This window comes from Ixodes scapularis, unplaced genomic scaffold (genome assembly GCF_016920785.2).
Source record: "Ixodes scapularis isolate PalLabHiFi unplaced genomic scaffold, ASM1692078v2 PGA_scaffold0__279_contigs__length_252992795, whole genome shotgun sequence".
NCBI lineage: Eukaryota > Metazoa > Arthropoda > Arachnida > Ixodida > Ixodidae > Ixodes > Ixodes scapularis.
The window spans coordinates 181,582,618-181,654,706 of NW_024609835.1; the positions used below are offsets into that span (position 1 = coordinate 181,582,618).

General features: G+C 47.9%; 2 protein-coding genes and 1 non-coding gene across 3 annotated transcripts; 2 read left to right on the forward strand and 1 right to left on the reverse strand.

The window, feature by feature from the left end:
• The first annotated feature begins 22,035 nt into the window (after positions 1-22,035).
• Positions 22,036-42,294, forward strand: LOC121837805 (alpha-tocopherol transfer protein-like). The gene is made up of 5 exons (XM_042293625.1): positions 22,036-22,147; positions 29,980-30,219; positions 34,901-35,094; positions 37,750-37,860; positions 42,082-42,294. The coding sequence occupies exons 1-5, from the start codon at positions 22,036-22,038 to the stop codon at positions 42,292-42,294; spliced, it is 870 nt and encodes a 289-aa protein (XP_042149559.1).
• A 6,523-nt stretch (positions 42,295-48,817) lies between these two features.
• Trnak-cuu lies at positions 48,818-48,890 on the forward strand. The gene has a single exon. It is a non-coding gene; the product is annotated as a tRNA-Lys (tRNA).
• Positions 48,891-57,061: 8,171 nt separating this feature from the next.
• On the reverse strand, positions 57,062-58,078 carry LOC115323405. The gene has a single exon (XM_040214507.1). It carries the CDS (start codon positions 58,076-58,078, stop codon positions 57,062-57,064), a length of 1,017 nt encoding a protein of 338 aa, XP_040070441.1.
• Positions 58,079-72,089: the final 14,011 nt, after the last annotated feature.

Sequence of the window (72,089 nt, forward strand, 5' to 3'; positions counted from 1 at the left end):
ACCTTTATTCTTTTGGCCGTTGAAAGCAGCGTATAGATGTTTTCGAAGATCACTCCTTCTGACATTTCTTCGTAAACTAACTAATAACTTTACTACAATATTTATTCCAATACTTAGCGTTAATATAAGGGTATCAAGCTTTTTTTTTATTTATGTGCAACCACGAATACACGAGGGGCAGAATGTTTTGACAATTCTGCGCGTCAGTTTCTTATTGACATTTATTTCTTTTCTATTGCACGAAAATCGGCACTCCATATTTATTTATCCGAGACAGCTCTAAAATCGTGTTAGCAAGCTATTAAACTAGGTAACGAGTGAGCATCTAATACGTGATGATCCATCTTACGCAAGGCGTGAGAGCGAGATCGTTTCTGGGCAATATGCGAAGTAGATTACTGGGCAATAAATTTTACTAAGCGAAAATCCAAGGGACTTGGCGCTGACAGCTGTTGCTTTCTTTGGGAAAGCTTAATAATGACCAACTGCACATCAACGTTGACACCTGCCCAAAATAAAGTGACATGAAAATCAGACATGTACACTGCACGTGTTACTATAGTCCCTGACAATTAAAGAAACGCAGGGTGTTTCTTATTATGCTTAAAATTCTTGCGTTGCGAATGGTTTTTCGACGTTCATATCGTCGAATGCCTAATTGTCATTTGCAGCGTGTATATATATGTTATGTTAACCGTTTTGTTCTTAGCCCAAGACTGAGGCAGGAAAGCAGGGAAGTTTCAAAGTAGAAGAAAATGAACAGTCGAGGACACGTGACCTCGACTGTTCGTTTTTCTTCTACTTTGAAACTTTCCTATTTTCCTGCCTCAGTCGTGGGCTAAGAACAAAATGGTGAACATCCACCTGTTCGCCTGCGCAATCAATACATTACCAAATATGTGACATATTACCGGTACCCGTTGCCTGTATCAAATTTTAAGCATGGGTTAGTTTGTTACCCAATGTCAAGTCACAAAAAGTTGCCGGGTAAATTTATCCTACATGTAACCAAGCATTCGATTACGTCGCCCACAACCACTTACTCTCCTCAGTTCGAGAAACAGGCTGCGGACACAAACTATACAGATACATCCTCAACTTCCTCATAAATTGCACAGTAAGCTTTAGTGTAGCTGATGAGACGTCCCCATCAATCACGCTCAGAGCAACACCCCACAAGGTGCTTTCACCTTCGCAATTTAATCTCGCCATGGTCCAGCTGGCCCGTCGCCTCGAACAAATCCTTCATCTGTCACACATCTTCCATGTGGATGATCCCACTCTCTGGTGGACCCACGCAACACCTGGGAAGGTGGAGTCAACTGTGTAACAGGGAATGGACATCATAAGTGAATACCTCGCACGAGTAGGCCTTCAACCTGTCCCAGACACATCACAAGTGCCCTTTTTGCCACACACCGAATATCAGCAATCTGTAAATTATCAGACATCTCTAAACATCGTCGTAAACCCTATCCTGAGAGCCTCCTCGTGTAAAATTCTAGGCATACATTTACAAGAGAGGACAAACAATGCTAATGTCAATTCAGGAATAAGCACATGCGACTCGGTTACTTACCTGGTACGCAGAGTGGTCAAGAAGCATGCAGGTCTTTATGAAAAGCAAGCGAGCCAACTAGTTCATGCATTAGCTTTCGATACGATTATCTATTCTACAACACATTTTACAGTTAAACAACAACTCTCCAAACTCTCACCAGCGTTGAACACACCACAAAAGGCTTTCCTGACACTTTCTATCTCCACCTTCAACCAGAAACTCTACGACACTGGACTATTTCTCTCCCTCAAAACAGTTCTGCACCTACATCGGGATCGACAAATAGCCCTGCCTCTGAGGAAAACCGCAGGGAAGATGGATCCTGGAGCAAGCCGGACTTTCTCCCATTGACGCCCCCATACATATACCTACCCAACCCCTACACTCAAACCTGCGCTTTGCCCCTGTACCTCGCCACATGTCCCCGGACATAGGCGACGCACGCAGGAGGGCGCAAGTTAGCCGTCACAACCCATCCTTCCACACACAAATCATAGCTTATTCTGATGCGTCCGTCTCCGAGACAGGAGCCACGGGAACTGCGGCATACGGAATTTACACACCACAATGCCAAACCCCCCCGGGTTCACACTAGGGGTCTATATAGTAGCCCCCAATGACGTCACACGCAGAATTAGTTCCCGTCCTACATGCTATACAAGATTTTGTGCAACTGCCTCGCACATCAGATTACAAAACCTATGCGGCGGCAAGTTCGTCTGCTTCTTGCGCAGGGGGTAGCGGTGACGTCAGAACGCCGAGCCCGGATTGGCTGATCGCGACCCCCTATCTGAGCGTCGTCTGTTCCTTTGCAACGTCGTCTGCTCACAACGTCGTCTGCGTCTGTCTTATTTTTCCTGCGACTTTCGGAAGTGCAGAGGCCAGATTCACAAAACGATCTTACGTCAAAAATGTGCGTAAGACAAAACTTAAGAACAAATTCGTATTCACGAAACGAAATTTTCGTAAGTTTCGTGCAGGTTATGACGAAATCCTACGACAGCTCCGAAGCTGTCTTACGCACTTCTTACGATCAAATCAGCATGGCCGACAGCGTCGCGGTCGCGACGACCCACGGACGTTTATTTTTTTACGTGCGCTTCTCACGCGTTCCGACTTCAAGCAGCAAGAAAAAAGTAAACAGTACTTGAAACAGACCACGACGAACAAGAACGCTGGATCCACAAACACCCGGAAAAAGCTCCAACGGCCACGATACCACCGAAACCGAAGAAGCGAGCTCAGCAGTTAGGCCTACCAGGCACTCCGCGACTCGGCGACCGTCTGCCCACGACCGGCTGGCGTGCTGAATGGAATATGCCCGCGCGACCCTTGTGAACCCTTCCCGTATTATATTTTGAACGCTGACCTCAATTTTAGATTAAGAGCTAGGTCAATTTCTTCCTCTTGTTAGCTCCTCGTTTCCCGAGGCAACGGTGACTCTCGCCGCTGAAAAACGGTGAATCTCCACCAGACGCAGGAAAGGTAATGCAGCCATCGCTTTGACTAGCAGACGTAAAGCAGACGACGTTAACTGCGCCAACCCGCCGACGCCGTTAAAGAATGAGGGGTCTCGCCGCACACGAAAGGAGGAAAAAAGTATTTGGGAGGGAACTTGCGGGCACCAACACGCTCACTCTCGGTTCTTAGCAAACAAACCTCGGCGTTTCGGGACACCTCGCCGGTGAGTACTTTGACTTCGATCCCTTCTTGATGCGCGTCTGCTAGTTGTTAGACAAAAACAACGTACCGCTCGAGCTATTTCGTCTGCCCTCTCTGAAAGGCGAAGTCGAGCTCGCTCGTAACGACCTGCACTTCCGAAAGTCGCAGGAAAGGTAAGACAGACGCAGACGATGTTGCGAGCAGACGACGTTGCAAAGGAGCAGACGACGCTCAGATAGGGGGACGCGATCAGCCAATCAGGGCTCGGCGTTCTGACGTCACCGCTACTTCCTTTCTTATGCGCAGAAGACGAAAATGAGCCCACTTGCGAGGCGTATATACGGACTCCAAGGCTGCCATTCGCGCCTTGCAGCAGCGCAAAATCCCCCCAGATCTCCGAGCAGACCACGAAGCGGCTCTACCCACACTTCACTCATCATCGGTCACCATTCGGTGGGTCCCAGGACATGCGAGGATTGCAGGTGTTGAACTCATTCATCAAGTCGGCCGTTAAATGCACATCCGGGCACCTTTAATCCCATGGCCTAACCCCCCGACAAGCGATGAGGCTTTAATCTACAAACGCTCAATCAATCGCACTTTAACGCTGATTAAGTGTGCTTCAGTACGACCGGCTGCGTTCCACTGCGACGCCTTACCCGGTTCGCAGTTTCCATCGCAACTATTTAGTCGTAAGCCGTCATGACGGTATAGGAAGGCAGTCGGTTGGACACCAACGCATATGCCTGAACCGTCCTGTCGGGTTGCGGTCTTGTGGCTGAAAGTTTACGTTGTGCTTCAATGTTTGGTTCTTTCAGACGTGACCGATATACTCCGCTCTTCTTGATAACCATTGGATATTCCGTCCCTAAAATTGCTTCATATATGTCTTCCTTTTTAACACAAAGGGATAAACGAAAACATTTACATGAAATCTTTTTTTGCTTGACCCTTCCTTTTCAACGAGGCCACGTCAATCACAAGTGAATTTTCATTGCATCTCAGTTACACGCTGGACGATTCCACAGAGCATTTTTTGCCGCAGAGAATTAATCGCGGTGACTGTTGCTTCTCGTGTCATACGAGCAGCTTTTGTACAGCTGTAGCTGTTAACGGCGCTTTTGGGCAAACTCTGGCGGGATCCGTATATGCAGAAACTACGTCATCACGCGTAGAGGGTGATACCATCGGCAGGCTCTCATACTTCCCCTTGCGGTCGCCAACACCGCCTAGAAGAAAAGGCCGTAGTGCTGACATTTCTGACTAACCAGCGAAGGCCGACGCTGGTCACATTGGAAAGGAGTGCTGCGTTACACTTTCATGTAGGTTCTGAATCGTTTTTGGAAGCAGATCCTCCGCCCGCTGCCGTCCGCGTTGGCTCGAAAAGGCCCGCTTCAACTCCGTCATGCAGATCTCCCACGAAGTAAGTGAAGCCTCGTGGTTCTCGAACCAGTGCATCGCAGTACCCTACAGAAAAAAGCAGAGGTTTCGCAGGCACTTCTGAGCAGTCCATCCGTCGTGGCGTGCCACGCGCTCGAAGTGTTGGATCCAGTCCTCGACGTCCTCGTGAATTTTTCCGTGGAAGGGCGTCGGCATACGAGGAGAGACGGGCAGGTAGACGATGAAAGTGGCGGCCGATTTCTGCTGGGACATCTTACTCGTTTGGGTCTTCGGCTTTTCGGATGGAAGGCGAAATTCACCGGCCTGTCCTTGTGTGCGGCGGCTGGTTGGAGTTTCGGGTTCGTCGACGGGGTTAGCTTTCCGTTTCCTAAATAAGATACGAGCCTGACAGATCTTCTGAGTTATACGTTTCACAGGCATAAAATGTGGTACCCCGAACTTCCATTAAAAATGCCACGAATGACAATTAATGAGACAAAGAATGACTGAAAGAAACTAAACGTTTAATGGGGCGAATTTGTGGGCAGAACAATGTAGTAGAGGAAGGCTAGCATCGCAGGCGTCGATAGAGGTGTGACACCAGTATTGAGCCTTTCCTGGGAGCTTAGATTATTCTGCCTCGATCTATCTAAAACTATGCATTCGGAACATACGCTAGTTGTTAATTTCTCCAACCTTCTCGAATCTTATAATTACATAAAGAAAGAAAAACCGACAAGCAGTGGCTGGATTCGTAGCCCGGCCATCTGCATGGGAGCCAAGCGGGCTGCCTACTTGGCTAGCTTCCTTAATTTATTTTAAGGGCAAAGCTCCTTAATGGGTATTCACAAGAAGGAGAAATATCAGGGATTTCTCCCCGGCACGCGCATTCTGCGACGAAAACGTCAGGCTTTGCGACGTGCAAAAGCATCGCGTTTTTATCTCGCGATGCGGGCGTGCCGGGGAGAAATCCCCGGGATTTTTCCCTCCTGTGAATACCCCTTTAGGGGCTAGCCATGTCTGTGTGTCCGTCCGCCGTCGGGTGCACGTGCTCCTGCTCGTGAGCTCACGCGCTCACGTGCTCACGAGCATGTGAGCACGTGCTCCCGTGCTCGTGTAGGGCAAAAAAACAACAAAAAAAAGCCGCATCTCCACGTGGTGTATGATGTTGATTGGGGCGTCGCTCTGGTGGTGCTTGTCTGCGTAGACGGTGAGCCGCAGCATGCCGAGCCTTTCGTTCGTTTTCATCCTTGTCAGAAAGAGAATGTGTGGTATGGAACGTGGTTATATACGCATTTGAGCATTTGACCACAGCGTGACACGGATGAAAACGAGCGAAAGGCTCGGCATGCTGCGGCTTAGCGTCTACGCAGACACGCACCACCACACCTTCGCCCCAATCGACATCATTCACCACGAGGAGATGCGGTTTTTTTTTTTATTGCTGACTAGATTCGTTTTATCAGAATGCCGAAGACCCAATATCAACGCGAGAAGCGTGAGTACAATAAGCGAGGCACTGGACTGGGAGGGGGAGGGGGGGGGGGGGGGCGTTTTTGCATTAGAACGCTCGTTTTGACGAAAACCCGGTCGTGTCGTTCGTTTGCAAGTCGCCACGTGCGACGCTCTCGGGGGTCCGAAGCACTGACGTGGGCACGCGTCACCTGTCCCTCTATCCCCGGCGCTGACAGACTGCCAGAAACCGCCAGGGTTTCGTCAAAACGAGCACTTTCGTTTTCGGCAAAATCACGGGCACAGATGGCGTGGACTCAAGAGGAGGAGGCGCCGCGCAACGTCTCCTAGAAACAAAGCCGTGGTGCTAAAAGAGACGGCATATTCAAAGAAGGCCAACGCTGGACAGAGATTGGAAACGAGGGCTGCGTCAGCACTCGGGTTCGAGTCAACTTTGAGACGAACGTTGACACAATCGTTGTGTTGAATCTGTGTCCAGCGTAGGCCTTCGCTGATGACGGCATCTCTATCAGCGCTACAGCTTTGTTACATAGACGCTTTCAGGCAGCTGTGCATGGGCGCCGCCATACCCGACCATCAATTGTTGTTTCCTCTTATTCCTTTCGCTGCACTTCACCATTGCCACAGCAGGACAGGTTATTGCCACTTTAAGTGCTAGTGTGTCCTTCTCCCCAGCAGAGGGCTTTGTGGAGGCTCGTCAACGCCCGCTTCAGTGACTCGGCATCTCGGTAAGACAAGATCGGCATGGCGGCTCAATCTAGCGCGTGTGTAAAGCGTCCATAGGAGGTGTTGCCTTCGCCCCATTCGCTGCCTTCGTTCGTTTGTCGGCGTTGTAAATATTTGGAGGACGACGACTTGCCATCTCGCACAACCACGTCGTCTGCAGCTTGGCGCGCTATTGGGCTATTGCTCCCTCTCTCTCTCTCTCGGCGTCCCAGCCGCACGGACAATCACAGCTCCTAGAAAAGAAAGTCGTAGTGTTGATAGAGATTTCTTCATCAGCGAAGGCCAACGCTGGGCACAGATTGTACGCGACGATTGCGCCAACCATTCGGTTCAAACTTCACTCGGAGCCGAGCCGCAACACTTTTATGAAATCACTGTCCAGCGTTGACCTTCGCTGGTCAAGCAAAAATGTCGGCACTAGGGCATTGTCTTCTAGAGGGTGTTGGGTTAGTCCACCAATAGTCGTGGCTGTCGTGACGCGCCTCTGTTGTTTTTGTTGAATTACCCAGGGATCGTAAACTCGTCACACACAAAGTTGGAGCCGAAAGTTCATGGAGCGCGCCGATCCGACGCCGGCGACAAAAGCGCGAAGCCATCGTCGTGATAGGCCAATCGGTGCGCTCAGTCAACTTCGGCTCCATTATCTTGTTTGACGATTTTAGCGATCCAGGACTGTAACTTCTTGGGGTCCGGGTTGATCGTTGGCGTCACGTTCTGCTAGCCGGTGGGACACACTTCGCCGTGCTTCCCCGCGACCTGAAACGCTTTGACGAGCCCCGGGATTTCGTCCACCGGTCTTCCGAAGGGCAAGTCTTTGGCGGTGATCTGTCGCACGGCGCCTTTGGGGTCGATGATGAATAGCCCGTGGAGCACCAAACGGCATCTTACAACAGCACACCAGTCGCCTAGCTAGAGGGCCCGAGTTGCGCCCCTTCAGGTAGATCTTAATTTGTTAACGTGAAATGTTCTTTGGCTAAGTGCCCCTGATTTTGAGAAGTCGCATTCTGTAAAGCCGTAGCTTGTGACGTGGTATGACCAGTTTCCCCGCTAGATTTAGCTGAAAAATTTAACTCACGTGACCTCAACACCAATTTTGTTTTCCGCTATATTCAACGGCATAAATGACGTCGCATGACTTCGTGTCACGTTGCCTATACGCAAATTCAGTTTCCACGCATGGTTTAGAGGAAAAAGTGGACGCCGCACGGTCCTCAACACCGAATCAGTTTCCCCGTTAAATTTAGTGGGGAAAATGATGTCACATGACTTCATGTCCCGTAACCTATACGCAAATTCAGTCCCCCGGCTAGATTTCGAGGAAACATTGACGTCAAGTGACATGCTATCACGTGACCTAGACTCTAATTCAGTTTCCCGCTAGATTTAGTGGGAAAAGTGACGTCACGTGACCTACACATTCATTCAGTTAACCGTTAAACTTAGCGTGGAAATCGCCACTTGACCGGCCGCAGCCCCTCATTTCCCATGTACCCTGGGGACCCAGGCCGACGCAACAGGAAGGTCAATCGGGTGGAGAGGAGTGGGTGCAGTCCTCTGATCTCTATTGTAGTAGGTTAGATCGCAGATCGGGAGCCCGTCGGTGTCGCTACCGGCGGCCCTCGCTTGACACAAGGCAATACACGTAAGTCTATGGGAGAAACGAACAAAAGTAAGACTACTGAAGCACGCACGCTGTGCTCGGAGGCGAGTATTTTATAGCGTGCTGCGATCGTTATGTCGGGTGTTTAGGGATTGAATCGGTATTTGTCAAATGTTCGAACGCTGATTGAAAAATTCAAACGTACTGGAGCACCTACGACTGAGCTGGCAAGCTTGCTCTCGCAGTGGAGTAAACGAAGGAACTTGCCGGTCAATGAGACCATCCTTGGGGAAGCACAGAAGTTGATGAATGACAATGAAGTTCCATCTCGACAACAGATTTCCGGGAGTTAGCGAATTCCGTGTTGCAAAGCCTTCGAGTTTGTCGTCTGCTAAACCCAACTCAACGAAACCGCCACCGACTTCGTGGTAACTCTAAGTAACTCTCGCCTCCTTAGATGCTCTACATTTTTCGTTCAGCGCAGTCACTCCCGACCACAAAATATTTATTTATAAGAACTCCGAGGGCTGTCAGTTCTAATGTTTGTACGCAAGCTGTTTGACGGGCTTGTCGAAAAGCAGCCAAAAAGTTTCAGTGACGACAACAGCTTAGAAACGGGGGGTACATAACTTTTTCTCGTTTTTCCCATAGAGTCCCATGCATTGGCTGGTGTCAATCAATGGCCGCCGGTGGCGACATTCGGCCCCAGCCACCGAGGCCGAGGTCCACGATTCAGCCTATTACAATAAAGATCAGTGGTGCAGTCAATCGGGTGTGGAGGAGCGGAGACACCTGGAGGCACAGCTTGAAAAGAACTGCCTGGAGGTTACTAGTGCTAAAGCAAGAATATATCACGTAGCAACACAACTGCAGGGCGATTTGCCATTCATTTTTGTTACGTCAATTTCCCATTGGAATCTACCCCTAAAATTCAATACATCAGAACACGTTAGACTTTGTGACAAGTCTTCATAGCGTATGGTTTTCCTCAGAGGGCGGTGCCAACTGTTTTTTTACCGAAACTCTCGCCGGTAACTGCAGCCGCCGGTGTACTGGCGTACACCAGCGCCTGATTCGTGAAAAGATCGTGCGCCACTTATTATGGCCACTGAAGTGTTTGTTTTAGCATATCTTTAATGCAGTTATGAATTTCAACAGGTAATAGACAAAAAAAAAACCGAGACTGCGGGCAAAAATGACAAATATATTAGAAGGTCTTATGTGACACTTCGAGCGCGTAGACCTATTGCTAAATTACCCAAGCATCAAAGAGGATGTCGGGAGGATAGATAAACGCGTTGCACGTGCTAGCGTTTTCTATAGAAAAGATACGAAGTAAATACCCAAAACAAAGCGTCCGCGGAATGCGCGTGCGAAGTGCCATTTCTTGTAAATTTTTTTATTTCGAAAAGTTAGAGCGGAAGACGCCAACACGCGCAGCGCCTGCCCCTACCAGTACCTACGTTACCGGCGTTCTTTTTGATGCTTGGGTAATTTGGCCAAAGGTCCATTGAGAAACTTTATAGTGTACGTGTCTTTTTACCCGGAGTATCGGGGTTTTTGTCATGCTTATTTTTCACCAGCTCGTTTGCGCCCTCACATTCAGGTAATATACCTTTTTTTCAATTACTTAACCACGAAGGTGAGTGCTGCAAGTTCAGTTACACGCGCAGCATCGTGCTGCGCGTGCAGATGCGCAGCGCGCAGATGCAGATGCGTGTTGCAGATGCGTGCGGGCATCTGCAGATGTTAACAGTTTCAAAGGAAATATTCAAAACAAATGACACTTGCACGTGCGTTCGTCAACGTCCTTCATTTGTTTCTTCACTTCGCATTCTTTAAAGAGATAAGGCGGGCGCACTCAGCTCGTGAACCTAGCTTCTCCCTTTCTCCTTGCTGGCTGGTTAATGCGCAGAGAAAGGAGGGAAAGAGTGAGTAGACGTATTTCTCTCCACTGCACTCGTCGAACGGGTGCAAATGCGAGAGTCAAACACCGGATACTGGCGCTCGGCGTGATAATGCGTTCGACGACTGCAGTGAAGAAAAAATCAGCTAGGGTTACGTCAACCTCCAATCGCTCGAATCAGAGCTCGGCGTTCTAACGGCCCCGCTCTCTCTCGTCGCCTCCTTTCTTTCAGTTTTTCGGTGAATAGACCGATTGCTAAATTACACAAGCATCAAGGAGAATGCCGAGAATGTGAGTCTACGCCAGAGTGTCGAACCGGAACCGAACCGATCCGAAAACGGAACTGAAAGTTCCAGTTTCGGTTAGGTTCGGTTTGGCATCATAAACAATGAGCCAATCAACTTTGAAAGATATACGTCATAAGTAAATGCAACCCCAAATTATAATAAATATGCCCTGCAAATCTTTTCTGGCGTTTTTATGCTCTATCGGCATGTCTATTAAGTGATTTGGGAGAGCCTGAACAAATTTCAGAGTTTCAAGCTGCTTTGAACAACTGTGTGTTCCTGAAACATATTAATGCGAAAGCATTAACTGGCTGATGGAGCGAAGCCGGCTGTAGCCGTTCTCCGTAGCAGCGAAAAACGGCAGATAAATTCCCATGGCCAATATAACACAAAAACGCAGAGCAACGTAGATGCTTCGTCAAAGAAACCGGCGGGTGCTCTCAAGGTCAAAGCGGACACTCCTCAGAAATAAAACACAAAGCAAAGAGCAGCAACGTCATCCTTCGTCACAGAAGCCGTCGTGAAGCCGACGAGGTTCGCCGCGTCTGCGCAGTAAGGGAGCTTGATGTCACAGCTGGGGCGCAGTGTGCGAAAGGAAGACGTGGCGCGCTGCTTGTAGGAATGCGTTACGTGTAGGAATGCCAAAGCATTCCTACATCTAAGCAGCCTTAAGTGTCTCTGTCGATTTTTTTTTTTTACTTCTCAAACACACAGAAGTGTGTGATTGCTTCTTGACAGAAAGTGTCCAATGAAGTAGCTGCATTGTCGAGTAGAGTATGAAATGCTACTTTTAGAGCGCAGCTCTTAGGGGCCCGTTCCCGGCTTGAGCGGCGTCGGCGTCGGCGTCGGCGTCGCCGTCGGCGTCGGCGTAACCGCAACCCTCGTAACCCTCGTGAGGGTTACGAGGGTTACGAGGGTTAATCTCATGAGGGTTACCCTCAGGAGGATCACGAGGGCCACGAGGGTTACTTACCCTCGTAACCCTCACGAGGGTTACGAGGGTTAGTAACCCTCATGAGGGTAACCTTCACGAGAGTTACCCTCACGAGGGTCACGAGGGTTATGAGAGTTACCCTCACGAGGGTCACGAGAGTTACCCTCACGAGGGTCACGCGAGTTACCCTCACGAGGGTCACGAGAGTTGCTCTCACAAGGGTTACTAGGGTTACCCTCAGGAGGGTCACGATAGTTACCCAGGTCACGTGACCGCCCCTGGGGTCACGTGACCTGGGGATACCCCCGAGGTCACGTGACCCCCCGTTGACGTCATAGCCACTGATGACGTCATCAGTGACGTCACTGATTACGTCACCGGCATCCGCATCGTCATCATCACTGATGACGTCATCAGTGACGTCACTGATGACGTCACCGGCATCCGCATCGTCATCATCATCATCACTGATGGCGTCATCAGTGACGTCACTGATGACGTCACCGGCATCGTCACGTGGCCCCAGGTCACGTGACCCCCCGACGTCACGTGACGTCCCAAGGTCACGTGACTCCCACAAGGTCACGTGACCCCCAAGGTCACGTGACCCCCCGCCACCCGAGGTCACTTGACCCACCCCCTCAGTACCCTTCCCTCCTCCTCCTCAAGAGCTGCGCTCTAATTCGGCGTTACAAGAAGTTGTAAACGGCTTTCATTTTTTTTCTATTTAACAAACTATCCCAAATTGGCAAGAATGATGCTTATTACCTAACCGAATTGAATGGAATTTTGTCAAGAACAAAACTCAAACGCCAAGCTATGCCGAAAATGTTCTCTCGGGTTCGCGCCATTCTAAGCCAGATTCGATCCGATTACAAAGGTGCGCATAGATCAAAATGAACATTTTGATCACACTTTTATTTGTGATTATTCGCTGGAATCACGGTGCTGAGTGTAAACAATGTTGGCCATGAAGACCAGTCTTGTGATTGCAACTCAGTGTTTACATGAACGATAGAGTGCAAGGGCTTGCCGTAAAATTTTCGCGACATTTTGAGAATATCATTGCGTTTAGCTCAGTTGGGACGTCATCACATATAATGTGAAACATATTTTGTAAACTAGATTGACAATATATATAGTGAGGAGGCGTCCATTTCATTAATTTATTCGCTGTAGTTAGTTTCTAAGTTCCAGAGCACAACTCGGATTCAACTTTTCATACTCCGACGCAAAGCTGTACCAATCACGGATATTTTAGGTGACCTACCAAACTGATAATCGTTCGACTGAGGCAAACAAATAGATGTTGAGTCGTATAAACACAACATTTTGTATGTTAATCTAGTTTTTTTTTTCTGTTTTGTTGGAATTAAATACGGCAATTTATTGTTTTTTGTACCCGAAAATAAAAGTGGATTGTACGAATGATAAAAAACTATGAAGTTTCTCGTTTCACTGTTCAAATAGTGCCTATTGCTAAAATTAACGCGGAAAATATAGTCCTAATTTAGCGTGTAAAACCGCTTCAAACCGGTATTTTCGTAACCCGGAACTGAACCCAAGCTGACCTAAAAGCCGTGAAACAGAAGCCGAGCCGAACCGATAAAAAATTCGGTTCAACACTCTGGGTCGCTAAACTCGTCAAACACAAAGTTGGGGCCAAAGTTTTGCAGAGCGTGCTGATTGGACTCTCGTGACGAGGGCGTCACGCGGGACGAGATGCCAATCATCCAAGCTCTCTTGGCGCTCAAATTCCAGCGAAAATGTGAAACACAAAGTCGTAGCGAGCTCCATCGGAGCACGTCCGATCAACGCCGTGGGGCCAACCGATTGAACGGCTGCAATGATGACGTCCCGCTTGAGTGTCCCTACATCCCTACGCCTCGTTAGAGTCAATGATTCGTAGATTGTACCTAGGCGGGCGGTAAATACTCAGAACTTTCTTGTCGCAAGATCGTCGTTTCTGGAAGTTATTGGTGACAAGAAAGTGACGTTTCACAACTTTTGGAAGGAGTTATTTCAGGCCAAAATCTTCGCTTCGGAATCGACACGAAGCTTGAACTTCGTGATGTTGTGGAGCCGTGCGCGGTGTACGCGGCTTTAGGGCTCATCTTCCGCCACTGTCAACAACGCCAACGGGGTCACCCGCAGGCGGTGCGTATACACCAACTCATGTTTACAAACAAACCGGAGCGCCCGGAGCGCCCCTAGCGGACGCCACGGGCGCCGCGCATGCGCGATGGTGGTGTGGGCAAGAAGCTCGCCGCCGCCCATAAACAAACCATTGAAATGCGATGTTGTCGGCGTCGGTACGTGAGTCCCCGCGCTCTTTTTGGCGTTGAAATTGTTCATTCTACGTCCTCCTAACGATGTATGACTACTTGAGAGGCGTCAGCAAAATTACCGAGGCTCGTTACACCGCAAAACTTCGCGTGAATCATCTGACATGCGGCGATTCATTCCGCGTGGACGCCGCAGAATGTACGCTAAAGCCTGATTCACATGATGAGATTTCGCTCGCAATTTTCAGTAGTGACGTTGCTCGGACTGCAAAAGCGTGAACCGTAGCTGAGATGTCGACGTCGATACTGAAAATCGCAAGCAGAATCTAAACAAGTGGATCAGGCATAACAAGTCGGTGATGGCCACTGGTAACAATGATCAACATCTCCTTGTATCTGCCGTTTACGTCCAGCCTGCTTACCAACCTTCAAACTTAAGTCTTTTGAGGCCTGCACTTACTTCTTATAGCAAGTAGCAGGCCCACGTTTGGTCTACGGGCCGGTGTCCTCTAAAAGAGCAGACGACAAGCAGAAACGTTTGAAAGAGCAGACGACAGTTCGAACGATCAGGCGGCCGTTTGAACTTAAAGACGCACTGAACGTAGTCCGCGGGTGGTCCGTACAAATTGACGATTTTCCGGCGCTCATTTTGGAACAAAACAAATAAATTTGATGACCAGAAGCATTCGTGAATTCAACCCAAAATGCTTCCCGCCCAAGCAACCGTGGTCCGACGGCGTCTGGTTTGCCCTTTTCACGGCGCATATCCGCGTTCTCGGACAAACCGAGCGCATGAAAACTGACCTTCAAATCTTTCTCGACACTTTTGGTACAGTCCCAGTCGCGGCATTTTGACGAGAAGGCAGATTTTTGTCTGGTTCCTTTCAAAACAACGCAGAAATACACGTCTCACATGGGCATTTCCGCCCACAGCCCCGGACCGGAAGTGCGTCCGACGCGCCACCACCGCGGCGTGACGTAACAGAGATGAGTTCGTGTACAGGGACGTCGGTAATGTCTGAGAGATTAGGCGGCGACGGGGGATAACAAAAAAAAGCCAAAGAAAGGGAAATAAAAGAAATTGAAAGTCGTTTACAAATCTTTGTAATACGAAATTAGATCTCAACTCTTGAGAAATAATAGGTGAGGGTACGGAGAGGACGGTATGCCCCTCCTCTCTCTCTCTCTCCTCCTTTCCCCTCCTCCTCCCATTCAGTTTCCCAACTAAATTTAGCGGGGAAAATGACATCACATGACAATCTAGCGGGGAAGTTAATTGGTGGTGAAGTCACGTAGCGGGCAATTGAATTGGTGTTGAGGTCCATGTGATGTCAATTTCCCCGCTAAATCTAGCGGGCCGGTTACGCAGACGGCGACGCCACGAACCCCGGAAACGGGCAGCGAAGAGCTGCGCTCTAAAGAAAGGTATGACACACACACGCACACGCGCACACATGCACACACACACACATACGGACACAAACACACGCAAATAAGAGTCTCAGGAAGGGCCGTAGAAATTGTTCGGAAGTGAAGGGAGAGGGGGCGTAAAGGTGGTGGAGAAGGGGGATATTACTTTCCCCGAATATTTTATTAAAACTCTCTGAAATTCTATGGTTGTTCGGAGCTGGGGCGATACCCCCCCCCCCCCCCCCCCCTTACACCTTTATGCCCCATGCCCCTTCTTTCGACGCCACTGGGGGGAGGGGGGGGGGGTAAATCGCCACCCTCCCCACCCTCCTGTTTCGACGACCCTGCTTAGAGGCGTTCCAATGAGACATGACGAGGAACAGCACAGCTTGCAATTTTCGAAATAACAGTTCAAGAGATTCTGGAATTAACACGGTTCGCGTTCCATGAACTCAAGAGCGGCCATGACTGACTTTCAAACGGAAGACTTGTGCCAGGACTCGTAGTGTGCGGGCGCGTTCAGTGACGTCTTTTCATAGTTCATACCTTTGACGTCAGAGTCAGGATCCACAATTTGCAAAAAAAGCTGCTGCGCAAGCGCGAGCAGAGTGTGTGGTTGGAAAACAAATGGCCGTGCCGGCTATTCCTAGGCTGCGACAGAGGCAACAGAAGCGCTGAAGCGAGGCCGGGCGAGAGCTCGCCGGTTGCTTTGTTTGTCGCCATGCCGGCCCTCTGTGTTGCGCTTGGTTGCACGAATTACTTCTACGACAAAGAGGACGCCAAGCGTTTTTTTTTTTTTAGATGTCCGTCGGTCAGGCTGTATCCTGCGAAGAGGGAAGCTTGGATAGCTGCCGCGAGGGCAAGAAACACTGACGGCTCACGCTCACCATGGCAGCCGAACGAGCACTCCCTTAGCGAAAACTAATACGTTTTAAATATACCACATTCTAATTTGAGTGTATTTGAAATACAGTTCATAATTGTAAGTACAAGAAAAATAGACTTAAAATATAAACTTCTTTTTTTTTTACTTAGTACTAAAATATACTTCTGAAAATCATTTTAAAATACTTTTACTGAAACTACATTTGAAGTTCCCTTCATGCGTTTTGAAATATGTAAATACTAAATTAATAGGCACAAAATACCTTTCACATATATTTCATGAAATATTTATTTAATTCATGCAAAATATACTCCAACCCTAAAAAAATGGAGCAATCAAAAATACGTGCAGAATACTCTTAAAATACCTGAAAATCGTAAATACTGTTGTGTTGTACTCTAACTACCTTTTGACTGCAATACTTTGGTAGTTCGACTTAAACTACCAAAATATTGAAAAGCTACCCTTCTAGAAGTTCACTTCAAGCAGATATGGAGTACACTGAAGCGCCTAAATACAACATTTAATTAGTTTGTCAATTGAATTGCGCAGCATCGCACTGATAAATCAGCCCAGTTTATGTTATTGTTTCCTTTTTTCTATCAAGAACACACCTGATAAGTTCCTTGCACACCAATCACAAACGGGGTTCGGGAACTACAACCACAACATTTGCTGATGCTGGAAAGCTTTAGCAGGTGCTGTGAACAGATACGTTTGGCGTGATTTTGTTAGCACAATGTTAGTTCACTGAACGTGTATACTCACCATTGTACGTGATGTGAGTAGTGACTTTAATATAGTGACATTAACTACCATATTAAATAGTCAACTACTAAAAAGGAAAGGCAAAATAACTACTGTCAAATATTTATTTTTCGCGGGCTCAATATTTCGCGATTTAGGTCAAAGTTGGAGTTCTGGAATAATTCGCAAATTCTAATTTTCGCGACGCGCTGGGATCGCAATATAGATTTTAATGTTTTTACAGCGTGCCGGAAATGTTCACGGGACCTATTTTTCGGAATTGTAGGCGATTCGCGAACTTTGCGAGAATTAGGTCCTCACGGAAATAAAGTCGTTTACAGTATTTTAAAGTGAAGAAACTGCCTTGATTCGCTTCGTCCTGAGTGGTGCTACGCAGAGATGCAATAACATGTATTTTATGAGCCGTTTGTGGGGATATTGTTTTAGGGACTGCGCCGAATTCTTATTAGTTGTACCAATGCTTTTTAGTAAGAGATATCGTCCACAAACTTCAAAACACTGTTTCCCCTTTGACAGACTCCCGAGGAGAAGATCGAATACTTGGAACCTTAATAAGCGCAGAAATGGTCACCGAAAAAATGATTACCTTCAATATGTAGGCTATATAAGGCTCTAGAGCAGTCATCGGGACTGTGAATGAGCTGTTCAGTGCGTCATGGTGTTTGTGTTTGTGTCCGTTTCTAATGTAGCTTTGTGAGATGCATTTAGTAGTGCCTTCAAATACCACAGGGACACCATTTGCCCACAAAATCGAAAATAAAAAAAAAATTGTGTAACCGGTTTTTAATGCACAAATGGCATCTTGACAGTGAAAGGATAATATTTTTGGTATATTTAAAATATTTTTTGATTCATATTTATGATGTATTTTGAATACCTTACGCGCGTATTTCGAATGCGGCCAAAATAATACAGAATAAATACAAAAGGAATATTTGTATTCAATATATTTCAACTTCGTTTGAAGTACGGTCTCTTTTTGCTAAGGGCTGCCGGATCTGCAGGGCGCATTTTATCAAGGGTACATCGATTTTACAGCACCCGGAAAGAGAGAAGAGGCTGCACGGACGAACAGCTTGCGTGCACGAGCTTTACGGCTACGTGTTTCAAGCCAAACCAAAACTGTGCATCACGAAGCCTAGTTAATTTCCAGCCACCTTCCCGCCTCGCACACAAAATGTTGAAGTTTCTGGCGTCGCACGATAGGTGGCGCGCACTATTTTGCAAATCCTGGATTAGCAGCTGTGAACGACAAATTTGATGGTGCGTGTTCAAATCGACTGTGACAAGTTTGGTGTCCTCGTGTTCTCGAAGCATCACCGCCGATATTGATAACCCTGACATTACTTTTATTTTCTTATTTCCGTAGATGAACAAATATTCAATTTCAGTTTGGCTCGTCTTTGAATGTCTACCATAAAATTATGTTATCCCGCCGATTTAGGGACAACTGTCCGAAAGCGAAATCCGCCCGAAAGTGGACAGCGCTACTCGGCTGGTTGTGACCTAGCCACGTCGGGCTACACTTTGGACATATTCGAAAGGCCGAGATAATTCAAAAGAACGGCAGAAACGCTTTTTAGTAGATTCTGCTTTATCCGCGGAAATAAGAACGATACTAGACTATCAACTTCGACGGTGTTCATTTTAAAATGCAATACCCAAGCCTCCATCTTGCTTTTCAGAGACCATCAAAGATGTCGGTCGCAGCTGATAATCCTTGTCGTGACATCACACGTATGAGCCACGGCTGTCTCCGCGTGCTCTCTCGTGCTGCTCTTGTTTGGCACTCTGGGAGCGATAGAGATTTTTCGTCCCTTAAATGAAAAACGTCACGAAGACGAACGGATCTGTGGTTTGTGAGAAAAGAAAACTTCGCAGCAATCTTTCGGCTCCTCCCTCCCACTGTGTCATAACACAAAGAATCTTTGGGTTTGACGAGTTTAGCGACCCTGGGCTACTCGTCGGGCGCGCTTGCCTTCCCCTTATAAAATATTAGAAGTAAATAACCAAAACAAGGCGGTTACGAATGCGCGTGCAAGATACCACTCGTTTTCAGGTTTTGCTTTAAAACAGTATAGACGCCAGCACGTGCGGCGCGTAGACTTGTATTCTCAGCATTCTTATGGATGCTTGGGCAAGTTAGCAGTAGATTCGTGTGTCCGAAATGTCTATTAAAAATAACTTCTATTCTCCCGTAAGAGACATTGACACATTGTCCACAAAATAAACATTATTTTCGACTACGTTTCGATTTCCGTTCTTTTTTTCCTTCTCAATGGTGCGTTTATCCTGATTAAGAACATATCTTCATACAAAGATGTATTCTTGTATATAGTTTTTTTAGTTTTCCCCTGAAATAATCATCATAATAATAATAAATGTGTTCATCTTGCCAACAGTTTACAGTTGGAAGGTGAAAAGGGCAAAAAGCTGTAACACAGCTTGTCTAGTCCCGAGCCACTTAAATAGCAGTTGAGACGCAGGCACCAAAATTATTTACGTATGATTAGGAGATAAATAAAAACATGAAGAGGTCCTTTACACGAGACAAAAATTGATTAGGATCATTATATAACGCAAATTCAATTTGAACAGAATAGCATTAGAAGACAAAACGCGGCAAAAAAGAACTTCAGCCCCCCAAAAATAACACTTTTCTTCTATTCGTTTTGGTTTAAAATGACTATATCAACATTTTGGCTTGAGATGAGTATAATTAATTCCCGTAAGCTGCTCATCGACACATCGCTATGTTCTATATTTTCCCTACTGAACTGATTCAGTGTAGTCGGAAGGGTGCATGATGTAGTGTATTGTCCGTAATTACTTCTAAAAAAATTGTACTTCACATGGTTCTACAGTTGGCGTTGGATATGCATATACCTTTTTTTTTGTTAGGTTCGCTAAGTCTCCAAAATAATGTTGAGCCTTTTTTTCTACGATATATTTCGAGCATAAACAATATTTGTATAAATCAAAAAATTTCATTACTTCAAGTTGATCGATAACAATGTCCGTTGCATAATCCACCCTAACATGAAAAATGCTTCTTAATATATATTTTTTGTAATATAAATATCTTTTGAAGATTGGTATATGTAGTGGTTCCCCACATAAGATGCCATTATTTATATGCGAGTAAAATAATGAATTATATTATTATAACTTTGTTTTTAGAGGCAAGATGTGTTTATGAGGATATGAAATACCAACCACGCTTGATAATTTAGATGCAATGAAATTAATATGATCGTCCCATGACATGTTTGCCTGAAAAAAAACAAACAGAAAACCTGAAGTTTTAAATGTGGGTAGAATTTAAATTTTCGAAGAATTTAAAAGAATATCTTCGGTAATGTAGACATATTTATTTCTTTGTGAAAATAAGACTGCTTTTGTCTTATTGACATTTATTTTTAGACCATCACATTTACTCCAACTATCAAGTTTTTGTAATATTTCGTTGGCGTCACGTATGAGCTCTGTGGCGTTTTCTCCCGTAAAAAAAGAGAAAACAGCTAGCATTCTTAGCGTAGATAAAAAAGATTCGTTGTTGAACTTACATTTACTATGTTATTTATATAGATATTGAATATTAAAGGCCCCAAAAAACTCTTTTGTGGAACGCCGGACCTAATCAGTTTTATTTCAAATGACTGACCATTTATATCTACATATTGTCTGCGGGAAGACAAATATGAATTTAAAAGGAATGACACTTGGCCACGAAAACCATATTCATTTAATTTACTAATTAGCAAATTATAATCCAGGTAGTCAAAAGCTTTAGTGAACTCGACGTATATACCGAGAGTAAGTTTTTTTTATCCTCGAAATTTTTAATTATTGTTCTTTTGAGCTAAAAGAGCGAGTGCGGTGGAGCGATGCTTACGGAAACCAAATAGACATGAACTTATTATGTTCTGTTTATCCGCAAATGTTGTCAATCTAAGGAGAATAATTTTTTAGACACTTAGAAAATACCGATCGGATTGAAACGGGTCGGTAATGACCTAGGTCATTTTTATCGCCCTTTTTATATATCACTGTTACTTTAGCTAATTGCATTCGTCTGGGAAATACTCCGGCTAGCAAACATAAATTAAAGATGTGCGTTAAGCAAGGACAAATAAGATAAATAACACGCTTAACCGGCGTGATTTGAAATCCATAGGAATCGAAAACTTTTACTATTTTAAGCGCATTAAAGACGCATATGGCATACCTATCAGTGATGGGCGTAAGGAACATTGATGCATCGTTTTGAATATTTACATATTTGCACGCGTCTGACTCAGGACTTCCTTTAACGAGGTTCTCAAAATAGTTATTAAATGCATTTGCCAATGCTCGACCTGATAGCTCCTGGCCATTGTTGTTTATATTTTCTATTTGCCTCGGCACACACGAACGACCCAATCTATATGAGACATTGTGTAACGGAGTTATGAGACGTTATGTCACATTTTGCTCGGTGATACCAGCCCTCAAACACCATCGATGTTAAATCGACTAGGCTGTTTGCGCAGGCAAAGGCACCACATTATGCGTTCTTCCTTTTCATAACGAAGGAGCCGGAAACAAGCTTTGCTCGTCGGCGCCACCTCAGAGGTCATAAGTACGAAAAACGTCACGCCAGCGCACGCGGCGTTCGCTGGCCCCTCTCGTACACCGCTTTCCTTGTGCGCGAGAGAAGCCTTTCCTGTAGTTTTAACGCAGTCCATGAAAACATCCGAACGTCGTATTAACGATCCAAGGTTGATTCCATGACGTTATTATCTGTCTTACCTAAGCGGAAAAAGTCGGAGAAACGAGACGAGAAACGTTCTCTCACTTTTTTTCGGTTTATCCTATGGGGTAAGGAGGGCAAACAAAAACATTTAGCGGCTGGGCATCATCTAGGTACGATAGCTTTTTCCTCAAGAATTTTGTAATAATTCGGACGAGTTTACGCCTGTAACCGGTTTGCCAACCGATTAGCTCGTGGAGATCCCTCTTGCATTTTGCCTCTCGACTGAAGGTGCATCTACAGAACGACGCTGGAAAATCAAGTCTTCGCGAGAGGTCCAGCCAGGATTGACACACAAGCTCGTTTGGTGCCTCACACGGCAAGCGGAGCCAACTATTTTTAAATTTCCAGTGTGCACATCAGCTATGAGAGGTAACCGACTACCACCGGAGCTTCAGCTGATTGCCGAAACCGAACTTGGAGAGACGGACGAGAGGAAACTTGAGGCGCTGGAGGAGTTCAATCAGCTACTGGATGGTAAGCCCCGAAGGTCTTTCTACGGCCTGCAGTTCGTCTTTTCATAATGACCACATTAAAAGACACTGCGCGAATATGAAAAATCTCAATATTGACGGTTTGAGGCCGCAGTTTTACCCCTTACTTGCCTATCTTCCTCTTAAGACTGGAACATGTGCTAATAATAGTAGTTGTTTACCCACGAATAGGCGAGCGCGTATTTCCTCAGAAATATGATTTGGAAACTGGAGGCCGTCTGCCGAATAACAAAGTAATTTTATGTCGCGGAAATGCTCATACAAAAGATGGGCAGAGTATGTTTGTCATTCGCCTTTTACCAGTGGATGACCCAACTGGTCCTTCACCCTCTTAATAAGGCTGTATATTTTATGCATTTTTATTGACCCTACACAGTGGAGGAGGTTTCGGGTAGTACAGAGCTTATCAAATGTCATGATAATCAAAGTTTAAAGGGTTTGCGTAGTTTAAACTGAAATATTGGGCCAAAAATAGACTAAATTGTTTAAAATTTCGAGGGGTTGAAATATAGTGCAGGCCTGCAAAATCTTGACGTTCGTTCTAAGCGCTTCTGATTAATGAGAGCATTATAAAATAATGTTTACTTCATAGGTAATGGGCCACTTTCTTTCGAATGCAGAGAAGCTACTTTAAATTAACTGCAGATATTAAGACTTATCTTGACTTCTGAGAATGCATTAAGAAACTTGAGTTGTTTGTTTAGAAGAGCACCACTTTTCAATTTTCTACATTTAATTGTGTCCACTAAGCAGATGACTTTGGAGTGAATAAATCTCGTCCTTTTTTTTTACATGACAGTTATGATCTTGATCCTTTGAGTAGGTAGTAGAATTAAATACTCCAGTTTGATTATGAATAAAATAATTGAGCAGCCTGCTAGTTTTATATCTTGTTATAGGATGTAGTTCGTTGGTAAACAACTTTTGAATGTGTATCTAAAATGTGTTTATTTGAAGTGATTCAAATATTCTTTGCATAGAAAGTGTCTCTTGTCATATTCATTATTTCGTGTAAATTTCGTACGCTTTTCGTAAAATAAGTAGAAAAAACTATTATTACAAAGCATGCTTCGGTGTGAAATTGCCCTCGGAGCAAAAAACCATAGCGAAACCTTGGCAATCTCCACTTCTGGAGCCTCCAAATTATTTTATCCCGGGAAACAAATTAGCTACGGCGTTCGCATATAGCCGATAAAAAATGTATGACACGGCCTATCATTGCTCTATTTGACGTGGCCACACCTTCCGGTCGCTGTTTGAGTCTAGCTTATCATGCGACATTCCGTATGGGTGTATCCATTACGTCCGAGCTTTTAAATACTTTGCATCTTGCGTGTGTGGGAGAGACCTAGGGAAGACATCTAGATGAGACGTTCCTTATGGGCGCATCTTTTACGTCCAATATTATAAATACTTCGCATCTCACACATTGGTGGCAGCCCTAGCTAATACGTATAGATCAGTCATTCCGTGTAGGAGTATCTATCAAGTCCAAGCTGAACTATCTCGCATATCACACGCTGTGGACAGCCCTAGCAAAGACACGTAGATTAGAAAACACAATATCTGCTAACTTTCATATTTTTGCCAGAATTCAACCAGAACTTTCCGAGTGCAAGACTTAATTTTAGTGTCAGCTCTATTAGATATAAATTTCAGAAAACTGTCGTCCTGTAAGATAAAGTAAAACTTACCTAAAAATCGATAGGTTCGTATATGTATAGGGTTGCATAGAGTTGTATAGAGCAGGAAAACCAACAATTTTCTCATCGGGACGCACACGAAAGCAGTTGTACAAGTAAAACCTTTCTGAGCGTAGATTCGATTCTTTGCTTTCTCGACAGAAGGATGGGATATGGTTTCAGATATAGAAAATGAATTGAAATAAACTCGACTGATTTGAGCGCAAAGACTCTATAGTCAACCCCTAGATCAGCCCCATGCAGCGTAGCGCCTGGCGTGGCTCCCATGTGCATTAGGACCGTTTCTTATGGTGCAGTTTTTTAGCGTACGCGCGTGCGGTGCAGTCGTTGATGGGGTTGCCGCTGTCGTTGTGCGTGCGCGTTTTCGCGAAGGTAGCGGGTAACCGAGATTCTACTTTCATCCACGAGGAATCCATTTGCTAGGTCGGTCCCGTCCTACCAGATTACCCGTGTGACGCGGATTGTTCCAAAGTGGCTTTTGGCTAAAGCGATTCGTTTTCCGTCTTGTGTTTTGCGGTTTCAATAGAAAGAATCTTATAATGCACTTCCTGGAAGAAACAGGGAGTGCGAAAAAATCGATACGGTCCAATGCATTATGAAATTGATGTGTTTGCTGTGAGCCCCAATTGGTCACAATAAAAAAATCGTTTCATGGTTAATTAAAGTGAGGAGGTGTAACAATATCGAATCCTCATATTGAGGAAGCACTGACAGTACTAGGTAAATATATGCATCTGTCGGAGTGCTTCGCCAGGAAAACATCTTTCGACATAAAGACGATTTTAAGGGGAAGTGCATGAACGCGATCATAAGTTATCTTTACTTTTGTTTATTCTTATTCTGTCGCTTTATTGATCTGTTTGGACAAACTGAAAAATGGGAAACTGTATATTGTGCTGCAATTAAGCTCAGCTTAAGTATCAATGCGTCTCGCCGGATGGGGCATTGAACAGAGCGTTGCTTCTTGTGGGTAGAGTCTGTCGTGCAGTGCATATGCTGCAGTAAACTATAGATGCCAGTCTACTCTTGCTATTGAAGAATGAAGTTGAAATTACTAGTAGCGTACCCAAATCGAGTAATTCTCCGTCCCACTAAAACCATGCAGTACAGCTAAAGCAACAGGGGAGAAAGTGTATCCCGACCTGTTCAAGAGGAGGGAAAGTAGGAAAGGGGGAATCACAGCCTTCCCTTCCCATATCCCTTTCTCCACTGTAGACTTACGCTCTCTCCACTGTAGACTTAGCTGTACTGCAAGGCTTTACTGGGACGGAGTAAAGGTAAAACTCAGGCAGGAGGCCTACTGAGGCTTCCGGGGCTTTAATTTGGCGGGAACTATAACCGCCATTATGGTTGGCGCAACGAGCAACAACGAAAGGCGAGATAAAGTATGCGCAAAGTGCATGATTTCTCCCATCGAGTTTGGCGTGGTCGGTCTGTTGGCAACGGAGGCAGCTCTTCAGTTCCCCCCGTCCCCCCCTTTTTCCACTCTTCCTATTTTGTGATTCATGTAAACAGTGCAAATAAATGCTTGTTCACGCCATATTCTAGCTACAAGTGACTGATCTTGAAGCCCTACAGAATCGGGGTGCCCGTTTTATATTTACTAACTATCATCGCACATCTAGTGTCCCAACTATGAAAACTAATTTATCACTTCCTGCTCTTTCATTACGCCGAAAAATATCTCGTTTGTGTCTTTTTTATAAAATTTATCATTCTAATACTTCGCTAAAAAACAAACTAATGTTAAATCCTGTTTTCATCTCGCCGCGCGTAGATCATCAATTTAAAGTCGGAATTCCTCATTGCATTGCCTCAGCCTATTATAACCCTTTTATTCCAAGGACATTTTCAGAGTGGAATCGCCTTCCCGCGCAATTAGTAAACATACCATCCTTTGACTTGTTTAAAAGTGCGTTGACTACTTACCTATGTTAATATTTCTCTTTGTTTGTTTGCCTTGTTTTATACATTTCTTAATGTGTTTGCACTTTTTTTTTTTACATTTTTCGTGCTTGGCTTTTAGTGTTTGTATATTGTTTGTGTTCCAATTTTGTCTTGTACCACTCCCCTCTGTAATGCCCCAGGGCCTTGAGGGTACTTAAATAAATAAATAAATAAATAAATAAATGGATACATTACTCTGAAAGACTGCTCAGTTTGCTTTTGTCAGGCACGCCGTCCCAATGTGGCAGTGTTGCGGTATACATAAGTATACGACTGGGAGCAGTGTCTGTGGAGTTTCCATTGGAACATGTTACATGGTTTAATTCAAAACTAAAATAGAAAACAAGAGATTTTTCTTCTTACTGATATATTATGCCCTATTTTGAGATACTACCACTTTAATGGTTATTCCGATTCTTCCTCGCACTGGGATTTTCTAAGTAGGGCTTAACATAATTACTATTCTAGATATATATAAATGCACCTCACATACAGTTGACACCAAGACGATTATTAAATTATTATAATGAAATAAAACTAAATATTGTAACGCGGATATATGACTAAACTTCTGTCGTCTATGCAACATCATTGATTTCGTGAAGGGCAACCTAGAGCGTTGCATGACGAACTCACGTTTGGGAAGCTCACCTGGCTCTAATTCAGTTGTCAAGAAGAGCTGTCAACGTGAACCTTGTTTGCATTGTAGAAAATCACGTGCGTTTAAACCCAACGTGTCAATGTTACCTTGTTGATACTCTCATTTCCCCATGTAGAAGCCCAATATAAGCTGATTTGTGTTTCTTCAAACATTGTTTTACTCAAACTAATTGTTTTTTAAACACTATTTTATAGATAGCACAGAAACCCGTCTCACCGGTTACTCACTTCTTACGTTAATTAAAATTTTAAAATGCAATAAAGTATAATCTGGGGATTGAGTTTTTCTATAAAATAGTAATGCTCTAAACAATAGGCTGGTAAAATGCTTAGCCGATGTTGATCAAACAATGTTTTGCTTTCATAACACTTGCAAATGCTTATTCACCTTATGTCATTGAGAGCAAAAAAGGCATTCCAGACTTCAGTACTACCGTTCTATGAGAGAAAGGTTTTCATTGGGAAGTTCGGTGTAGCACTAGCAGGAAAACCTTCAATCCAGATGACCGCTCTAACGGGAGTAGTTTGTCCCCGGTGTTCGGGACATTATTTTCTCTCAATACTCTTTTATTACTGTTAGAAGAGGCGAGACCATTAAAATGTTACGACACAGCTTGAAATATGAATATTTGTTCTATAAATTCGGAGAAAATTGGTTGAAACTTTGTCTACAGTTGATGATAAGTTAAACGGGCCCTCCGGAGCGTTTTGCGATGGTCTGTTTATGGCGGTAACTCAATCTACAGGCCCTAAGGATCCTAAAAATCATAAAATTACGGTCAGGCTTGGCGGATTTCCCTATTAAAATTGCTATCAAAGTCCCCCTTTCTGAGATGACCCCGGAAAACGGGAGACGCATCTCTTACGCGTCAGCCAATAGCAAGCGAAGGATTCCGGCGTCATTGCGCGTCACGAACGCGGCCGACCGCCGGCCGACCCGCGGAGGAATCTCTCGAACACGCGCGGACCGTCGTCAAGGAGCCCGGACTTTGTGCTCGGCAGTCGTCGTTCGTCGCATCGCACCGTCGCGCTGCTACTGCAATACGCAGACGCAATCCACAGATGACAAGGAAACGTTTGACTCGTTGACGTGGAAGGATCGCAAAGCTGGCTTCGGAGTCGGGATGCACGGGAAGAAGGAACACGTGTCCCGCAAACGCACGCCTGCAGACGCCCCGGGAAGCAGACGAGCCGACGCGCCGACGCATCACCCCCTGGCAACAAGCTTGAGGGGAGAAAACATAGTTCGCTGGTTTTGGAACGATAAGTGCGGACTATGTTTCCCGCACCACAATCAGTTTACCTTTTTCTCAAACTCTAATTTACAACAAGCTTAAAAAGTGTTGCAATAATAACGTTCGCATTCACCGCGAGATGCAGCATTTTCATTGGTCAAGTTTTAGCGATGGGCAGGGAATGGGGGATTGTCTTCCAAGAGAAAATAGTCCCGATATATTTCTTCTGCCATCTGCTTAATAAACGGTTTTGTAATCTAAAACTTTGTATACATATTAACTTGCACCTACAACGCAATATAACAACATAAACAGACGATCGCAGAAAGCTCCGGAGGGCCCCTTTAAGAGAAAAGTGGAAGCTTATCCCACACCTTTTCTTTTTGGCAGAGCAAACATTGGAGATGACTAAGATGAGGTCACCTCTTCACCAGCGTTCGCCCTGCTAAAGTAAAAAGAGGTGGGAGGAGCTTTGGCTTTACTCTTAACTTGTCACCGACTACACCGACTTAGAATGATGCTGTAAGTAAAGATTAAGATGCAACAAACCGACGCCGTGTGGACTTTAAATTAAATACCAGCAACTAAAAATAAATATTTCGAACGCGGCTTGGAGTGATTCGTCAGGTTTTATGAAGACCCGAGCGAAATATTTTGTGTAGGATCGTTTATTTTACAATCATACAGCACCGCATAGCGTTTTTAGAAACGGAAAGAAAGAGTTACGTAAAATGTTGATTACGTACTCGGATCCTGATAGGAGTGAACAAATAAACAACATAATGAAACCTAACCTAACCTTACCTAATTTAGGTTGGGTTAGATTAGGTTAGTTTATTTGTTCACTCCGTTTAAAGGGCAACTCCGCTTCATTTTTGATATTTAGGAAACTATGTAGCCCTCTTCAGTATCATTTAGGAAGACCCCATGTCAAATATTACGATCTAATTCTGTCTATATATTGAATAAACTGGCCAGCAAACCTTCAAGTGAGCCAAGTCGCCGAAATCTGCCAACTCTAGCGTACGACGTGAGGCGCAATCGTCAGCGCAGTCAATGCGACGGAGTTGGAGCGGCCAACGTTGAGCCACTACGTCAGAGGCATGACTATGTCATTCTTAAGTTTTGTTTGTTTTTACTTTTCAGAGCGAAATTGAACGATGACGTCATGAGTTTCTCCTCGCGGCGTTGGCTGAATGGCGTCCACGTGATCACCGTAACGCGGATGCGCTAGTTTGCGCTGCCCTGCGCGCTTATCGGTCTGTTTCTCCGCTCCCCTTCTCCTCTTTTGTCTTTTCCCCTTCCCTCTCTCCCGCGGGCCATCACCGTCCACGCCATGCGAGCGACCTGTCCGCGTCGCGTGTCCTGTCCCTCGCCCCCTCCCCCCCCCCCCCCCCCCCCCCCCGAACGTCTCAAGACCACGTGGTTCGACGTGACGTGGCCATGACTGACAACACGAGACCAATGTTGCCTGAAGCAACCGAAGTTTCGGTTTCGGTATCAGCTGATGTTTAAATTAGGATTACACAAATAATCCACATTTCGCGAATCCGAAGGCGTTGAGTTGTTTAGTAGTGCTTTGTGAAATAGAATAACATGTAAGCCTATATTTTTCTGAACTGAGCGGAGTTGCCCTTTAACAAGAGCATCCTCATTATAGCGCGCACAAATATGCCACGTATGCTATATATATATATATATAAATATATTAATGTTATAAACGGCAACTTCTATAAAAGGGTGCCTCGATGTGCTGAAAGGAAGCTCACCTGAAAGGTGCACTGTAGTTACTGTAAAACCCTTAATGTTCGCGAGCCCTCAATTTTCGCGAATTTCACGAACTGAAGAATTCGCGAAATTTAAGGGCGCGCGAAAATTTCGGTCCTGAAGATTTTCAATGCAGGCGTCCGGAATTCGCGAAATTTAGTGGTCGCGATTATGTCATCTGTGACCAACTCGCGAAAAATAGGGGCCGCGAAAATGAAGGGTTTTACAGTATAGTTTTCACGAGGCTAAACGTCGGAGCATTATAAAGTGCATCTCAAAATCCAGAAAAAAAATACTTTTTTTTATTTTTGTTTTGAAATGGTGGTGGCAAATTGAAAACACCTATCTATCATTCGGGAAGTCTTTCATTGGCGGAACAAAATAAAATAGTTGTGATATATCTTCAAATTACAATTCAGCTTTCGTGTGGAATATGTTGGTTTTAAGTTGTTTGACAGTCTCAACTGGGTTTATGTCTGTTTTCCTTTTTTTTTATTTTTCAGAGGAACCTGATTTGTACTCAAAAAGAGATGACGAATTTCTGCTTCGTTTCCTCCGTGTGGCAAAGTACAACGTTGATGCAGCATTGAAGAGGATCAAGGAGTATTACAAAATGCGCAAAGAGTGTCCATTTGTTTTTGAAAACTTTTTACCGTCGAGTGCCAAACTTGAAGCAAGAAGCATGGCGATGGTGCTTCCCCGACGAGACGTTCATGGCCGGCTGGTGTTACTGTTGAGATTAGGTGAGTGCTTGAGTTGACTGCAACTTGAGAATCTGTGACGTTGCGACTCGAGAATACTTTATGTGTGCTTCAATTTTAAGTGCTTATTGTACTCGCGAGGATTAAAATCAGGTCTAGCATAGACCTAGGGCTGGGTGAGAAATTAGTTATTTGAAAATCTTCAAATGGTAATTTACTTTCCTCATACATTGTTGTCAAATATAAGCGGTGAATATCTTTATTGACTATATTTTTATGATGATTCTGCGGAATATAAAACGACCTCAATTTCTCGTTACATACATTTTATTTTGGTGCCACCGCACCGAGCATTAGATTGTGTTCTTCTAAATCAGAAGGACATCCTCGTTTCTGCTCTACATGCGTTTGAATTTAGGAACCTATGAATGTTTATATTCTCCAAGACAATGAACCCTCATCTTGACAGGCTCGACACAAATTCAGTATCAGTCATGTTGACACCAGGTGAACTAAAAATTTAGAATAACGGTATCAGTGGACGTCTCTCATTTTTCAATTTATGTGTGTCGATACCAGTATTTCGACAAAGTTCGTTTTAGCAACGACACAAATCGAGTAACGACACTTCTTTACTTGGTAGAAAAATACAGAAGTTTAATGCAATAATCCCTTCAACTTGTCAAGAGTCAACTAGACATTATTCCTTTGCCGCTTTTCTCAAGCTTTGCGGCTACATAATTGAAAGGAAAATGGTAAACTTACGGATAGCTCATTTTGAATGCGAAATCATTTATGGTGGGCACAAAGCCGTGAGATCGTGTGCGTCCGTCCGTAAGTAACTGGGTGGTGCGTGTCTATGAAATTAGAATGGCACATGTGGCGAGGGAGGGGAGCCACGATTGGCCCCAGTTCCCTCGTCACCAGCGCGTTTCACCATGCCAGGTGACGTCAGCACGAACCAGCTACGCATATGTGGAGCCGTAAGCAGTTTCTTAGGAGAAACGCACTGGGGCTCAGTCTTCGTAACACCTCCTAGAAAAAGGCCACTGGACACAGAGGAAAAAATTGGCGCAAAAACAATCGTTCGGCTAAACGACTCCGGCAACTGCAATGAAGGTGAAATGACACTTCATGTGGTTTTACAGAGAAGCTGTATATAACTCGTAGGTTGGATTTTTTCGTACAAGCGTCCTAGAGAGAGAGAGAGAGAGAGAAAAAAAAGCTTTAGCAATTGAAACGAAAAGTGAATATCAGGCATGCAACATACAGCACAGCATTTGTTTTAATAAAGTACGACCACGAAACAAGCATCTGACCCACATAATTGATGATAAGGCGCTTCTGATTACCATCCGAAGCACGTAGCGCTCACCGCATATACGTTTCTCTGTAAAGATTATTGTTGCGCAAGCTGCCGCGGCGACGGCAGCTTGCGACGTGGAGAGTGACGTCATTAGGTTTTCATACAGGGTGTTTCAGGTAAGATTGACAAAAATTCCTAAAATTAATGTATTCGAGGTAAATGGGTAATTTTCTTGGGACCGCAATATTCGTGGTGGCGGACTTCAGAAAATTCGCGATACTTAGCAATTAGTTCTCTGAATAACTAAAATTATTAATCAAATCTCTAATTAGCTATGATAGGCATATGGTTCCAATTAGAAACTTGCTGAGCTTCATCAAATGCCACTAAATCAGTAATTTTCCGAAAGTCTTTAAGCGCGTAAAAAAGCGTATAAGTATTGCGCTAAAGTTACCACTCGTGGAGCAGGTACAAGGCTGGGGCTCTCATATGAGACGGAAGGATCGCGCGGGCGCCTTACCGGAACGGTCAGCCTTGTACCTGCTCCGCAAGTAGTAACTCTAGTGCACTATTACGCTTCTCATGCGCTCAAAGTCTTTTGTGAAAATGACTAATTTAGGGTTTTTGATGACGCTCAGCGAGTTTTCCATTAAAACCATATGTATATTTTCACCAATTAAGAACTTAATTAATCATTTCAGTTAATTAGCGAACTAACTAGTAAGCATCGCGATTTTTTATCGTCCGCCACCACGAGTAATAAGGTTCCGAGAAAATTATTCCTTTACCTCGAATGCACTAATATAGGGGAATTCTTTGTACGTAAAAAGCTTTGGTAGAGGGCATTTGCCTTTCTTTTGTCAATCATTTGGTATAGTCCAGTGGGCAATGGTTGCAGGTGATACTACAGGTTCGCTTGCCAACTACCTTCACGGCGTGGATTGGGGCCCCGGTTTGTTTTAACAAGCACCACTTCCAACCAGAACTTAGGGGAGATATTTTCCCTCTAAATTAGAAGCGAAAGTGGAACGTCACGCCATGGGACACTGCGGCGTCCGAGACACTATGATGTCACGTAACACCATAAAGTCACGTGACACTGACGTCAAAGGTCACGTGGCAATGACGTACCGTAAAATTGTGACGACACGCGACGCTGACGTCACATGTCACATGATATTGACGTCACGTGGCACATTGACGTTGTGTAAAACAACGACGCGAGATTGTGAGGGTCAGACCAACACGAGCAAGAATGGTTCGTGGTGGGCATGCATCTCAAGCTGGGGCTTTAAAATGACGCCATGCTGATCGGCACACCAAGACACCCATTTCGACGAACATCTCAAGGGCGCGCTAAGGTTGCCAAGAGCCAACGAGGTGTTTGTCAAACCAGTATAGACAACGTGCAACTGCTTACAAAGCCGAGTGGAAGCAAGCGGCTTGCGAGACCAGTGCACAGCGAGTCACCGCAGCATCCGCCAAATCGGAGCAAAGAGGAAAGCGCATTAGCAAAAACTTACCACATCGGCGTCTGGAGTAGGTGCTTACCAAAAACTTACCACATCGGCTTATATTTACAAGATTTTTGTAGACGTAAAATTTGGGCAATTTTAGGGGGAAGTTTATGGCATATCACATCTTTGGCAGAATCTAAAGACACACAGGTTTTTGTGTTCTGCACGTGCATCATAACAACGACGTTTCAAAACGAGCTGAAAAGATGACTATCATCAAGCCTGTGTTACGATGTGACTATAGTCGGTTACAAGTCAAGAAGGTAGGAGAAGCTCCACCCACAAGCGTGATGCGCCCGTTTCAAATCTCTCCACAGTCGAAAGAAGAGTTCACTGGAAACATTCCTTGTTCCGCTTCAATGGATTCCAACTTGTCTCCGATCCCACTTTTTAAGAAAGCGACCTTTGTATTCATCAGAGAGGGAACCGAGCCCCTGAAAGCAGCCTTTGTATCCATCGGGGGGGAAGCTAATCCCCGAAAGTCGTATTTGTTTCCGTCGGTGGGGGAGAACTCTAATCTCCCTCTCGTGCCTTCCACAATGCTAAGTAAAAGTCGAAGGATAAAGCAAATATGTACAGAAAGGCAAGCCCTTCCTCGCGCGTTTGCCGCGACGTCACGGAAACGGTGGGACGCTATTGGATACGGAGGTGGCGGAGGGATATCTGATTCCCTTTGAGGGGCATTTGCCGCTACCTTTTTAACCTGTAACTGACTATAGTTCATTAGGATGTATTAGTTAAATACCTGCTGCTTGTGAGAGTAATCCGCCCATTAAACTTACGCCGGATATATCAGTACTCAACAGCAACAGGACCCATATACGGTCTCCTCTTCAAGTAAAAAAGTAAAGATTAAAATACTGCACAATATAGCTCGAGGAAGATACTTGCCTGTAAAGTAAAAAATTCTGGCCAAACCTAAGTTTCAATAAGATATATATTTTACTTTATGACACACCTGATCACTTAATAAGGATATCAGGAAAACTTGATTTTTCAACATGAACGTGTATTTGAAATCTGCATCCTACGGCCGAAACGGCGATCTGCTATGTTTAAGGGATGAGATTCAGCTTTCCAGAAACCGATTTTAGAAGAAATGCACCGGTTGTTGTAAACAATTCTATTTTCGGAGATTGAATATCTTGCGAGTTTTGAGAAGTGTTATTTTCTAGATTATTTTCCGGGCCCAAAGTTTTTCGATTTGGAGTTATAATTTTGGAGCGATAAATTTATGTGAGAATGTTTTGCCTTATCCTTCAAGTTAAAATATAAACGAGCATATTACGAAAATAGATACTCGTGAAAAATCACTTAATTATATTAGAGCTGGGCGTTGACTGACATTTTAAATCAGATTCACAGCTATCCCTTCATCAAATAAAAAATCAGTTATTCGTTTCTGTGTACCTCGAGATATATTATCTAAAAAAGAGCCAATACTTTACAATTTATTTTGCCTGTTTCTTACAATATCATTATTTCGAAAAGTACCGCCTGATTTTAAACTAGCAACTCTACAGCAGCTACAGTACAGTGGGAAGACGGACGGATAGACAACATTTTAGGATTGTGCGTTAATATATTTTATACTTTAAGAAATCGATCGCGATAAAGCGATAATCGATTAATCGTAAGGTTAATCAATCAATTCCCCACTTCAAGTTTGCAGTATATCGTGTGATATACGAATATAATTGTTTTTAGGGAGCGCGTTGTTATTGCATACAATTTGTTTACGAAAGAATTAACTATAGAGAACAGAATTGTATGCAGTACCAATACGTTCCGTAGAAAACGGTTTTCCTGAAGATGTGCTGTTCGTGTTCGTTTTTTGTGTATAACTCTTTCGTAAAAGAAAAAAAAAGTATGCTACTATTAGTTCCCGGTTCACTTGCAGGTGCCTGGAATCCCCAGATTATTTCCTACATTGAAGCATTGCAAGCAATAACGCTTGTCGTGGAACATCTGACAGCGGACCCTGCTGCCCAAACGACTGGCGTTTCCTGCATTCACGACTATGGAGGATTTTCTATGGATAAATTCATTGCCATTAATTTTGGCCTCCTGAAAAGTTCCATCAAGCTTCTTCTGGTTCGGATACTTTAGCTTGTCTTTTTAATATATGCACCTAACATTGATATGGGGCATAATCTTTAGGTCAGAGCAAAAAAAGTGATATATATGTGAGGCGGGTAAATTAAATGTAATGAGGTCAAAAGCCTATTTGGCAATTTCTAATTATTACCAAATGTCGTTCAATCTGCGTCGTGCTCGAGAGCAAGTTTCAAGGCCGTTTGTTGATGTCCAGCGAGATCCCACTCCCACTGACGTTTTAGACACATAACCGGTTTACTTAAAAAATATATATATTTCAATGCTAAATCCTCGAAGCAGGTCTTCTTATTCTGCCAGATGTAATATTGGTTTTAGAAACCGCAATGCCGGATATTTCGAACAATTATAAAATTTAGCTTTGTTTCCTTTTCAATGGATGAAGTAAAGCTTTAGTTGTTAGAAACATCCTTTAAGTCAACGCTATTTCTTGATCATGATACCCTGAGACTGGGAAGGAAACTTGAAGATAATATATCTTCGAGTTTACATCTTAGACAGCTCGCCTGCACGTTGATAATTTTTTCACTTTGTGGAAAAATGGTCAACGTGCTTTTGGTTAAACGAGAGCGGTTTTTCACTGCTGAAGGTAGCGTTTTCTCTTCTATTTCGGGAAAGCTCTGAATACTAGAAATGGATCCATAGCATGCTCAAAATCGCGCAAAGGGTACTTTTCATACTCTTTTGATTATCATCCTGCATGACGTTGAGAGTGTATGAATTCGATTTTTGCTTTTGATTAATGAAGAGTCGTTATTTAATTTAATAACTCCCGAGTGCAGGGTACTGCATTATATACAATACTTTAAACAGCAACTTTACAAATTAACAAAGATTTAATTAAAATTTGTGTAATTTATATACGCCACTAAACTTGCGGGAATAAGCGTTTCAGAAGGCGGTTCCTGGGATCCGCATAGCCTATAGATACATATCAGTAAAACTCTCATTTAGATTCTTACGTGGAGCAACAAGAATAACATTTCGATTCAATGTTTTATACTTTGTTCTACAAACATAGAGTTTTTCATGCAACGACTGCCAAGCTGTTTATTAGAGAAGCACTCATTGTAACATGGTTGAAAGTCGTTTTGGTGTCTGTCAAAGGTTCTGTTTAGAAAAGTTAGTAACGTTTCATACGTTTATTTTTTTTCTGGTTCAATTAATCACTTTTTTAACAAAAAAGTAAACGTGGTGAGTTTATTCAGAAACTTTGTGGAAATAATCAGAACCCCTAATCAGTCCGCTCTGAAAAAACATAAGGAACTCGCAGCCATTTACGGTGTTTAGAACGCGATTCGGACGCGTTTTTAAGTCTAGGTTACTTATCAGTACGCACCTCCACGGCAAAGCGATCAACCACCGTATTGCCTCCTTACTAGGAAAGAAGTGTGGCGAGAGCAAACAAAATGAAACGATGTGCTATTTGAATGACATGACAAGAACAACCTTTGATTCTAGGGTTTATTACCTTCGTACTCTAAAAAATGTATGGTTGCGCTCGTTATTTTGGATTTTATACGCGGTGAGCATGACCGCTGGCACGAAGATGCACTTCGACAATAAACCAACACTTAGAAACGGGTCGTTTTTTTGTGATTTTGCTTCACGTCCCTTATAACTGGCTAACGGAAACTGTTTTTTTTTTTCGTTTCGGCAATGCACATCAATTTTACATCTAACAGAAACCAGACCTTAAAGATTTCTAACTAAACGTTATGGCTTAAAAATAATAAATAGCCTAATTGCAGAGAACCTCGTTTTTGTTTTTATTTTATAAATACGGCCTGTGGCGGAGACCATGACGACACCCTTTTTTGTTCTTGCATTATGTGTTGTTTTAGCAGGAACGATTGCGCTGATGTTCTATGAAATACCATGTAAAAAGTTGTCACCACTTGATAATTGTTCTCTTTCTCTTTTTGCCAAAAACGATTTCCCCAGAATTTGGGAGTTTTAGCTTCGAAAAATAAAACCAATACAAAGTGCAGACATTTTTTTTTTCTACTTGAGATAGCGAGCATACTTGTGACAGCCCATTATGATTTCTGTTGGGACAACAGAAATCATAATGGATGGCTACAATTGTATATTTATTTACACTAGTCACTTTTCTACTTCATCTGGATATTTGTATAGCTCTGCGCGGTTAGTGTTTCAAAAAAGGTAGCAAGAGAGAAAAGATTTAACATGATATATAACCAAAGCAGTCTGCCGTGCAAAATCCGCGAATTCCATAAAGCGATTTTGGCAAATAGCAATGTTTTGGGGGTAGTTATTAAGCCAAGTGGGTCGCAAAGGTTTAATCCGTTTAAGTTTTTGATGTGGGAAAGTTACATAAAGTTACAATAGTTTAAACTAATGTTAGCATTACAAAGAAAACTTACCTTTATAATTGATACTTAAGGTTAAAGGAGATCACGAATAAACATACAGTGAAACAGATAAGGATTTTTTCAGTCTCAAATTTTAATTATGATACGCCGCGTATATTCCGTTTGTAACTTTGACTGTTCCACAAAAGTTCACAGGAGGAGTAAAAATAAATTATGTAGGCACTTTTGTGCAAGTGTACTTTGTTGTCTGTTTAGAGTTAAAGTACTAATTATTCATTAACTTTTTTTTATCTTTCAGGACTGCGTGCCAACTCGATCTAAAGCGATACACATCGTGAGGCAGTCGTACGCTTTTGATATGGGCTTCGCAATGGTTCGACCTTTCATTAGCAAAAAGATATCTGAGAGGGTGAGTTGTACAAACATAGTGCAATCATAAAAACTAGACCACAGTTTTTTGGGTTTTTACTCAAATGTTTGTGGAGGTAATGGCGCCAATATTGCTGTAATTAGCTCATATGTCTTGTATTTTTCGTGTTGCGAAGTAAAATTGTTTGGAATAAAACAAAGAATAAGCTAATGAGAGTTTCCCAAGGCAGATATTTTTAAACACCATAAAAAAGCAATTTCAAAGCTTACTGCTGTTTAGCAAAACATTTTAATCAGAAAATAGTGCAAGACTATTCTAAAATGATGGAGAACAATGCATAGAAAATCCTGAGAAATCCGGACCCCACCTTCTTACACAACACAGTAAAAATTAATGTACTGTCGTTTTGTATTGCACAGCACTTTGCTTAATACTACCTATTTGTAACACAAGGCATACAACGATGTAATGATTTTCTGACGCTCCGAGGCAGATTAAAATGAATACATACATTATATTATAATATTTCCAGTAATTCAAAGGCGCAAAACAGCTGAACAATAATAACAACAATAATCCATGGAGAAGGGGACAAAGGAAAAGCACAAATCTCCAAACACAGCAAGATCACTGGGTGGCGACTGAAAAAGATCCGCCTTGTCCTGGGCCTCTGAACTTGTCAAATACAAAGTTGGGGTCGAAGTTGACGAAGTCGACCGATTGACCTATCACGACGATGACTTCGCGTTTTTTTCGCCGACGTCCCATTGGTGCGGTCTGTGAGCTTTCGGCTCCATCTTTATGTTTGAAGAGTTTAGGGCCCTTGATATCAAACCAGGGACCTCTACGTTTCCAGTGAAGCGCTCTACCAACTAAGCAAACGAGGAGTAGAGTAAGCGGGTTTTAACAGGAGCCACCTGTAAAACACCGGATGAAAGGGCTTGCAGGCCCTTCACCTTTGCTGGTGTTAGACTAATGGCTGTTTGCTCTACTGACGTTTAACTCCTGGTTAGCTCAGTTGGTAGAGAGCTCCACTGGAAATGAAGAGGTCCATGGTTTGATACCGTGACCAGGCGAATGTTTTCAGTCGCGTACCAGTCACCTCTCTGTGTTTGGAGATGTGCGTTTGTCCTTTGCCCCCTTGCTCCTCTTCTCCAGGGAATATTATCTTTATTAGTGTCCAGATCGGTTGCATCCTTGCACCATTGGCATTATCATCATATCCTTAAACAGAATGCAGGCCGTTCACCCTTGTTGGTGTTAGACTAGTCGCACCTGTTAAACCCCCTTTGCTCTACTGACGCATAACTCTTGGTTTGTTCAGTTGGTAGAGCGCTCCACTCGAAATCGAGTGGTCCCTGGTTCGATACCAGGAAGAGGCGGATTTTTTCAGTCGTGCACTGGTCACCTAGCTGTGTTTGGAGATTTGTGTTTGTCCTTTGTACCCCTTGTTCCCCTTCTCCGGGGATAATTATCGCTATACATACATAATCTTTGCTAGCGAGTCAGGAAATTAAATGAATATTTAGATGCAGCTTTTTATGCGTCCTAATAATACTTACTAGTATTATTCCGTGTGTTAATTTTCGCTCTTCAGTTAACACGGAAGTGTTGGCCTCTATGAAAAGCAGCATATAATTTCTTGTTTGCGAATTTTGACGTTATATTAATTGCTACGTGGGACATACCATGTTGATGTACGCTTTGTTTTAATTTTTGTTTTGCTTCATATGCCGGTTACTTACAGATTGGTAAATACGTTCACCTTCTGTACTACTCCCTCATACTCAAATGTACCATTGGGTTTAAATGAAAAGTGAACAGTGACGGCACTTCGAGCCCACTACCGGCGCAGATACCCGAAGGAAAAATCCATCAACGTAACCCTGCTTGGCAGTCAATGTTTTCTAGTGGACCGCTGACTGTGCCTGACTGTACGTCAAGCATGTCTGATTGGCCAACAAGTTACTCTGACCGACAGTCAAACTCCAGTCAGACTCCACTTGTCGGCTTTCTGATGGTTTCCTGGTGGCAGTCGGCCGCCGCGAAATGCCATCAGGATGTCTTGGTGGTGATTCTGACTGTACATCGATTGTCTCTGACTGTACGTCAGAAAGCTTTGACGTGCAGACAGACGTACGGTCAAAGGACCTAAAGTTCGTTCGGATACCACTATTTCGTCAAATCTATGAATACGAAAAGTAATCTATGCACGAGAAAACGATTTTGGGACATGAGCCCATAAAACCGCTGACGCTAGAGATATGACACGCAACCGACCGACAACCTTGATCAGAAGCCCGCCGAAGCGCCGAGCACGACACTTCGCACTTCGCTTTGCCCATAGAGGCTTCGCCGAGCTTTCATGAACGATCGCTCTCGACACGTTTTGTTTGCCCGCTTGCTCCAACCTGTAGATCCTGGCCGGGCTCTACAATGTCTTATGTTTTAGTAGAATTTCTACTCGACAAGACCCAGCCTGTTGTGAGTTCCGACGATGTAAGGGACTTTAGCGGTGTAGTTGAAGACGACAGGGTGTACCAGTTCTACTGGGCCGGTGATGCGCGAACAAAAGGATCGTTCTACGACGCGAAAGTACTCTACATGGCAGGTGAGTAGAACTGAAGTACGGCGAGTGATGTACGGGTGCTTTGCATAACATGCTGACGGCTTAACTGCATTTGCAGCCAAAGCATTTCGTATAAAACGAATCGTCAAATCGAGTGTCTGTGACTGTGGCGTAGCATAGCGGGTTCGATGCACGGTGGTGCTGCTTTTTTTTTTCTTTTTTTTTCACGAACATTTTGTTTTATCGAGGCATTTGGCGATATTTATGAGTGCGCATAGCTTTAATCTTATATAAATGCTGCCCTTGTTGACGAAAATCTCTTGGCAGTGGCAGTCAGACGTCATCTGATGGACCATCAGATGACGTCTGATGGTCCATCACGTTCCACCAAGGCTGCTGACTGGCAGTCAGCGTCCCAAATTACGTAGCTTGATGGAATTTTCGATAGGGTACCAAGCTTGGGTTGTGCTTGGCAAGGTTCAAACACATCGGAGTAAAACGCGCAACCTCGCAGCGCCCTCCTACCATGTGCTGGAATCACAACAAGCACCCCCCGAGCCTGGGAGCTGCGCCGGAAGTGGGCTCGAACTTCCGTCACTGTTCGTATTTCAAATGAATCCGATGGTACTTGCACCACCTAGGTGTCGCCTGTTCATATCCTGCCAAAATAACTTTTCCAAAGTGCAAAGTCCAAAGTCATTGATGGGCTGCTTCCTTGCAGCTCATCAATGAGAGCCGAATGGCGTCCTCGCAAAAGTTATTGCACGGGCCCAAAAAGGGGATGACCACTGGGCGCCAGATCGGCCAGTGCACATGCACGACCAAACACCTGATAAATCGTATGGCGCGTCGAAAAGATGGCCGAAACCAACCAGGTGCCGGCCCCTACCAAAACCTTATGTGGAAACCCTACCAAAACCTTACGTGGAACGCGCGACTCTTGTTTTTGCGTTTGCTGTTATTAGGGGCGAAGCTCCTTAGGGTCTAGCCTTGTCCGTCCGGCGTCCGTGCTCGCATCGATCTTGCTGGTGCTCGTGCTCGTGATCGTGAGCTCACGTGCTCACGTGCTCCTGTAGGGCAAAAAATAAAATAAAAAAATTATGAAAAAAAAATGTTTTCGCAGTTGACAGGATTCGAACCATCGCCTTCGCCATCGCCTTAACCACTCGGCCACACTGCGGGACGAGTAAGGGGCTCTGAGATGTGGTAGTAACTCAAAAGCTAGGGATGTCATGGATGAAACGTTGCATGTAGCCTCTCAACGTCTATACAGGAGAGGGCACTGTGGTCAAATGCGTATATAATCGCGTTAAACTTTGCATGCATTGGCTCAACGTTTATAGACGACAGGGCGCTGCGGTCAAATGCTCAAGTCCGTATATAACCACGTTCCATACCACACATTCTCTTTCTGACATGGATGAAAACGAACGAAAGGCTCGGCATGCTGCGGCTCAGCGTCTACGCAGACAAGCACCACCAGAGCTTTGCCCCAATCAACGTCATTCACCACGTGGAGATGCCGTCAATTTTTTTTCACAGATTAGATTTATTTATCGCGCCGACGGTAGCCATTGGGTGAGCCCGTCGTTAGACAGACATTTGGTACAATACAAACGTATGAGAAAACGCGAGTTTCTAGTAAGGTGCTTGCATCGAGTGAGTATGCGTTCATAAATTTTTCCCCGCAGATTCATTTCCACGGAGTGAATTTCGATGGTCTCTACGAAGACATGGCCGTCGACATGCTACCCAAGGAATATGGAGGACTGGGCCCCGATCTCGACATCGAAGCCTACTGGAGCGGTTTAGACCAGGCGGAAGAGTGCTTCGTTCAAAACAATCGCTATGGATATCATAAGAAGGAAAGCTGTAGCGATGAAATCGAGGTGACAGCTTTCTAGAGCGACGTCAAATACTAAAATAAATATGTAAATACTTGATAACGCACACCGAGGAATCAACTAAAATGAAAATAAAGGAAAACCAGAACGCACATTCAAAGTAGCTGGGAATACATGCATTGGGATTGATAGAACGTCGCAGAAACTTCGCCAAAGGTATGACAGGATAACTGCAATATAGGTGACAAGTTTCTGCAAAACCCTCCTGTCGTGAAAGTATTAAAAACAATGAAAGGAATGCTCAAAAACGTGTATAGATTAATTTAAAAAAAAGCGTAATAAGACAATAAGGGAAAAAATGATAGAAGTGATTTCTGTTGTCTTCATTTTTCTATCTTGAAACAGCTTGAATAAAACACGAACGGAGGAATGAAGTCGACGATGCAAGCACTGACTAACAACTGAGGGTTTATTCGGAATAAACCGCGAAAAAAAAAACCCATTAAACAACACGTGACTCTCTAATCATTACCGAATGGCGCCTGCGCATCACAGTTATCGTGTTGTATCAACATGGGACCAAAAGGCACGCGAAATTGTAAAGGTTCACAGAATAAAAAATTGAGGCTCAGCCTGCGTGAGTCAGGCTTTCTTGGCATTGCTGGAGCGTGAGATATAATTTATAGATCGGGGATGATCGTCCATGGAATTGTATGACAGATAGCACCCAATTTTGTGATGCGCAGACGCCATTCCATTGTTGTTAGAAAGTCATGTGTTTTTAAGCTTTTCTTTTTTTTCACGGTTTATTCAGAATAAACTTTCAGTTGTTAGTCAGCGCTTGTATCGTTTACTTTCCTCCATCCGTGTGACATTCGCGCTGTCTCAAGATGAACCCATATCAACTAGCCCAGTTATCTTGTCTCTTAAGCTTAATTTTTTTCTTATGCATTTTAGTTGAATATTGTTTGAAGCAATTAAAGAAGCGGCCTGGGTTTTGTTTTTCTTCTGGTAAGAGGTTTTTGCCGCCAAAGAATTTATCAAACCGTTTGACATCTCTGAAGAAACCGTACTAAGCCTATATCATACAGTTTTGTGTTATTGCTATACTGTGTTAAGTTTGATATTTTTTTGGCTGGGGGAGGGATTGGGGTTCAGGAATAAGCTGTTATTGAAATTTATATAGCCTCGTGGTTCAGATGGTTAGTTTTGTCAAAGTTCTATGCCAAAGCTCAAAGTAGGGCTACTACAAAAACATCTATTTGTGGCTATATAATTATGGTTCACAAACTGTAAACCTGGGTCAAGAGCAAGCTTCATTGAAGCTTTATGGACACCCCATTTTCTAAGTTCTGCAGAACTTTCGTAGACCAGACATATTAGCTAGAACGGAGACTGAGAAAACTGTTTTCATTGTAGAAACATTCCCGCAAGGGAGGCACTTAATCTATTATTTCCAGTGTTGCACGGAACGGCGTGTCAAGAAACGACGTTCTTGGAACGCGTTCCTCTTAGGAGGAACGGAGGAACGGCGCCGTTACATTTTGCATCGCTGGAACTGGAACGGAAACTTGTTACATTTTAACTGGAACAGAAAAAGGAACGGAGTTCCTTTTTTATCGTCCAGTAGGGCAATTTTTATTTTATTTCTAAGGTGTAAATTCTAAAACGGTATAAGCACAATATCATTACCAACAAGGTAGAGGGGCTTAGAGCGATAAACTGGCATCCTGTTCACAAGGCAAAAGTAACCGCCCACTTGGCTGGCGCCATGTTGTACAATTTTAACCACTAGACACGTGACAGTACCGAATCCTTCGACTTTTTCGCAAACCTGAGCCGAGATTTGTATGGCGATCGCTGTAAAAAACACGATAAACTATTTTTCAATACTGCCAGCCCCAGAGATCAGTATCTAGCTCCGATAAAAACCCAAAATATAGCACCGCGGCTGACGGCTTCTAGCAGATGCATCGCGAAGCTGCCCAAGTTTCTGTTGTAAGATCATGTTTCGGACATCAAACGAACGAACCACAACCTATCTCGTCGGTACTGTTATTAAAGATCAATATTCAGGTATCTGTGCGCGGTTCTTCGTTAAAATCAAGACGTGAAACTATACGGTCACGTGCCTAGTGGTCAAAAATGTGCAAGGTGGCGGCCAATCGGGGGTCACTTTTACCTGCAAATTTATCGCTCTGAAACCTTCTACATCGTTGGTCATCACAAAAAGCAGGGCCTCGTAAACATTTTTGTTACTTATCTTAGGGTTTATAGTATGGGGTTCTTGCTTGGTAACAGTTGGCGCAGAAGAGCTAGCGGACATGATTCTTTTTTCAGTGCCCGGGACTGCGGTACAAAAAGCAAAACTTTTAGTTGAAGGAAAAGACACAGAAAGAGGGACGTTTCAAGCTCAGCTACTTTCTTTGCTTCCACAAATATCCATACACCCAGAGAGCTGAGGCCGACTAAAGCCATCACTGAATTTAGAGAAAGACCCACAGTTACAACAAAACAAAAAGTTAACAGACATCGAACGGCCCCTTGTAACCCGAGCATTGGTCATTTAAAGAATATAAAAAAATTAATGTTGATTCCTTCTCCCCTTCTCTCCCACCATCAAACTGAACAACGAATTCAATCTTCGCGAAGGAGTACCGGTAGTTTTCAAGACTGACCTTCCAAAAACTCTACCCTCTTCTTCACTTGCTCGTCTTGCGGACAGCAACATCGAGAAGCAACTGTTATAAAATTCGAACAAGGGACTTTGTTAGATTGAAATATGTGAAGTTGTAAAACGATCGTGCAATGTGGGATAACAGTACATGTGGCTCGTTTGAATCGCCCACCAGAAACATTAATATTGTTAAAAGATGGGATTTTTGGAGGTGAATATATCAACAAATAAAACCCTGCTTCCGCTTGTTTTCTACTCCTGGGGCCTTAATCTGGACATTTGGCCAAACAGTTGGCGAGAAATCCGCCGCCGCGCTTGACCTTAGCGCCGGTCAATCACAGTCACGCTATTCCTCGCCGACTTTTTCGCCAAGTGTCCAGATTATGGACCCTTGTATCCTACGGTCACGGCATTTAAATTCGTATGTTGCCATTTAATGGAATAATTTAAAAAAACTCGCTGATTTAGTTGAGTATGGTAATCAGTAAAATAAAAATGTAACGTATATGTAACGATACGTTCCATTTTTTAAATTGTAACGGAAACGAGTTCTTTTTTGCATATGGAACTTGTAACGGGGAAGCGTTCCAAAAATCAGAAGGAACGAGGAACGAGCTTTCGTTCTTTTTTTCGAGGAGCGTGTGCAACACTGATTTATTTCATACCATTTAGTCACAAAATGATGGCTCCAGCAACGAGCACTGCTTACGAGGTGTGGCTAATAAATAACGGGACGTGCTCTGCAGAATTCTGCTTACAGCTTGCGTGCGTCATACGTGGTCCTAACCCCGCAGGGGGCACCTGTGAAAGCAGGTGTTTCGAGAGTGGCGTCTCCACGGACCCCGAGCCCCGCAGGGGGCGGCTGCAGCTTAGGTGCTACGTGCTAGGTGAGTAGCGTCACCACGGACCTCAGCCACGTGGGCCATCATACCCGCACACAGGGGGCACCTACTTTAGTAGGTGCTTGGTGAGCGGCGTCACTTGCAACCCCGAGCCATGTGGGTTCGCCCACCCACGTCTGGCTGTGCGTGGCTTAACCCGTGTCCGGGGAAAAGGGGACCCTCATGGTAAATCTGAGCCCGGGGTATGTTTGGACCATTCGGGGCTTACCGGGCGAGGCAATACACCGCTTCGGCCCCTGCTTCTCGTAGACGGGTGTCCTGGCTTGGCGCGACCGGGTGATTCAGTTCAGTCGCCTCTTCTACTCTACTCTTCCTTCTTTCACTTTTCCTCCCATCTCTTTCTCTTTTCTTCTATACTCTCTTCCTTCCTTTTTTCACCTTTTTAGGCGGCAAGGGCCAACCTTGAGTGGATACAGGACCTGTCCTTGCAACCACACTAGGGTATAGTGCCCGGGCGCACAGGTAGAGTAATTGTGTCAGCCAAGCCTTTCTTGCTATGGCACATTACCTACCTTCTTGTTGGGCTCCGTGGTGGGCGGTGCACCCGGGCACTGAATGTTCTCCCCCATCTCTATGGGTTGCACAAAAACTCCTTCTTTGATCGGCCCCCGAAAAGAGGTCGCACCGAAGCTTCTACCTCGCACGAAACACATTCTACTCCATCTAGATTCCCGAAGTTCTTGGTACTCCACTCTGAAAGTGACTAACCACTCTCGAAAATGTCACCATTTCTTGTTGAGAAGGTCCTCGAGGATGTGATTGGAAAGAACTTTAAGGCTAAGAAGCTGGCATCTGGCGATTCGCTTGTAGAAATTGATACCAGCCACCAGAGTTCTGCGCTCCTTGCACTCAACTGTGTTTCGGACTACAAGGTTACAGTCGGACACCCCACAAGACATTGAATACCATCCAAGGAGTCATCTCAGAGGACGACCTTCTGGACGCGTCTGAGAGCGAAGTAGAGGAGGCCCTCTCTGACCAGGGGGTTGTAGCTTGTGGGATTCGACTTGCCTTACTGCACCACGAGGTCGATCCCACTCCGTAGCTCGATGTTGAGGACTGCTACGGCCGGGTCCGTCCGGAGGCTGCCGTGGACTCCGAGGAGAGGATTCACTCCAAAACACAAAGATACTGAAGAAGCGGGTTTATTCGGCTGTTGTGCCACCACGCTGTGCCCGTCGGCCAAACTAATAAAAGAAAAGAACGGAAAAGGGTCGGCGCTGTCGCATTAGACAGATTCACCTGGAGGGGGCCCACGCTGCCGCATTAGGCAGATTCGTGGAAAGGGGAAAGCTCCAAAAAGAACGAGGCTCCGTGGCCCAGAGCATTCCCCGGACGAGAGAGGGGCCGCCGTTCGCGGCCGCTTATCTAGCCAGCGGAAAGTGGACGCGCCCGGGGTAGGTAGTGTGGCTTATCCCGCAGATGGGCCGCGTCCACAATCATTTCCGAAGGGTGCGCCGGAGGCACTTTCACCCAAAAGGGCGAGGGAAGACACGCCCTCTTCGAGGAATGCGGCATTACCCCCGTATCCGGGATGACGTCGCCATAACGCTCCCACGGCCTGCTTGTGCTAGGCCTAGATAGGGAGACGGGAAACACGTGTTTCCCACACTCCTCCCCCCTTAAGGCTAAGGTAGGACTAAAAACAAAATTTGCCTACCGACTCTCAAACAAAAAGAAAAGAAACAAAAAAAAAAACTACCGCGTCCGGTACCGACCCCCACATGCTGGGGTTGACAAATAAAAATATCTTCGGAGGCGCTCCCGGCGTTGAAGTCCGTGGCTCACCATGGCGCAGGGACAGGACGATGTCTTGCCCGAAGTCCAGGAATGACGACGCCGGAGCGTCTCCCGACGTGTCCCGTCGTTGGCGTCGGCACGAGCGCCCACCCGCAGTGGAGGTGGCTTGCAGGCGGGGTCCAGGCATCGGGACGGGAATCCGCAGGTTGGGGCAGCAGCAGGGTCGCCGTGATGGCGTAGTGTGTCGGGGAATGACACTCGAAGTTCTTGAATATCAGCGAAGACCCAGCTGCGGGTTCCCAGGGTTGGAGACGGAACCAGGCAGCAGTAGGTCACGTGACGCCATCTTGATCACAGCGGAAGTGAAAAAGTCTTTCGGGCCGGCAGGAGGACAAGCAGCCCCGGCGATGATGACGCTGCCCGGCATTGTTGTCCTCCTCGTGGGCCGCGCTATGACTCACACCCGCCTGGTACAGGAAAGCAACCTGCGCTCTGCCCCCTCTCCCGTTTCTTTCCCCAAGAAACCTCGGAAATTCCGAGCAAGGTCGAGCCGTCCAACTGAGGACACTCGACCAATCCCTGGGTGCTCAAGGACCCAGAGATAAAAAAAAAGTGGCAGAGACAAAGGTGCCTTTTCTGCCGTGAGTCACGTGCATCGCACTGGCTCGGCTCGCGAAGTTATTGTGAAAATAGTTCCACGACTCCGCTTAATGTGAACACGGATGTCCACATACCAAGCTGACTCGCGTCACCCCGGACAATGGATTTGTTGGTGACTGTTCGACGAGGCAAAGTTCTTTGTAGCTGCTTTTGCTAACGATGCCTAGTCGCTTCGATTTGCGGGCGCAATGAAATGTCAAATGCACCACCCTCTCCTTTCTTGTGATATTGAAACGATGCAGGGCTGCAATCGGGCAAGCTCGCCAACATTGTTATTTTTCAAACATGTTAGCTTTTACCTTTGGCTAAAACACAAATGCCTGTGGCCAGGTATAGCACAGCGACCTAACTTCGAAAAGTCTTGGAGCCGCGTGCTGCCCTGGCCAACGCGAACAAAGGAGAGCACCGAATGCACCTCCCAGCCGCGCAGGACAGCCACCCTGAACTGCAATGTTCGTAGAGGCCAAGCGACGTAGCACGAGTTTATCCGCATCAGCAAAAACAGAAACCGATCCCAAATAAAACAAACCCCGTGCCAATAGCAATACCAGACTATTTACGGCACCGATCGGCAACACGAGTTGCTCGACCCGGCGAGTACGCTGCCCGGCTAGCTCAGTCGGTAGAGCATGAGACTCTTAATCTCAGGGTCGTGGGTTCGAGCCCCACGTTGGGCGCCAAATGTGGGATTCGACTTGCCTTACTGCACCACGAGGTCGATCCCACTCCGTAGCTCGATGTTGAGGACTGCTACGGCCGGGTCCGTCCGGAGGCTGCCGTGGACTCCGAGGAGAGGATTCACTCCAAAACACACAGATACTGAAGAAGCGGGTTTATTTGGCTGTTGTGCCACCACGCTGTGCCCGTCGGCCAAACTAATAAAAGAAAAGAACGGAAAAGGGTCGGCGCTGTCGCATTAGACAGATTCACCTGGAGGGGGCCCACGCTGCCGCATTAGGCAGATTCGTGGAAAGGGGAAAACTCCAAAAAGAACGAGGCTCCGTGGCCCAGAGCCTTCCCCGGACGAGAGAGGGGCCGCCGTTCGTGGCCGCTTATCTAGCCAGTGGAAAGTGGACGCGCCCGGGGTAGGTAGTGTGGCTTATCCCGCAGATGGGCCGCGTCCACAATCATTTCCGAAGGGTGCGCCGGAGGCACTTTCACCCAAAAGGGCGAGGGAAGACACGCCCTCTTCGAGGAATGCGGCATTACCCCCGTATCCGGGATGACGTCGCCATAACGCTCCCACGGCCTGCTTGTGCTAGGCCTAGATAGGGAGACGGGAAACACGTGTTTCCCATAAGCTGCAAGGCGCATTTTCTTGCGTTTTGACGGCCAAGAGCTGAAGACGAGGCACATCGCGCTTGCCTTTGAGTCCACCACACTTCCCGAGTCTATGAAAGCTGGATAACTCTACTGCAGAGTTCGTCCTTATGTTCCAAACCCCAGAAGGTGCCTCAACTGCCAAAGATTTGGACACGGCTCACAGAACTGCGGTGGCAACGCGAAATGTGCCAAATATGGCAAAACTTACCTCGCAGCAGACTCTTGCTCTAGCGACGCACTCTGTGTAAACAGCAAAGAGTCCCACCCCGCTTACTCCAGATCGTGTAAGACGTGGAAAGATGAGAAGGACATTCTTACCCTTAAAGTGAAAGAAAACATCTTATACCCAGAGGCGCGTCGCCGCTTCGCGTTTTTGCGCAAGGGTGGCTTTGCACAGGTGGTGCAGCGGGGACCTGCACCACTGAAGGTTGCGGTGGCAACCCAGACGTCCTTCCCGGATGCTAGGAAGCCACTGCAGTCCCCAACACCCCAGCTGAAGCTTCAGCTTCGTGGGCGTTCACTCTCGTCTGGTAGGCCTACATCCTTGTCCAGCGAGAGTTGTACCTCTTCCACGGGGCAGCAGCCTGTCCCCTCTCATGTAGAGGGCTCACAGGCTGTTTCTCCTACCCAAGATGGGTCGGCTGTGTCCGCACCTATCAGTGCTTCGCGGTCTCGTTCCAAGGAGAGGGGACCACGCTCCCGACCGAATCCTTCCTAGGCAGCGTCCTCATCCAAGGAGCGGCACGATTCTTGTGCCACTCCTCCAGCACCCGAGGGGCAGGAGCAGGTGGGCTTGGGCGACTGCCTGCCCAGTACCTCTGCTCCTCCGGCTGGTGGAGGTCGGGGCCGGGGTTTTCCGCCTCGTGCCCAGATCCTCCTTAAACCGGCTAGAACAGCCTCCACCCAGGAGGCAGAACCAATGCAGAGGGGTGCCGAACTATCCACTCCTGCGTCTGACCCAGACGACATGGAGTGGCAGGTCCCCAAGGGCAAGCACAAGAGCAAAAACAAATTGTTCCACCAAAGTGACAATTATACTCTACAAGGCTGGTATGCTTTCTCAACAGGAACGTCATCCTGCATTCTCAGTCACTACACTAACCTCACGACACCAAGTTATCTTGCTCATTCCCATTGCTCCACCTACTCCTAGGGACCAGCCGAGACAGAGGAGTAACGGCGACTCTCTCGCCAGTGGCCTCGGCCCGAAGTCTCGACGCCCTTGGATATCGAAGGGGGCAGTTTCATGTAGACCACCCAGAGGACTACTGGCGACTCCCTCGCCTGGGGCTTTATTTTTAATTGTTTTTCCCCAAAGGTTCGGTCAGAGCTGCCTTCTTTCAGACTCATTAAATCATCGTTCATGTCCATTTTCACATTTTACTAAATTTACCTCCTGTGAGTGGCTTAGTTTTACTCTAGCTACCATTACACGAAGCTTGTGACTTTCTGGTGAAAAGCTAACTGCCTAACATTATTCATGTCTGTTTTTTTACAATGGAACTGTCGTGGACTTTTTTCCAATTATGACGACATCACCTTTTCATTAATTGAGCACCGCCCTGCTGCCTTTTGTTTGCAGGAGACGCACTTTAAAGAAAGTCACTCAAATGTGCTTGGACACTTCAAAGTGTTCAGAAAAGATAGGTTAAACGCGTCTGTGGCTTCCGGTGGTGTTGCAGTGGTTGTCCAACGCATGGTCCCGTCCATTGAAGTGGCTTTGCAAACCTCTCTCGAGGCCGCGGATGTTCGTTTGCTGCTTGACCGCGTGATTACCGTCTGCTCAGTGTACATCTCCCCGGGATATCAGCTGCAGTACGAGGAGCTAGACAATCTAATTAGCCAGCTTCCGGAGCCTTGTATCATTCTAGGTGATTTCAATGTACACCATCCTTTGTGGGGAAGCTGTAGAAGAGATTCTCGAGGGGCACTCGTGGAACGGTTTCTTCTTTCGACAGGATTGTGTCTGCTCAACACAAAAGAAGCCCCTTATTTTAGTTTAGCAACTTGTAGTTTTACTTCCATTGATCTTTCGTTTTTTCATCCTTCATTGTACTCCTGCTTTTATGGAAGGTCATCCCAAATCCATATGGGAGTGACCACTTTCCACTCATTTTAGAGTTCAACCATCCTAGTGCTGGTCCTTTAACACGTACCCCTCGTTGGAAGCTTGAAAAGGCTGACTGGTCAATCTTTACAAAAACCTCACTTATAACATGTTCATCCCTTGACGATCTTTCCATCGACGATGTCACCAAGCACATTACTCAGCACATCTTCCAGGCCGCAATTCTTGCCATTCCCATGACATCCTCACATCTTCCAAGAAGGCCAAAACCGTGGTCGAACGAAGACTGCCGCCAGGCAAAGAAAGAACAGAATCGTGCATGGGGTATTCTCAGGCGTTATCCCACGGCAAATAACCTGATCGGTTTTAAGAAAAAAAGAGCGCAAGCGAGGTATATTCGACGGCGAGCCAAGCGGCAAAGCTTTAGAGGGAATGCTTCCTCAATTAATAGCAGTGCATCCTCGAAGGAAGTTTGGGACCGTGTGCATAAAATTGAAGGCTCCTACCGGGTATTTTCTGTCCCACTCCTGAACCAAAACGGAGCATGCCCTGTGTAGGAAATCGCGTACCGCCGCCGATTCGCCATTTCCCACGTGGTCCGTCAACAAACCGAGTCCAGCCTGGTTCTTTCACGGGAGCGGGATTCCGCTCCCCGTTTATTCGTACAATAAAATACAACTCTACAAAACACTTAATCTAAACTACAAATACACGCGACATTACACAAATATTTACAAACGCACGTTAAGACCAACGCCAAACACAAAGAAGGCCCTTAGGCCTCGCGTCCCGCGATATCCTAGATCCGGTCGCCACCCACTTGCCTGCCTGCGTCTCTGTCTCGTCCGAAGTTCTTAGAGGCCTCTTGCCCCCTGCCCCACCGAGTATATATCTATCGATGGGCGAGGAGGTTTCTCCTCGCCTGCCACGGGGGCGCCTGCAGCGCCCTCCAGTGGCTAGGAGAGAAAGCGGCGCGTCGGGAGCCGAATTCGAGATCCCGATCGACCCCGCGGCAACACGACCATGTGATCGTGTCGCGGCCAAGATTGGCCGAATGGTTTGATGGGCGCCCTCGTGAATTCACGGTGCGCCATACTCCCCTCTCCTAAAAATCGAAGTACGCCGGAATTCAGACGTACGGCTAGGCTGCTGGGAACACCGTCGCTTGGTTTGGCCTGGAGACCCCCCACACGCACACACACACCGCTGGTCCCATGGGTCGTCCTCACTGAGGTCCATCAGTTCGCCCGAGACCTGGGGTGCGCGGCCACCACACACCTCGCAGTAGACTGTGTCGACTTCGGCTTGGCGGCGGCCTCCGGGGCAACGGGGTCCTTGAGCAGTGTGCCTGGCCACCATGAGACTGGCCCCTCCACAGAGTGGTGCACCGGAGAGGGACTGTGGTTGCGACCCAGCTGCGACCGCCCTCCCGGAACGATGCGGGGCTGGAAGTCCAGTGTCACTGAGAACTGCACCCCGGCGTCCTGCGTGGCGTCGCAGACGTCCCACAAGGCTCCCCGAGCTGTGGTTCCTGCCGGGGAATACGCTGCCAGAAGACGAGGAGCTCAGCCCAAGCTGGTGTTTGTCCAAACGGCGACTCCTCCTTTCACCCCTCCCAGAGAGGACCATTCGATGCACACCAAGTTGCGTCTCGAAGCAGCAGCCGCAGGGGCGATGACGCACAAGAAAAAACAAAAAACAAAAAAAAACAAAAACATTCAAAGCACAAACAAGAAAAACAAACACTGAGGGTTCCGAGGCACCCTCCCCCCACCCACAAAGAAAAACAATAAAAAAAAATGCCGGGAACGCCGATTTCGGATCGCTCCCCCCTCTTCTTCCCTTTCCCGGGCCACGCACTCTACGAAGTTCCGATCCCATCGGGTTGCCTCCGGCTACGCGTGTTGTAGCTGTGCCGCGGTGGTCCCAGGAACTCCTGAGATCGTTGGCGCCCGCGAATGCCCCTTTGCGGCCGCTTGACCGGCTCATCCCCTTCCCTGGGGAAAAAGGGTTTCAGTTCGCCGATGTGAACTGTCCCGCGGACGAGATCAGAATTCTGGTCCCTCAGCGTGTATGTCAGTCGAGACTTCTTGGAATCGATGACAAAGGGGCCAACCCACTTGGGGGCCAACGCCGCCGAGAAGAACTTACTCGCATCGCTCTGCACGTGACTTCGCCGCAGAACGGTGTCGCCCACCTCGAACTGCGCATCGCGGTGCGCTTTGTCATAGGTGTTCTTCTGCTCCGCCCGCGCGCGAGCCCTGTTTCCGCGGGCGGCGTCCAGCGCCCGCGACAGTCGCTCTCTTGTGCGCGTCGCGAAGTCCTCGTACGAGGGCACCGCTCTGGCCGCGCTCTGTGGCGGGCGAAGAACCGCATCGGTCGGCGTAGAGAGTTCTCTGCCGAAGTTCAAAAGCGCAGGCGTGAACCCAGTGCTGCGGTTGAGGTTGGACCGCAATGCAAACGAAATCGAATCCAAATGCAGATCCCAGTCCCGCTGCTTTCGAGCATACGCCCCGAGCAGCGGCTTGATGTCGCGGTTCCGCCGCTCGGTCACATTTGCTTGTGGATGGTAACACGAAGTCTTACAATGCTTAATCCCGAGGGCCTGGCAGGTTGCCGCGAAGACTTTCGAGCAAAATATCGAGGCGTTGTCACTCACCAGTCTCTCGGGGAACCCGTAGCGACACCAGACCTCGGACAGCCTGCTCAGGACTCCCTTGGCTGTCACCTTCCGCATTGGAAACATCTCGACGAATCCGGTGAAGTGGCAAGTGACTACCAACACATGTTGATAGCCTCCGCTTGACCGCGGCAGGGGTCCCATCAAGTCGCAGGCCGCGATCTCCCATGGCCGCGTACTCACGATGGGCTCGAGCAGGCCGGGTGGTCTGCCGCCCCTGGGCTTGCGCTCTTGGCACACTGCGCAGCTACGGACATAACGGCACAGCTGCCCCTTCATGCCCGGCCAGGTAGCGAAACGGCGCAGCTTATGCCACGACTTCGGTGCACTGCCGTGACCGTCCGCATCGTGGTAGTGACGCAGCGCTGCCACTCTGAGATCGCGGGGAATCACGGTCTTGAACGACTCACTTGAATCGCTCTCTTCCGGGAAGTAGCGCAGCAGGACGCCGTCCCCATCGATCAGGTAAGATTCCAGCTCACCTGCTTCGATGTCTGACTCCTGGGCGATGGCCCTTGGCCCTCTCGGTGTTCCGGAGTGCCGGAGCGTCTTTTCGCCCGTCTGGTCAGGATCCATCTCTTGCCTGAGCCGGTCGAAGATAGCGCGACAAAACGAATCGCTCTGCTGTGCTTCGTACAGTTCCGTTCGGTTGAACGCCGGTCCCAGTGAGGTAATCGCCTCAGCCAGCTGCGCGACGCCGCCACAGTGGGGAGCGGAGCGCGAGGCGGGATTTCCCGTCTCCTGGGGGATGGCCCCGCCTCCGTAGCCTGCTGCCTCGCGCGGTGGGGGATCCACGGGCGCGCGGGAGAGCGCGTCGGCCACCACATTTGTCGTGCCCTTCCGGTACCGAATTCGGTACTCGTACTTCTGCAGTGTCAAGGCCCAGCGCGCCAGTCTTCCGGCGGGTTCCTTGATTCGGGAGAGCCACGCGAGGGCCATATGGTCCGTCTCGATCGTGAATTCCGTCCCCTCGACATAATGATCGAACTTCTTAAGAGCAAAAATGATGGCGAGGCATTCGCGCTCACTCACCGTGTAGTTCTTCTCTGCCGGGTTCAGCGCCCGGCTGGCAAATGCCACCGGTCGGATCTCTCCCCCTGTCTCCTGCAAGAGCACCGCGCCGAGTCCTTGGTCGCTGGCGTCCGTCTGGATCGTGAAGGGCCTATTCAGGTCTGGCAGTTTGAGGGATGCTGTACGCGCCAAGGCCTCGGTCAGCTGGAGGAACGCCTCCTCCTGCGGCGCCTCCCAGCTCCAGGGAGCCGCTTTCCTCAGCAATTGCGTGAGGGGTGCCTGCATGGCTGCGCAGTTCGGGATGTAGGCTCGGTAGTATCCTATCATGCCGAGAAAACGGCGCACTCCCCCGACATCGGTAGGGACTGGGAACTCCAAGATCGCCCGCAACTTGTCCGCGTCGGGGGAAACTTTTCCTCTCTCGATCCGGAAACCCAGCAAGCTGATCTCAGAAGCTCCAATTTGGGCTTTAGTCGGGTTTAGTGTGAGGCCGGCGATCCGTAGTTTGCGCAACACGTCCTCAAGGTGACGAAGGTGGTCCTCGAAAGTTTCCGAGTACACAATGATGTCGTCCAGGTACGCGAGCGCGTGCTGCCACTTGGCATCTCCGAGTACCCCGTCGATCAACCGCTGAAATGTCATCGGTGCACCTGTTAATCCGAACGGCATCCGAGTGAACTCGAACAAGCCTCGGTGACACACGAATGCAGTTTTGCTTTCGTCGCCCGGGCTCATCTCCACTTGGAGGTAGCCTTTGCTCGCGTCGAGGGTAGTGAAATACTTCGCCTTCCCCAGATTCGAGATGATTTCTTCGATGCTCGGAAATGGATACGCATCTTTTACGGTCACCGCGTTCAAGCGCCGATAATCGACGCAGAGTCTCGATGTTCCGTTCTTCTTGGGCACCAAAACCACCGGGAATCCCCAGGGTCCAGATGACCGGCGAATGATTCCCGACTTCAGGAGCTCATCGACTGCGGCATCTATCGCGTTTCGCTTCGCCAGGCTCACAGGACGCGGATTGGACTTCCAAGGGCGTGCGTCCCCAGTTTCAATGCGATGTTGCACCTGCTTAGTGCAGCCCGGCTGTTCGGTGAACATTTCGTCAAAGTTGTGCAGCAAAGCCGCCAACCTCTCTCGCTCTGGTCGGGACAGTCCATCGGCATTGGCCAACGGGTGGCCCATTTCGTCGCAGTGCTCGGCGGAGCTCGGAGTTGGGTGACTCATGGGCATGGCGTCGTCGCGGTCGGTTCTTTCCTGTTCTGTCGCTTTTCCCAGCGCTGCCGCCATGGCCCCCATGGAGCGCTCTCGGAAACTTGAAAGGGGCGCATGTGCCCCCTCTCGGTACCCGCCACTTGCCACGTCAATGATGATGCCAGTGTGGGCCAGGAAATCCCGTCCCAGAATGATGGGCACTGTCAGCCCGGCCAAATGGACGAACCGCTGTCTCTGCGCGCGTTCATTCCAACGTACCACGAGACGCACTGCTCCCCTCGAAGTCGTCGACCCACAAGCCAACTGGAAAGTGGTCTCCCCATGCCTCACCCGAACGGACTTCTGTTGGAGATGCCTGAGGACCTCGTCCCCAATTAGCGACGCACTAGCCCCGCTATCCAGAAGAGCTGCGAACTCCTTTCCCGCCACCGTCAGGGAAATAAATGGGGCCGCGGTGCTTGTCGCTGCTCCGACTCGATACGCCGTCGGCACGCACACGGTCGAAGGGGTGTCGGGGACCCGCTCGTTGGTCGGTTTCGCCGCCGATAACTTTATCGGCGGCCTCCTCCGTTTCCCGGAATCTCCCTTGTGCAGTCGCGCCTATAGTGCCCGATTTCGTGGCACCGAAAGCAGCGGCCTCGCCAACCTGGGATAGGATTCTCCCCAGTGGGACGTCCGATGCGCTCACCCCTTTGTGGCAGCGGGTCGGTGGCAGCCTGCTCCTGGGCTGCGGCGATCCGCGGTGCGCCGGTCGGACGGAATTCCGTCGCGTGGACGGCCGCGCTCCCTCCTCGGCGCGATCCTGGCTCCAAGGCGTCATCCGTGAGCTCCCAGGGATTCCCGCTCGGCTCCCCGCTGGCCTCCGCCATTGCGGCCTCCCCCCGTCGATACCCACGTGGCACCGGCCCCTGCCACGCGCATCGGGGTTCGAGCGTGTCGATTGGTGCTGGGGGAAGGTGGTACCTGCGCTCCGCCAGTATGTCGGCCTGAACCCTGCGCGCCTCCTGTGCGAGCTCACTCAGACTTCCGAATGGGCGCCCACGCAGATACCGCGAGAAGGTGGGATGCGCCTGCCTCACCACCCGCTCGACCTGCTCCTGGTTCGTAGCATTCGGATCGGCGATCTGCAGGAGTTCCTGCATTGCCCGCAAGTACTCTCCGAAGGGCTCAGCGGGAGCCTGCGTTCTTTCCTCCAGTTCCCTGCGCATTCTTGGCAGGTAGTCTGCCGGCAAGAACTCTTGTCGGAAGAGGGCCGTGAACTCGTCGAGTGTTCCGGCTGACTCGCCCACAAGGCGATGCCACCTGGCTGCTGGGCCTACAAGAGCCACCGGCAGAACTCTGCCTAGCGTCTCCTTCTCTGTCAGGCCGGTAGCCTTCCGATATCGCTGGATTTCCAGCAAGAAGTCGGTCGCGCTCAGAGCTCGATCGCTGTGTCCGCTGTACTCCGGCACCGGAATGCGGATGAGGGTTCTTGGCAGCGGCGTTTGCCTCTGCATGCTCTGTAAGGCCTGAGCGAACGCCGCAACCAACGCCGTGGATTCACGGGACATCTCCGTGCTTTGCGGCATAAACACGACCGGCGCTACCGTCGGCGTGTCCGGACTCGGCGCTGCGGTCATCGCCGCGCCGTTCCGCTCCGCCAGCCCCGTCGACGTAGCGACGTCGGCCAAAAACATTAAATCCGTGAGGGCGAAATTACCCGTGGCCATCTCGAACAGTTGTTTGGACGTACCCTTCCCACTCTCGCAGTGCCGCGGTATAAACTCGCCAACCAGGGGGACCGCCCCGCGTGAACTTCCACGCAGTGTCGTCGACGGAAGTTGCGACCGTAATTACGGCTCGCCTGCCCCAACGTTGATGCGCCATTTGTAGGAAATCGCGTACCGCCGCCGATTCGCCATTTCCCACGTGGTCCGTCAACAAACCGAGTCCAGCCTGGTTCTTTCACGGGAGCGGGATTCCGCTCCCCGTTTATTCGTACAATAAAATACAACTCTACAAAACACTTAATCTAAACTACAAATACACGCGACATTACACAAATATTTACAAACGCACGTTAAGACCAACGCCAAACACAAAGAAGGCCCTTAGGCCTCGCGTCCCGCGATATCCTAGATCCGGTCGCCACCCACTTGCCTGCCTGCGTCTCGGTCTCGTCCGAAGTTCTTAGAGGCCTCTTGCCCCCTGCCCCACCGAGTATATATCTATCGATGGGCGAGGAGGTTTCTCCTCGCCTGCCACGGGGGCGCCTGCAGCGCCCTCCAGTGGCTAGGAGAGAAAGCGGCGCGTCGGGAGCCGAATTCGAGATCCCGATCGACCCCGCGGCAACACGACCATGTGATCGTGTCGCGGCCAAGATTGGCCGAATGGTTTGATGGGCGCCCTCGTGAATTCACGGTGCGCCATACCTGCCAGCCTAGAAGAACAGGCTAATGTCCTTGGTGAGCATTTGGAATTTGTTTCAAGTTCTCAAGATTATACTCGGTCATTTCAAAGACACAAGCTACAGGCAGAGAAAAAGGCAGTTCCTTTGTCAGGTGGCTTGCCGGAGCCCTATAATTCACTATTTACACTTTTTGAACTACAGCTGGTACTTCATTCGTCCAAACATGCAGTCGGCTCCTGGGACAGACGACATTCATTACAAAATACTTCAGCACCTCCATTCATGAACTCCTGAGCTTGTTTTATATTTGCTCAACCGCATTTGGCTTGAAGGTTGCTTCCCCTCATCTTGGAAGGTGGCTTTAATAATCTCCCTGCTGAAGCCAGGACAGAATCCCACCTGTTCATCTAGCATCAGGCCGATAGCCCTCACGAGTTTTTTTCAAAGACACTAGAAAGGATGATAAATAAAAGGCTGATATTTTACTTCGAAAGAAACAAGCTTCTTGACTGTTACCAGTGTGGTTTTCGCTCAGCTCGATCGACATTTGACCATCTGGTCCGCTTTGAGACTGCTGTGCGAGAGGCCTTTGTAAATAGACAGCATTGCTTCTCTGTCTTTTTTCATTTGGAAAAGGCATTTGATACAACTTGGCGCTCCGGCATATTGCAGGATTTGTTCAACATTGGTCTTCGGGGCAGAATGCTAGGTGCCATTCATAGTTACCTCCGGGATCGCACTTTCTGTGTGAAGAATGGGGCAACTATTTCTAAAGAATTCTCGCAAGAAAATGGAGTTCCACAAGGCGGTGAGCTTAGCGTCACACTTTTTATCGTAGAAATGAATTCAATTTTTCGTATTATACTCCCATTTGTTCAGTATTCGCTCTATGTTGATGATGTACGAATTTCAGTCTCATCTTGTAAACCGTCCATCTGTGAACGTCGACTTCAACTTGCTATCAACAGTTTGATCAAATGGGTGGGCGGATGTAAATCGTTTTAGGTTCTCTCCTGAGAAAGCGGTTTGTGTGTGCTTCTCTTGTCGCCGCGGAATTTTACTTCAGCCTTCCTTAACTATGTATAAAGTCCCTATTGCAGTAAAGAACAAACACAAGTTTTTAGGTCTTATATTTGATACTAAAATGACATTCATTCCACATGTTAAAAGCCTCAAAATGAAATGTGTAAACTCACTTCATATACTAAATGTCTTGTCGCACGTGACCTGGGGGGCTGATCGGTGTTGTTTATTGCGCATATACCGCTCAGTCGTACGGTCCCGACTTGATTATGGCTGTATTGTGTGCGGCTCCGCGCGGGCATCGGTTCTCAAGATGCTGGACCCCATTCATCATCAGGGGCTCCGACTTTCCACTGGTGCTTTTCGCACATCTCCAATAGTCAGCCTAAACGTAGAGGCAAATGAGCCCTCACTGGAGAAAAGGAGGTTCGAATTAGGCTTCATGTACTCTCTCCGAATTAGGTCTGTTCCTGGTCCCCCGACCCTGGACTGCATAGAACGAATACACTATGAGCAGACTTTCATAAATAAGCCTTCATTTGTTCCACCTCTCGCCATGAGAATTCGTTCTTCTGCTGAGTCCGTAGGGCTGAATGTGCTACCGTCAGTTGTGCACCGCTTGAACTCCGTCGCTCCTTGGGACCTTATGCCCATCCACTGTGAGTTGAAACTAACTAAATACAACACGAAAGAGACTCCTAATCAAGTTCTGAGACAAGAATGTTTCGAACTCCAGGACCAGTACCGAGACTTCACAAGTTTTTACACTGTGGGAGCAAAACTGATTCCTATGTAGGCTGCTTAGTGGTAGGGCCTTCTGTGAAGTATGTCCAGAAAATTAACAATAGTGCCTGCGTGCTTACCGCAGAGCTTTACGGCTTACTCCCTGCCATATACCACATTCTTAAAAAGAAGATCAGTAAGTCAATTCTTTACACTGACTCACTTAGTGCTTTACGAGCTCTGGACACAATGGGAGATGTTCAAAATCCACTTGTTCTAGAAATAAGGAACCAGTTATTTTCAGCATCAAAAAGGAAGAAACAAATAACATTATGCTGGCTACCTTCCCATGTAAGAATTCCTGGAAATGAGGATGCTGACCGTGCAGCGAGCACTGCTAAGGATCGACCAGTGGATCTGCACAAAATACCCTACAGAGATTATAGACATGCCCTGTCAAAGTCTACAAAGTGCAGGTGGAAAGAGGAGTGGAACCAAGAAATGAACAATAAGTTGCATGCAGTAAAACCTTTAACTCAGGAATGGGAGAGTGCACGTCATCGCGAGCGACTTTATGAGGTGGTATTATGTCGACTCGGAATCGGTCATACACGTCTTACCCAGGGCACCTTTTGCAAAGGGGAAGATGCTCCGGAGTGTGAACCCTGTCATATACCATTAAGCATCATGTACATTTTACTTGTATGCCCTATATATGACTGTGAACGGCACAGACATTTTGCACAAATTTACCAAGAGCACACCTCATTACATTTGGTTATTTTACTCGGCGACGAACCGCTAATACCACACGAGTGTGTCTTTAATTTTCTTAGAGATATTAGACTGCTAGACCAGCTATAATATAACATGTTACCTGGAATCATGGCCATGTGTGTATTCTTTTATTTTCATATTTTTTTATAACGCACAAGCTACTACAGTTCTTTCTTCTCTATAACCCTGGTTTCCTGCAATAGTCATAGTTGTTGGCACATTATGGCCTTGGATGCTGCTGCGCCATTAAAACTCAACGAATCAATCAATCAAATACGTGGTGCTAACGCAAGGGTCTTTACGCTATTCTAAAACTTTATATGGTCCTTTACTTACGAACGCAACCAATTGCTATTCCTAAGGCCTTAGAGTGTCCTCGAAACCCATTTTAATATTATTCGCAATGCTCAAGAGCGAAGACGTTAGCCAGAGGAATACGCATTTAATATTAATATTTCAAGGAGCACCCTTCCCAGCGTAATAAGAGGATGTGACCTGCTGACAAATGTTTACCGCCAGACTTTAAACAGAAACTACGACACATTTTTGAAACCGGTAGAGGTGGCCAATAAGAACAACAAAACACACAAACATACATGCACACGCACAGAGCACGTATGCCCCCAAACCCCCCCCCCCCCCCCCCCCCCAGCGAACTACATCTTATATTGTCAAGAATGACGAGGTGACAAACAAGGAATAACTGAGGAAACTGAAACGTTTAATGGGGGCAAACTTGTGCCCAAAACAAAAACGAAACAGAAAAAAACAGGAGAGCGTCGCGGGCGTCGAAATCGGTGTAACAGCAGAGTCGAACGCTGCGGCGAGACTGACTGAGGATCGCCATGCAGAGCCCCTTATGTACAGTCGGGAGCAAAAGCTTGCGGGGCACAGGAGCGCGTGCCGAAATTCATCGCCGCGCCGTCCGACGGCGCTGGCTGTCATGCTGCGCGTCTGCTTCAGGAGCCTCAACCGCCGGTGCTTTGTGACGGAGCTTGCGGGGTGGGGTAACCAGGCGCTTTGTAACCCAGCGCGGATGCTGAGGCGGCGGAAGAGGACGCGGCATGACAGCCAGCGAAATGGTAACTGCGCCGACTCCAATTATCAGGAGTGAGTCGGACAGAAACGAACGAAAGAGACATGATTGCCAGCACGAAGGGCGCGCATGCGCAAAGCGCGGCTTTTTAATGCGGCGGCGCGCTGTTCCTCGGCGCGACAATGCATTATGGCACGCCCTGCCTAACGAGAACATTCGCACCTCGAAGAAGCAACAGGATTCTCGAATTTACTAGAACACTAAAATCCAAGGATAAACAAAAGACGCGTCGCCCCCAGGAATGGAACCCTGGCGCTTCACGTGGGAGGCAGGCGCGATAACCGTTGGGCCACGGTCGCGCTGCCTACTTGGCTAGCTGCGCGCGCCGCGGCATTACTCCCTGTTTAAAAAGTGCATCACCCCGATGCAGCACAAAACAAAAAAAGTAAATAAAAATAAAGCGAAACTAAAGAGCCATTTGGAACACATAAGGTCCACAGTCCTATCGAGCATAGTACGGCCTCACGCGCACGACGTGGACGACTTCAGGTCGTGGTGGGCGGCGTGATGATGTTTCTATACCGTCGGGCATAACCTCGTAGGTCAGCTCCCCGAGGCGACAAAGTACCTTTTATGGTCCAAAGTACCGTTTAAGCAGTTTCTCACTAAGGCCGCGGCGACGGATGGGCGTCCACACCCACACCCTGTCTCCGGGCTGGGAGTAGGCGTCCTGCGACGAAGGTTGTAGCAGACCGCGTCGACGCGTTGCTGGTCTTGAATCAGGAGTCGGGCGAGCTGGCGGACTTCTTCGGCCCGGTGAGCAACCACCTGGGCGTCGTCGCTCTCATTGTCAGCTGGATCATGGGGCAGCATTGCGTCCAGCGTGGTCGGTACTTTCCGACCAAGTACCAGCTGGAAAGGTGTGAATCCAGTGGTTTCTTGAATCGCCGTATTGTAGCAAACGTGACGTAGGGCAACACCTCGTCCCACGTCTTGTGCTCTACGTTGACGTGCATAAAGATCATGTCGGCGATTGCTCCGACTCAACAAGCCCGTTGGTCTGCGGGTGGTATGCAGTGGTACGACGACGGCTGGTGTGACTGAGCCGGAGGATTTCTCAGGTCAGCTGTGCCATGAACGATGATCTGCGATCTGTAATCAGAACTTCGGGAGCGCCGTGCCGGAGGACAATCGACTCGAGAAAAAACTTGGCGACTTCAACCGCAGTCTCTGAAGGAAGAAGGGCTTTCGTTTCCGCGTACCGCGTGAGATATTCTGTGACGACGATTATCCAACGGTTTCCCAGGGTCGACGGCGGAAAAGGACCAAGTAGATCCATTCCAATCTGCTGGAACGGTGCAGTTAGAGGAGGAATCGGCTGCAGGAGACCTGCCGGCCACGTCGGCGGTTTCTTGCGTCGCTGGCACTCGTGGCACGATCGGGTGCAGAGGTGGACGACTATGAGGAGCTTGGGACAGTAATACTTTTCACAAAGACGGACCAGTGTTCGGGTGTATCCAAGGTGTCCGGACGTCGGGTCGTCGTGACATGCTTGAAAGGTCTCCTCTCGAAGGTCGGTCGGGATTACCAGCAGCCATGGCGAATTGTTGTCCCCGAAGTTCTCTTTGTTGAGTACACTTTGTCAAATGGCGAAGGTCGGCAAGGCTCGTGAGAAAACACGGGGCACGGTACTCCCGCGCCCTTCCAGGTGCTCGATTAAGGCGCGCAGCTCCGGATCGTCTCGCTGACTTCGTGCCATGTCGTCGGTGTTCACTGCTCCCAGCAAGCACTCTTCGTCATCGTCGTCGCTGCTGCCGAAATGTGTTTCGACAGGGGCCCTGGACAGGCAGTCAGCGTCGCTGTGCTTGCGTTCTGACTTGTAAACCAAAGTCATGTTGAACTCTTGTAGTCGGAGGCTCCATCGAGCGAGGTGTCCTGAAGGACCCTTGAGATTGGCAAGCCAGCAGAGCAAGTGGTGGTCCGTGACTACGCAGAACGGGCTTCTGTACAAGTACGGACGAAACATAGTGAATGACCAGAGGACCGCAGAGCATTTTTTCTTAGTCGTGGAGTAATTTCTCTCCGCCTTGGACAGTGTCCGGCTTGCGTAAGCGATGACTCTCTCGCTGCCTTCTTGTACTTGAACTAGTGCCGCGCCAAGTTCTGCGCTATTTGCGTCAGTGTGAATCTCAGCTTCCGCATCCTGATCGAAATGTCCAAGAACAGGAGGCGTCTGGAGTCGTCGCTTCAGCTCGTCGAATGCCTGCTGCTGCTTCTTGGTCCATTCGAACCTCTCGGCGTCCTTCGTGAGGTTTGGGAGCGGTGCGGAAATCCTTCCGAAATCCCGAGCGAAGCGACGATAGTAGGCACAAAGTCCAAGGAATGTTCGCACGGCCTTCTCTGTCGGCGCTGGAAATGACGCGACGGCACGAGTCTTCTCTGGGCCTGGCCGAACGCCTTCGTTACTTACCACGCGACCTAGAAACTTCTGTTCATCATAGGCGAACCGACACTTTGACGGCTTAAGGGTGAGCCCGGCGGTCCGTATGGCTTGGAAAACAGCTCGGAGTCGTCGCAAGTGCTCGTCGAAGTCGTTGGAAAACACTACGACGTCGTAGAAGCAGACGAGACAGCTCTGCTACTACTGTCCTGCCAGTACGGTGTCCAGGACACGCTGGAAAGCTGCTGGCACCGAGCACAGTCCGAAGGACATCACCTTAAACTCGTAGAGTTCATCCGGCGTGACGAAAGCTGTCTTCTTTCGGCCACGTTCGTCGACTTCGATCTGCCAGTAGCCGCTCTTCAGGTCCATCGATGAAAAGTATCGAGAGTGGCGCAGCCGGTCTAACGTGTCGTCGATGCGGGGGCGCGGATAGACGTCTTTCTTCGTCACCGCGTTCAGCTGCCGCTAGTCCACGCAGAACCTAAGTGTTCCATCCTTCATCTTACCCAGTACGACTGGAGAGGCCCATGGACTGCTCGAAGGTTGGATTATGTCGTCGTTCAGCATCTCTTGAGCTTGTTCCTGGATTACCTCCCTTTCTTTTACGAAGACCCTGTACGGCGATTGATGCACAGGGCGCGCGTCGTCCTCGGTAATGATGCAGTGCTTCGCAACGGTGGTTTGGTGTACCTTCGACGATGTCGCAAAGCAGTCGGTGTATTCGACGAGGAAGTTAATCAGCTGCCGTCGTTTCGGCACCGGAAGCTTAGGTCTATGTCGAGCTGCTCTGGCGACGTACGGTCTAGCTGAGGTGATGAGGATTCTTCAATAATCGCGGCGATTTCGGCGGAGTTCCGGAGTTCCTCGACGTGACCCACGGCTACACCTTTCGTGGGGAGTTGCGTTTCTTTTCGGAAGTTCGTGATGAGGACCACACTGCGGCCATCCTGAAGTTCAGCTACTCTTCTCGCGACGCCTATTCCTCTTCCCAGGAGCAATTGAAGGTTTCCTTCCCGAACAACTTTGCCGCAGGTAGCTACATCGGTCATGACGGGTTCACGTAGTAGACAGCGATTCGGACGGCGGCTGACGTTGTTTGGGGTATCTCTGCAAGCGGAACAGGCGTTCGGAGCGTCAATCTATTCGCACCAAGGTCGATAAAGGCGCCGTATTCACACAGAAAGTCCATGCCGAAAATGACGTCTCTGGAACAGTCTTGTGGAACGACGAACTTCACAGGACATGTTTCGCCGTGAATTTCGACGCAAGCAGTGCACCTTCCGACAGGCGTGATAAGGTGTCCTCTGGCGGTTAAAATTTGTATTCCTCCCCACGGCTTCGTAACTTTTCGCAGGCGGCGAGAAAGCTTCCCACTCAAGACTGAGTAGTCTGCTCCGGTGTCCACGAGGGCAGATGCGTCATGGCCGTCGATAACAACTTTTAGGTTGTTGGGCATCGTTACAAGAGCGTCGTTGCAATGCGTGGTCTTGGGAGAGTTGGAGCGCTCTAGCGTCCTTGGAGGCTCTTTACTTCGGTCGTATTCGGCAACGCCACCTCCAGGCGTTGCCGCACTCAGTTTTCCCGGCGACGCAGGGGAGACAGGCTCTCTCGGCGGGGTCGTGGCTCTGGAGACGGTCAACGTCGTGGCGATGGCGAGCGAGATTCATGGTGGAGAGACAGCACCGAAGATGGCGACCGTCGGAGGTACTCCTCGATATTGCGAGGGCGTTCGCCGCATCTCGGGCGTGGGTCGTTCGGGTGGAAACCACGTAGTTCAAGTCGACTATAGGGGCAGCCGCGGTAGATGTGATCGGCTTCCCCGCAGTGGAAGCAGAGCGGGCGTTGGTCGGCCGTTCGCCACACGTCGGTCTTCCTTGGCGAGGGTTGCTCCGGGCGGACGCACTGAACTTGTCCTTCCTGGCGTCGAGGATGCTGCGGCATCGGAGGGTCCCGTGGGTGTTGTGCCGTGTACTGGCGGTGAGCTTGCGGCGGTCGTCGGGCCATGGCGGCGTAGCTCGAAGTCAGTTCCTCTGGCGTCGTCGTGTTGATCGGAACCTCAGGATGGAAGGCTCGGTGAACCTCCTCTCGGACGACCTCGGCGAGCGAAATTGAGGACGGGCGACCCGCAGCGGGGAGCGTCTTGCGGATTTCTTCCCAGACGACTTGACGGATGATGTCACGGATACCGGGGAGGTCGGTACCAAGGTCGGATCCGAATGTCGCCACAGTAGTTACGCCAGGGTGTCGCTCGTAGTGTCTAGCACCCGTGCTAGTAGGGCACGTTTCATATTCGTCGCCTCCGTGACGAAGCCGTCGACAGTTGTCGGGGGATTGCGAAGTAGACCGCCGAATATCTCGCTTTTCACACCCCACATCAGGTGTCGCAGCGTCTTCTCCTCTGTAGCCTGAGGATCGGCGCGGGCGCTCAGGCGAAGAACATTCTCGACGAAGCTAGTGATGCTTTTATTCGGGTCTTGAGTTTTTGTTCAAAGGATGTCTTCGGCCCTCTCGCGTCGGTGTTGGCTGGTAAACGTCTTCTTTAGTTCTTGGTTGCACACCTCCCACGAAGTTAAAGAAGCCTTGCGGTTCTCCAGCCAGTACCTCGCAGTCCCTTTTAGCGAGAAGTTGATGTTCTGCAAGCACTGCTCAGCTGTACACCGCTATGACCGGCCACACGTTCATAGTGTTGCAGCCAGTCCTCGATGTTCTCGTGGGCGTCTTCGTGGAAAGGCGTCGGAGTCCGGGGTGTGACGGGCAGGTAGATGACGGCAGGAGCTGCCGGGGTCTGCGACGGGTTGGCCATCGTCGTCTTCTTCGGCCTGGGCTTGGCCGGCAGCAGACCCAGTTCAGGGGACTGACCTCTGATACGACGGCTTCTTCGGGCTTCGGCGTCTTCGGAGAAGAGTATAGCCTTCCGGGGCTGAGCACGTCGCTTGGCCGGGATGTCTTTAGAGGGGTACGATTAACGGGCATAGAATGCAATACCCCGCACCTCCATCAAAATATCACGAATGACGAGGTGACCAACAAGGAATAACTGAGGAAACTGAAACGTTTAATGGGGGCGAACTTGTGCCCAAAACAAAAAAGTGAAAGCCGTTTACAAATCCCTGTAACGCCGAATTGGAGCGCAGCTCTTGAGGAGGAGGAGTGAAGGGTACTAAGGGTAGACCCCTCCCCCTTCTCCTCCTCCTCCCCTCATTCTTTAGTATGCTCCGGGGGGGGTCACGTGACCTTGAGATGACCTTGGAAGGGGTCACGTGACCTCGAGGGGTCACGTGACCTTGGGGGTCACGTGATCCCAAGATGACCCCACGTGACCTTAGGGGTCACGCGGGGTCACGTGACCTTGAGATGACCTTGGGAGGGGTCACGTGACCTTGGGGGTCACGTGACCTCAGAGGGGTCACGTGACCTTCAAAGGGTCACGTGGGATCATCTTGGGGTCACGTGACCTTGAGATGACCTTGGAAGGGGTCACGTGACCTCGAGGGGTCACGTGACCTTGGGGGTCACGTGATCCCAAGATGACCCAACGTGACCCCCAAGGTCACGTGACCTTAGGGGTCACGCGGGGTCACGTGACCTTGAGATGACCTTGGGAGGGGTCACGTGACCTTGGGGGTCACGTGACCTTGGGATGACCTTGGTTACGCCGACGGCGACGGCGACGCCACTCAAGCCGGGAACGGGCCCCTAAGAGCTGCGCTCTAAAACTTAAAGCCGTTTACAACTCCCCGTAATGCCGAATTAGACCACAGCTCTTGAGGAGAAGGAGGGAAGGGTACTGAAGGGGGGCGGGGTCATGCGACCTCAGGAGGGGGGGGGGGGTCACGTGACCTTGACGATGACGATCCGATGACGTCATCAATGACGTCACTGATGACGTCATCAGTGATGATGACGATAACGATGCGGATGCCAATGACGTCATCAGTGATGATGACGATGACGATGCGGATGCCGATGACGTCATTAGTGATGCCACTGATGACGCCATCAGTAGTGATGACGATGACGATGCGGATTCCGATGACGTCACCAGGTTGGATGCAACCTCGATTGCATGCAACAGGTTGCATACAACGCGTTGCACGGCATTTGCACGAAACCGGTTGCATGCCACATGCATGCAACCGGTTTCATGCAACCTGTTGCATGCAACTCCCCAAAGAACCCGAGGTCCTCCCGAAAGAATCCGAGGTTCTCCCGAGGCCCTACCGAAGAAACCCGAGGTCCTCCCGAGGTCCTCCCGAAGGGACCCGAGGTCCTCCCGAAGGACCTCGGGTTCCTTCGGGACGAGCTCGGGTCCCTTCGGAAAAATTCACCCATAATGCACCGCGCGGTTACGCCGACGGCGACGCCGCTCAAGCCGGAAACGGGCGCCTAAGAACTGCGCTCTAAAAGGAAACAGAAGATAACAGCAGGGCGTCGAAGTCAGCGAAAGAGCATAGTCGAACGCTGGGGCAAGACTGATTGTGGATCGCCACGTACATAAGGGACTCCCCCTTATGTACACGCGTTGGCTTCTGGAACACTCGGCCTAGAAGTTTCAGCGACGAACATTCGCACCTCGAACAAGCAACAAGATTCTCGAATTTACCAGAACACTAAATTGCAAGGATAAACAAAAGACGCGTCGCTCCCAGGAATCGAACCCTGGCACTTCGGGTGGGAGGCAAACACGATAACCGCTATGCCACGGCCGCGCTGCCTTCTTGGCTAGCTGCGCGCGCGGCGATATTTCTCAACCGCCTATATGCGCCAGGCTCCCACGCAACCTTCCCGATGACTTTTGGCAGGTATCCTGAGTCCTCTCGCAACATTTCACCGCCGCTCCTTCCCCCTGGTGGCACGTACAGACCCGGACACTGTGGAAGGATAGAGCGATGTTGGAACAAAGCACGAAAGGTGGTCGAAACTCCAGTGGGGTTGGCAATCGGGTCAGCTGAGCACGGAAAAACAAAGACAACAAGGAAAAAACTGGACAAACATGCCGCTGTCCAGTCCTTTCCTTCGTGTCCTTGTTTTTCTGTGTTCAGCTGATCCGACTGCCAACAGTATGTTCCTACTCGTTCAACTAAAACCCCTAACTCCAGTGGGGCTTCGCGCATCTCCCGGCAAGGCATTGTCGGGATGGGGATCGGCGCGCAGGCGCTGTCGCGCTCTGCGCGGCCTAGGAAACGTGCAGACGAACAAGGACGGTTCCTAAAACTCCTCTCATGCTGCACCCCTTCACGGCGTTATTATAAATGTCAGCGAATCTTCAACACACTTGCTACGTGGCGAGGAGGCGCAGATCAGGCGCCTCTTTCTTCTTCCACCGTGCCCCCGTCCGCTCCACAAAATAACTGTGCCAAGATCATCCCACAGCTCGGCTGAAAAAGTAAACCAGCTCATGACAGTATAAAGTTCTTTACCAGGAAGAATACATTCCCCTTCACTAATTTGTAGCCAGGCAGACAGGAAGGTATGGGACGCGCCCGACTGTAGACCTCGGCAGGTCCTACGACCGCCAGGGGTCCGTGTTTCAACGGAGGCGCTTTCGAAGATGAATGGCTGCAATGCAAGCGAGAGCTGACTTTATTTTCATGCAGTTCAGAGATGCACTCCTTCGTCAACTCGGCAATCTAAATCTAAACTAGGCCACTCCTCTCAAGGGCCAAAAAGGTCCCATATTGCAACGCGCGCAGTGTGGCATGCAGGGATTTTTGGAAGTGGTCTTTTTGGATCGGCTAACCGAGAGGTGAGGTGCCATAGTGGAAAGCCTCATTCCACGGATGAAAATGGTGACCATAAGGCGAGCTTGGCGCTATGTTCTCAGGATCCAGTGACTCTAATCCCACCGAGCGTTGTTTATGCCCAGGCCGCTTCGAGCCGTCTTTATGTGGAAACGGTCTTTTCAAGGTTGACCCCCTACTCTCCTTAACTTCAGCAAACAAACAAAAAAGAAAACAACCTGGTTACAATAATATGTGCTTTTTTCTCGCATTATGGCTTATAGGAAGGATGAAGAAAAAAAGAATTTATTTCCAAATTAATAAAATCATATTAATTTGATTTAAGTAAGGTATATTTAACTCAGTTAATTTCAGAAGAATTGTTTCTTGCCCCTCGTTATCTTTTTTAATCATGGCAGACAGATGCTTCAATTTGTTCGATCAATCTGCTCGATAAAAACAGCACGGGAGAAGAAACCCACTACCTTTATGTATAGATCAGGCGCGTGGCCAAGGGGGGGGGGGGGGGGGGGGGGGTTCAGGTGTCAGGACAGCCTCCGAAATTTCTATTTATATGTTGTGATTGCATTAGCATCTTGAAACACCCCCCGAAAATATTTTCTGGCTACGCCACTCACTCGTGTAGATTATATGGTAAGTACATTTAAATAAAACTTCCCATTCCCGATGGAAACCACGCCACGTATTTTACTTAGAGAAACAATGCAACTCGGACTGATTAGTTGGTGAAGAAGGTTTATTTGCTGTGATACTTCAGCGGTGGCGGCAGCGCACCGAACTGCAAGACTTATCGTGACTGCTATCGTTGCAGGCCTCGTCATACAGGGAGCACGGGCCGTTCATCAACGTCAAAAAAGTGCAGCGATCGCCTCTGCAAGTGCTCTCGTCGACAGGCTGCGGTTGGTCCACGTCACAAGACTGCGTCACTAGCCGCCGAAGTGAAAAAGAACTGCTTCCCCCTTGTGCGGCTCACAGCAGTGGCGGCAGCGCACCGAACTGCAAGACTTATCGTGACTGCTATCGTTGCAGGCCTCGTTATACAGGGAGCACGGGCCGTTCATCAACGTCAAAAAAGTGCAGCGATCGCCTCTGCAAGTGCTCTCGTCGACAGGCTGCGGTTGGTCCACGTCACAAGACTGCGTCACTAGCCGCCGAAGTGAAAAAGAATTGCTTCCCCCTTGTGCGGCTCACAGCAGTGGCGGCAGCGCACCGAACTGCAAGACTTATCGTGACTGCTATCGTTGCAGGTTGGTTAATTTTTTTACTACGTCCATACCTTGTTGGTGCATGCCGCTGCTGCCGCTGCTGACACTGTCTACTTTCAATAGCTGAAGCATGGCTGATATTTGTCCAAAGTGTAATAGGGAAGTGTCAGATATTGATTCAGGGTTAACATGCTTGGATTGCGGATACGCGTATCACCTCAGTCCCTGCTCCGGCATCTCCG

Excerpts from the sequence above, each read along its gene's own strand:
- LOC115323405 (XM_040214507.1), bottom strand. The coding sequence starts at position 58,078 with ATGCCGCAAAGCACGGAGATGTCCCGTGAATCCACGGCGTTGGTTGCG.
- LOC121837805 (XM_042293625.1), top strand. The coding sequence starts at position 22,036 with ATGAGAGGTAACCGACTACCACCGGAGCTTCAGCTGATTGCCGAAACC. Across the intron at positions 22,148-29,979 it reads GTTCAATCAGCTACTGGATG|AGGAACCTGATTTGTACTCA; the intron begins GTAAGCCCCGAA and ends TTTATTTTTCAG. Across the intron at positions 35,095-37,749 it reads GTTCCATCAAGCTTCTTCTG|GACTGCGTGCCAACTCGATC; the intron begins GTTCGGATACTT and ends TTTATCTTTCAG.